General features: G+C 45.5%; 1 protein-coding gene and 3 non-coding genes across 4 annotated transcripts; 1 reads left to right on the plus strand and 3 right to left on the minus strand.

Moving 5' to 3' along the window:
- Nucleotides 1–21,969: 21,969 nt before the first annotated feature.
- TRNAC-ACA (transfer RNA cysteine (anticodon ACA)) lies at nt 21,970–22,042 on the minus strand. The gene has a single exon. It is a non-coding gene; the product is annotated as a tRNA-Cys (tRNA).
- A 4,568-nt stretch (nt 22,043–26,610) lies between these two features.
- On the minus strand, nt 26,611–37,201 carry LOC141277566 (uncharacterized). Its single transcript, XM_073798873.1, has 4 exons — nt 37,096–37,201; nt 36,564–36,939; nt 30,474–30,519; nt 26,611–27,309 (listed from the first exon to the last, which is right to left on the minus strand). Exons 1-4 carry the CDS (start codon nt 37,199–37,201, stop codon nt 26,767–26,769), a joined length of 1,071 nt encoding a protein of 356 aa, XP_073654974.1. The 3' UTR covers nt 26,611–26,766.
- Nucleotides 37,202–45,201: 8,000 nt separating this feature from the next.
- LOC117310484 (small Cajal body-specific RNA 20) lies at nt 45,202–45,346 on the minus strand. The gene has a single exon (XR_004524628.1).
- Nucleotides 45,347–59,116: 13,770 nt separating this feature from the next.
- On the plus strand, nt 59,117–59,261 carry LOC117310485 (small Cajal body-specific RNA 20). The gene has a single exon (XR_004524629.1).
- Nucleotides 59,262–72,089: the final 12,828 nt, after the last annotated feature.

The raw sequence follows: 72,089 nt of genomic DNA on the forward strand, positions 1-72,089 counted from the left end.
TATTTATGTGTATTTTATTGCAGTAGAATAAGATTAGTCTTAATTTTTGTTGCAGTAATGACTTCGTACTATAGACATTGGCACTAGGTGTCTAGTTACTTAGAGCTATCTAGAATAAGTAGTTGAAGTCAGGAGCTTAAATGTACGTTCTTCTGGACCCTAAATTCTTTTTCTCCTGGTAGATTAATGAGTAATAATATAGCTAAATAATAGAACTTAGGTTACTAATTACCTAAACAGTATTAGTATATGGAGTTGAAGCCCTGAATTGGAAAACATATCCTTCTCAATCTAACTTTATGTTTCGTGTTGAAAGAACTCCTAAGTCTGAGATAAATAGTGGTACATAGATAACTAGTTTACAGGAGATATCTAGAGATAACTACTAATACTCATTGATGTCAGAAAGCTGAAAAATACATTCTGCTAAATGTAAATTCTTATTTTCTTTGGAATAATGAGTTAGTTACTGGTCGACTGAAAAAAATGCACAACCTAAAAGGTTGAGAATTATGTTTTATTTGGTAGACAAAACTGAGGACTTCAGCCCAGAAGACAGCTTCTCAGACTGCTCTGAGGACTGACTCCAAAGAGGTAAGGGAGGAGCCAGGATATACAGGGGTTTTTGCAACAAAAACCAGGTAGTCAGAACATCAAAAGATTACTGTTAATTAAAGAAACCATACAATCGCAAGTTATGGAGACGCGCTTCTCTCTGTATGGGAAGATGTAAAAGTCTGGGCTCCTTGAAGTCATTCCTTTGATAGGCGCCTAGCGATCTAGGGCCAGTTTCCTGCTTTTCTCCATCCTGAATCCCCTCAGGGTGCACCGCTGTGGGGGGCTGTAGTGGCTGCTGGCTTGGTGGCTGCAACATCCCTTGTTGACTGATATGGCAGGCGACAGTTTTCACCCACAGTACCATAGATATGTAAGGGGACCTAGATGATTTGTTAGCTATAGATAACTAGTGATAACTAGAATAACCAGTCCAAACCAGTAAGGTGAAGAGCACAATCTTCTGTCTAAATTCTTATTCCTTGTTCTAATAACGAGTTGAGTGTACAGATATCCCAGTGGAATCTAGGTAATCTGTTAACTAGAGCTACCTAGACTAAACCGAAAGATGACTTGTAGATGTTGTTTTGCAGCACCGTAGAGAGTATCTGGGTCAGAGAGCACCAAAGGGCAGCAGTGGCCTGTGGTCTTATTGGCCCGGGGCTCATCTTACTGATAGCTAGCAGATGTTAGGCACAATTTCATGGGGAAGGTAAAACAGCCAGGCTCTAAATGGATAAAAATGTGGTTAATTTGGATATGTTTTAAACAATTGGATGTGTAAAAGTTTGTTTGGCTCCAGCAGGCTTTTGAGGTAATGGGTCTCAGCCTCCATGTGAAGAAATAAACACCTAGCGGCCAATAGACCGAGGCCATTTTTGGCTCATTTGTATAACGTAAGTTAAAGTCCCCAAGCTGAAAGACACCATCCTCTCAACCCTAAATTTCATGTTTCTTGTTGGAATGAAATATTAGTACTAGAGATAACTAGTAATACCTAGACAACTACTTTACTTAGAGTTAAGTAGAGGTGACTAAGAAAACTGATGAATCCAGGAAGTTGTAAAATCATTCAACACTAGCTTCTTTGCATCTAAATGCAAAACAAATGCAATGCATGAAACAGATACCTATTCTAAAAATAGCTATAAAATACATTTGGGACAATTGCGGAAGTTGGAATATGGACTAGACATATGCTAATATTATTACATTATTGTTATTTTATTAAGATGTAATAGCATTGTGGTTATGTAGGAACATCTCCTTTTTTAAGGAGATGTATAGTGGAATTTTTTAGAGTTATAAATGTCATGACAACTGTAACTATTTTTGCAAGGTTCAGGAGACAGACAGAGAAAGCAAATATGACAACATATAACAATTTTTGAAATACAGTGTGAAAGTTGTGCCCGGGGCGTTGTTGTTCCTGTGTGTTTGAAATGACTTGACATCCAAACCCTGTTATTTGTTCAGCTTCCTCCTAGTTTAAAGAACTAGTGTAGGAAGAGTCATCTGCAACTTATGACCATTTTCTCCTTCCGTCCTCCTTGGACCTGATGAGGGGTGTGGTGACTTGCTCCCGGCTGTGGTAGGAGACCAGCCCCACCGTGGAATGTGTGCCAGCTGTGATTACATGAGATTCTCTCCTTATAAGATGTTGGGATGTGTGAACTTGACAGACCAGGATAAAAGCCTCTTCATTTTAATGGTAATTTTTATTTCAACAGAGATTCATATGCCAGGCACTCTTCTAGGCTCTGGGGATACAACAGTGTACAAAAGACACAAAAACCTCTGTCTGCATGGAGTTTCATTCTGCTGGTGGGGATACAGGCAGGGAATACGCAAAATAAATAAGGACATTATGAAGTGAGGAGAGCTAAAGAGAAGAAATGGAGCAGGGACATGGTGTAAAAGGTTTCCAGGAAGGGGGTAGGGGATGAAATTTTAGTTGGGGTGGGCAGAAAAGGCCCCCTGGTGAATTGTTTTTGAGGAAAGTCCTGAAGAGGGCGAGAGAGCAAGCCGTTGCAGATATCTGGGGGGAAGGCGTTGCAGGCAGAAGGAATAGCTAGGTGACTTCTACCCCTGAGCAGAGCATGGAGATCATGGGTCACAGATGGAGACCGTATAGGTCACCTCTCTCTTGTTTCCCTGGCGCATATCTTTGATCAGTCATTGAGCACTTCCCCACAGTACCCAGATACAGCCTCAGAATCTTCCTGAACACTGTGTATTAATTTGCTATTGCTGCCATAGCAAATTACCACAAACGTAGTCACTTAAAGTAACACAAATTTATTCTCTCCCAGTTCTGTGTGGGTTGGCAGCCCAGGTAAAATGTAGCTCAGCTAGATCCTCTGTTGGGTGTCACAAGGCTGAAATCAAGGTGTCAGCTGCGTTCCTTCCGGAGGCTTTGGGGATAAATTTACTCCCAAGGTCATTCAGATTGTTAGCCAGATTCAGTTCCTTGTGGTGTGGGACTGAGGACCTTGTTTCCTTGTTGTCTGTCAATTGGGAGTCAGTTTTTGCTACTAGACACTGCCCTCATTCCTTCTCATGCTTTTCTTTCCTTTTTTTTTTTTTTAATATTTATTTACTTATTTGGTTGCACTGGGTCTTAGTTGTGGCATGCGAACTCTTTAGTTGCATCATGCATGTGGGATCTAGTTCCCTGACCAGGGATCGAACCTGGGCCCCCTGCATTGGGAGCACAGCGTCTTAACCACTGTGCCACCAGGGAAGTCCCCCTTCTCATGCTTTTCATGTGGCCTTCCTTCAACAAGAGCTGGCCAAGTTCCTCTTACATTTTGACTCTCCAACTGCTCTATCTGCTACACCTCTCTTGCCTCCAGCCAGAGAAAGTTCTTGACTTTGAAGAACTCGTGTGGTTAGCATTAGCCCCATCCAGCTAATCCAGGATAATTTCCCTATGTTAAGGTTCATAACCTTAATTATATGTGCAAAGTCCCTCTTTGCAGATGGCATATAAGATAACGTATTCGCAGGATACAGGGATTCGGGCATGAACATCTCTCTGGTCAGCTAGTCCATCTACCACATTGCAATCCGGAAAGTCATCACTTGTTGGCATAGGAAGAGGAGATGAAACTTGTTTGATCTAGGTAATGATAGGGCAACTTAGGCCTTTTACATCCATATATCTGGACTTTGACTCAGCCCACTGCAACCTATGTGTTAGTTTTCTATTGCTGTACCACAACTTAGCTGCTTAGACCAACACAAATGTATTATACCGTAGTTTCCTTGTGTCAGGAGTTTGGGCATGGCTCAACTGGATCCTCTGCTCAGGGTCTCACAGCCCGTAATCAGAGTGTCAGTCAGGCCAGGAACTCTTACAATTTTCACATTTTGGTGTGTTTTGGTAAAAGGCAAAAGAGAAGGAAAATTCTTTATAGAATAAATCCAAAGCTGTGTTCGTATTGTCTTTCATCGTTAAGTGTTTCTTTGGTATATTTTTGTCTCGTGGTGTTGGCTGTAATATAGTCCCTCGCCTCTGGAGGCTCATGTTCTTGGAAGAGCCAAATGATTTCTTTTGGGATTTCCACAAATCTTGGTTCAGGATTAAATACCAAATTGTTCTTTTTTTAGCGTCGCACTGAGAAGATGACCAGGCAGATCTTATTGGTGAATTCAGTTGTGGTAACTCACGTACCTGTTGTTTTATCAGTCTGAGCTTATTTTGTACCATCTGTTGTTTTGTATCTTGGCAGGAACCTTCATTACTTTCAGAAAACACAGAGAGACCAATTATTAAACTTGGTTTACGGAGTGATCAGATAAGACATTTAAAGTAATAATGTGATTTCTATTGCTGGGGCTCAGAGCAGGCCACCCCAAAACATGCCACAGTGGCATATTGATGATTTTGAATTAAAGTCACTTGAGAAACAGCTGATGTGAGAACACTTTGACCCTCCTCTTCTCTGTCCTCCTTGAAAGCAGGAAATAATTCTCCCATGCAAAATTTACTCTCTGTGTACCAGGAGAGAGACATCTTTATCACCAGAGACAGGGAATTCAGGGCTGAGAAGCCTGTACAAACAAACGCTGTTACTTCTTTGCTAGTTTACTACCCCCAAACCCAAACTCTGCTTATGGTCTTCCCCAATTAAGCATTCAAGCCTAAGTTTCTTTGTCCTGTCAATTCCTCACAGATTTATTCTTTCTTTGTCTGAAAAGGTAAAAGCTGCCTGCCTTGGTTGCTTCTTGGGTCCTATTTGCATGACACCTCTGTACATACGAATTAAATTTGTTTTTTTTTTTCTCCTGTTAATCTGTCTTCTGTCAATTTTTAATTATTAGACTAGCCAGAAGAACCCAGAAGGTCACTATTATGACTCTAATGAACTGCATTCCGAAGGCAGTAGGTGAAAGGTAGTGAATACAATGAGAACATGGAGTATTACTTCCACAAGAAAAATAATGTGATTTTTCATGTGTTTAAGTTTCTTCAATATATTGTGTGTATCCTGCTGTGTGGTACCTACCACACGGCTGTCTGGGGGAGAGTTTTATTCAGCATATACCTTTTCCTTCCAGGCCTGATATGTTTGTTTCTGGAGGCCAGAAAACAGCCCCACACCCCAGAAGCCCACTATTTTCTCTTACTTATAAGGACTTGTATTTGGGGGTGGGGTTGGTTAGGACTCTCAGGCAACTCTGGTGTTTTCAGCCTGAGCCTGTAAGAGCAGCCCACCGTACACATGACGGTGGACCTGACTGGAAGAAGAGAACAACACCAAGGTATCGGCACCGGGTATTTGGTCAACAGAGGGACAGCTTTCCCACAGTACACGGCACTGTTCAGTGAGGCGCCCAGCTGTGTGGCAGAGTCCCCCCTCCGCCCCATGCTCAAGGGTGACTGGAGTGTTCTGAACAGTCATTTTGACATCATGACTCTCAAGGATCCACCCACCTGGGAGTGACCAGCATGATACTCAGGATGTATGGCCCTTAATGTTGGAGGATGGACCTCAGCTTGGGAAATGCCCTGGGACCACTTCTTCCCATTTTGGGGGTCAATCTGGCTGCCTTTTAGTCTTGCATAGAACCTACCTAACCCTAACTTTGCCTGGAGTTTTTTTTTTTCCACATCTTTATTGGAGTATAATTGCTTTACAGTGTCGTGTTGGTTTCTGCTGTATAACACAGTGAATCAGCTCTATGTATGCATATATCCCCATATCCCCTCCCTCTTGCGTCTCCCTCCCACCCTCCCTAACCCACCCCTCTAGGTGGTCACAAAGCACCGAGCTGATCTCCCTGTGCTATGCGGCTGCTTCCCACTAGCTAGCTATTTTACGTTTGATAGTGTATATGCGTGCAGCAGGCTGTTGTTCATGAGCTGTGCTGCCAGGTGGCAGGCTTGGCTTTGCAAGGAGATTGGAGGAAATGAGGGCTGTTGTCCTGGAATCGCACTCAGCTTTTGTGAGCCGGGTGCACGTTGCGTCACTCTCTCAACGCTCTCGTGTTTGCTGTTCAAGGGGAACCCCAGGATACTGCATGCCTTAAGGGTGGAGAGTGGGGGCCTTAGTGCTGAGGCCGAGTGAGAAACCTTAAGCCAGCAGCCCTTTGAAGGAACGAGTTCTGTGCAGGATGGAGGTGGTAAGCGCTGAAGAGCTGAACCTGCGTGTGCACTGCCCATAGCTGGATGAATCTGGGCCCAGGGAAGGGCATGGTCATCCAGAGACTGACATTCTCTGAGACGAACTCCACATGCTCTCTCTCTTGCAGGCCACCCCACTGAACTGGACTTGCATTCACTCCTCTGTAGTATGAAGGGAATGGGCTGGATGCCCACAGAGGTCCATTCCCTGCGATGCAGAGAGACTACCGTGGTTTCTTCCTTTAACCTGGGTGTCCCCCGGAAGACAAAAAGGTACTTTGCTTGGAAGAGCATCATGAAATGATGAGACTGGTTTCTCTGTTATTGCCGACCTTTTACTACGGGGCTGGTGAACATTCGTCTCGTTTGTCAAAGATGATCTGTGTGAGTTCCACAAAGGAAAAAAGAGTGTGTGGTCTGCTAAAATGATCTGGCTGAGGCAAGGATTCGCTTTCCATGAGACACCCTACTGTATTGGTTTAATGGGAGGGAGTGGAAGGAAAGTCTCAAATGAATCCCAACACAGAAGTAATGTCTTGCAGCATTCTTAGGATGAGGGGTATGTGATGAGGGTTATGTTGTCATAGCAACTGACTCCTGAGGTGTCCACTCAAGGTTTTTTGTTTTGTTTTTGTTCTGTTTTGTTTTTTTGCCGCGCCGTGCAGCATGCGGGATCTTAGTTCCCTGACCAGGGATCGAAGCCATGCCCCTCTGCAGTGGAAGCGTGGGAGTCCTAACTGCCACTGGAGTGTCAGGGAAGTCCTTGCTCAAGGTTTTGAGAACCCCAGTCTGTGTTGTAGACCAAGCTGAACTTACCAATCAGGAAATCCAGTGAAGTGTTCTATTTAGCTTCATTATTTCCTCATTATTTCAGTTCCAGGGTCTGACATTTCCTAGGGGAGCCACATCAGCACCAAATGACTGCACGGTAGATCAGTATGTGTGCTCAGAGCACGCCCCGTGGTAAGCACAGCACCCCATAATCAGAATTCAGGCACATGTAGTTTTGTTCCTTTGACGACAACTCAAAACAAACTTCATTGCCCTGTTTTGTATACATTTATTAATTTTAAAAGTCACTTTTCACATCTATTTGGAGGGACCACACTCTTGTATTGCCTGATAAAGAATTGTTTCTGGTTCCTTCCTTTCCTGCTGCCCTTTGTTTCTAAGTACTTGTAGTTAAAATAGGAGCTTGGAATTTTGACTGTCAGGCACTTCCGAGTTAGATCTCCAGGGTTCTCGGTATATTATATTCGTTTGAATCAAGATCCAGTCTACATAAATCTAGTTTTTTTAAAAAAGTTTTTCCCTCAAACAGTTCATACCGTGGATGAAAACTGTCGCCTGCCATATCAGTAAACAAGGGATGTTGCAGCCACCAAGCCAGCAGCCACTACAGCCCCCCACAACGGTGCACCCTGAGGGGATTCAGGATGGAGAAAAGCAGGAAACTGGCCCTAGATCGCTAAGGTGCCTATCAAAGGAATGATTTCAATGAGCGCAGACTCTTGCATCTTCTCAGACATAGAAAAGCACGCTAAATTCAGTAACTTGAGATGTCTGGTTTTCTTTAATTAACAGTAATCTTTTGATGTTCCGACTACCTGGGTTTTGTTGCAAAACTCCTATATATCGTGGCTTCTCCCTTACCTCTTTGGAGCAGTCCCTCGGAGCTCTCTGAGAGGCTGTCTTCCGGGCTGAAGTCCTCAGTTTTGTTCGCCAGATGAAGCATAATTCTCAACTTTTAGGTTGCGCATTTTTTTTAGTCGGCAATACCTTCTTCCTACTTAATTTGATCACCAACCTTACTATTTTGAAAGTTCACTAGCATGTGTTCTTCATTGTGAAAAACTTTAGAAAGCAAGACTACATCCAGAACTATTAGATTATTGTAATAGGCTGAATCTACTGTACTCCTTCCAAGATTGTGCTTATAACTTTTTAGCCAAAACTAACTTCTTCAAAGACAACCTCCCTCAGGTCTCTGTATTTGTTGGTAGCTAGTTTCTAAAGATTTTTTTTTTATAAATCAAAGTTATTTCATTATGTCAGAATAATTAATTTCTGATCTATGTCTGGGATATTTGAAATGTACATTGAGAGAAATTCTCTTTGGGGCACTAATTAATTTGGGGGATTAATTTTAGAAGACCTATCTATCTCTTTGCAAACCTAGACTAAGGGTAAATTATCATCTACAGCAATGTTTTGCTTATTTCTCATGCCTCATGCCACCACTCTGCCTTAATATACCTGGCATCTGAAAGAAGTAGAGACATGTTTAAAAAAAGAGTGTATATGATGAAGACACCAGCCACTTACAGGAAAGATACTCACTTGTTTGTTTGTTTGTTTCTCCCAGGCAGCCTGAGCATGAAAAAAGAATGTTGTTAGAGTGTGCCAGACTGGATGTGAGGGTTAACTGGGGGATTTGTGCTGAGCATTCTCTGACTTTCAGTCTCAGGTTGGAAAGGTTGAATGTGGTCCTTTCCGCTGTGGCCAAAACAGAGAAGGGGTCAGGACTGGGTCTGATGGTGTCCTGGAGCTTATTGTACAGGCCCTGTAGTTCTGAGGGTCCTTAAAGCACCGAGAAACCTAATGTTTAAAAAAGGATAGTGGGGCTTCCCTGGTGGTGCAGTGGTTGAGAGTCCGCCTGCCGATGCCTGCAGGGGACACAGGTTCGTGCCCCGGTCCGGGAAGATCCCACATGCCGCGGAGTGGCTGGGGCCCGTGAGCCATGGCCACTGCGCGCCTGGAGCCTGTGCACCGCAAAAAAAATAAATAAAATAAAATATAAGCGGATAGTGGTCAACATTAGGAAATAAGAATTTTTGGTTTCAGAATCATCTGGTAAGAATGACAGTGGGCATACACGGGAACATCCTCGAATTTCTCCCACTCCCCATAAGGTCCGGCGTCTCTGTGTAGCAGTAACATCCTTCTCTCTGTGGAAGCCTGACATTACAACCGCTTGGCTGACATTTGACACCCACAAGTGAGAAAGGTGGGGAGAAGGAATAAAAATTAGTGGACACCATGGCAAAGAGTGTAAGCTTTCCTGAGAAAACAGAGCCTCCTTCACACTGGGAACATAGAAGTGCTGTGAGACTGGTCTTTGATTAACTCCTCTGAGAGGAAAATCCGATGTAACCAAGGCACCTTATCTGTAGTCATTGAAATATTTAATCGCTTTTAACATCAAACCCCACTTGAGGAGCCTCACATTGCTAAAGATTACTCAACACCAAAGGTTCAACTGAGAAGAACATAGTGCTTTTTAAAAAGTGGGCCTGGCTTTTCACTCTCCTAAACTTCTTTTTTCCCTACCCTGGTCGTTTCACACAAAGAAGACAACATGAATAAAGCAAAAGTATGACTGCTTCTTTGCAACGAGGGATTATTCGGGAGCACTGCTTGGGAGAACATCTCCTTATTCTTGCTTTGAGCACCATTAAACCAAAAGTTTCCCTTTCAGTGTTTAACAGCAGAAATTGGGGTTCTCTCAAGGATGTTGAAGGTGACAAAATACATCTGAAGGTGTGATAGTCAGCTTCTCAGCTGGGGAAGGAGCGATGAACATGCTTTCCTGGGCTGGTGGGGGGAGGGCAGAAAAGTGAGAAGGGAACAGAATTTGGAGCATACTGGATGCTTGCTCTGCTGCCACCTTCCCATGAATCTTTGTGAGCAGCCTCTTAAGGAAGATTCCCTTAGGGTCCAGTGTTCAGCCTGAACTTGTCAGCATGAACGGAGCTCATCCCTGTCTGGAAACACACTGTTCTCACACTAGGGACTCACCCCGCCCAATCGTGCATATGCACGTGGTCCCAAAGGGGCAGGGTGGGGTTAGGGATGGAGTGATGGGGGAGAGACGGAGGAGAATATATGGGTCAGTGCAAACTCACCAGTGGGCACTTGGGAAACTTCTGTGAGGTACAGGACCTACTGATAGTGATTCAGGGGTGTCACCTCACGAAAGGAGGCCTCCTTGCCATTCTGTTTAAATGGCATTTCCTTAACAATTTTCATACATACCCCGCTTGCCGCATTTGACACACAAAGACAAACATATGGAGGATTTGCCTCTTCATTGATAATACAAGTACAGAGGAGGTACGGCTGGCATGGGCAGCACGGGCAGCCCAGGTGTCAGTGGTATCAGAAGAACCCATCTCCAATCTGGCTCCTGAACGAGGATGGTATTTTAGGGCCCATCCAACATTATGACGGCAAGGTGGTCCAGGGAAACAGGTGGTGCATCTCGAAGCACTGATGCTCTCTCATTTCTCCTGCACTTGGCCCTCCTATTCTTAAACCAGACCTACAATCAGAGCGGGAAAAGGATTGGTTTAGTATATTGAACAGTTAATGTCATAATACAAACAGCATAGCACGCAACTTTATATGCCATTGAGATCTTAAGCTGCATCAGGAGAAATATTTCCTTCTTGCTAAAATACCTCAGGAAAGTTACCACCACACTCCCTCCCTTCCACTTACCCTTCGTGAGCTCCCCCGTCTGTGTGCCAAGTTCTGGCTTAGGCTTATTATTTTGTCTCCTCGCAATTTTAATTTTTAATTGTTTTTCTTATTTTTTGGCCGTGCCACGCGGCATGTGGGATCTCAGCTCCCCAACCAGGGATCGAACCTGTTCCCCTTGCAGTGGAAGCTCAGAGTCAACCACTGGACCGCCGGGGAAGTCCCTCTCCTCTCAAGTTTAATATTCTAATTTTTTTCCAGGTATTGGATGCAGGTTTAGCTTATGAATTGTTGTACCAGGTCCTTGCTGTTGATACAATGTCTGGTAACAGGATAAAAATAGTCTGTACCCTGGCAGCTGATCATCAGCCATCTGGCCGCCTCCTGCCCCTCCTCACCTTGTTGTGGGGGTGGATTTGGGCATGGTAAATAGTGGGCCCCACGTACAGTCATATTGAGGGGAACGGCTCCCTATTTGAAACGCCTACATTCAGTGTGAAGTAAATAATTAATAGGAAGGAACATGTTGGGTGTTTTTTTTTTTTTTTTTTTTTTTGGCTGTGCTGGGTCTCAGTTGGGGCGCACAGAATCTTCATTGCGGTATGCGGGCTCCTAGTTGCAGCAGGTGGGATCTAGTTACCCCACCAGGGATCGAACCGGGGCCCCCTGCATTGGGAGCACAGAGTCCCACCCACTGGGCCACCAGGGAAGTCCTGGAACATGTTGGATTTTTAGACAGAAGGTCTCCTTCAAGGATGTCCAAGGGGTCATTAATCCTTTGAAATGTCTTGAGAGTTAGAATGGTGGTCTGGCAAGGGGGCCCAGGGGGGTTGTGACTTGTCTTACTGGGACGTGAGAGTTGCTGAAGCTCTGGACACTGCGTTGATATTTTAGCCTGTAGTGTTAAGGAAAGTTGAGATCATCTCGACCCAAGTTAACAAAGACTGTCAAAAATCTTAGGCCACCCAAGAGTTTAGGGGAAAGAGGCATACCATTGTCACCACTGTCAATTCTGCACGCTCCAACCTGCCCCACCCTCCAAACCTTCCTGGGCTCAGGACCAGGTCAGCTCACTCTGCTCTGGCTACGGTTCCAGGATCCTGGACCGGAGCCGCTGTTGTCCGCCATGGCAGGTTATCCTAGGTGCTGCTATTCAACCAGGAGGTCCCAATCCCATCCCTTATTCTTAAGACAAGAAGGTGCAACAGGCATTTTAGTAAGACAGTCAACAACAATGAGGGTAAGGTCATAAAATAGCTCCTCCCTAAATATCTGCCTACTATTTTTGCAAACAAAACTGTGGATTAGACTTCACTGTCTTCTCAATATCCTAGTTAATGGGGTTTAACACTGTATTTAAATCCTGTTGAAAGTTTCCAAACTGTAAATTTTAAGTGACACAAAAGGCCTTCTCTCCCTGCCTGAGACCTCATTTTCATTCTCCCATCTTAGGACTTGCAGTCTTTCTGCTGCATGCATAGATAGTTTAAGCCAGGCCGGTGTAACAGGGCTCATTTTGGAGGGTAAATGAGTTATTTGCGCACACATGCTCACTGCAGCATTATTCACAATAGCCAAAAGGTAGAAGCAACCCAAGTGCTCATTAATAAAGGAACAGATAAACAAATGGCAGTATTTACATATAATGGAATATTATTCAGCCCTAAAAAGGAAGGAAATTCTGACACATGCTACAACATGGATGGATACTGAGGACATTATACTAAGCGAAATAAGCCAGTTACAAAGAGACAAACACTGTACAACTCCACTAATATGATGCGCCCACAGTAGTCAAATTCATAAAAAGAGAAAATAGAAAGGTGGTTCCCAGGGGCTTGGGGTGGGGTGCATAGTGACTTGTCTTCCCCGTACAGAGTTTTAGTTTTTGCAAGACAAAAAAATTCTGGAGATTGCTTGCCTGACAACATTAATATCCTTAACAGTACTGAACGGAACACTTTAAAGTGTTAAAATAGTAAATCTTACGTTTACGTACATTTTACCACAATTTACAAAAAACACCACCAAACGACCACAAACCAGTTTCCAGACTTGATCCACGTAACTACTACTGTATGAAAATATTCCCTTTAATGTGCAGAAGGCATTCTCCTCCCCCCATCCTGGGGCACAGGTGGCTTTTATGGCTTCGGAGGGGAAGGAGGAGGCCCAGCAGAGGGACGAAGGTGCCTGGAAATGAGCCCGAACCACCCGGAGCCCGCCACATACCTGGTGAGTACGTCCGGGCACCGAGTGTTCTGGAAGAGGCCCTCCAGTTCCTGCAGCTGCAACGGTGTGAACTTATTGCACAGGACGCAACGTCAAGGCCGGTTTCTGGGCTGCTGGGCCTGAGCAGCCGTCGCCACATGGCCTGGCTCCTCAGGTGGCTGCTTCCCGGGCTCCTGGCCGCCATCGCCGCCCTCGTGGTTCCCGTCGCCTTCTTGGCTCATGTCGCCCACATGGTTCATGCCGTCCGCAAGGCCCGGACCTCCTTCCTCCACATAGAGTTCTCTGGCTTCTGGCGCTGGACCCTGCACAGATTCAGATCTTATTTCCACTTCGTACCCTCCCAGGATGTACTACCCGGGGTCATAGTGGTGGCCCCGGGGCGGAGGCTCCATGGCTGGCGCGCCATGGAAGCCCTGTGCCTCCATGAGCTCTGCTAGGTGCGAACAGAGGCTGAGGCTGGTGCTCTTTCTGATGCCTGGTACGGGTTACAACGGTCTCGGCTGGGTTCACCGCTTACTCACTCTGCTTTGGACGATTGCTATTGGCTTTTTTTTTACCGCCAGTCGCCGGGGGTGGCACTTGCTTAAGTGCGGCAGCGGCTGGGGCGTGGGCCCAAAATGGGGGCACCCTGGATAAGCAGGGTGCTGGTGGGGGCATGGGCATCTGCGGAATCGGGGCTCTGGTTTACAGTTCAGCTCACTACTGCCCACGCGAGCAGAGTGTCTGCCCTGAGGAAGGGGCTGTACTGGGTTATGCAAGCTCTTTTTTGGGGGGAGGGGAGGGGGCATGAGCTCACAGTAACCACAGGAACCCTCGCGGAAATGTTTGGAGACCGTTGCAGAGTCCAGCCTTTCATATTTGGCAGCCTGCCCATGCCACGGGCTAGTAATTAAGCTGAAATGACTAACTAGGTTGCTCCTTGCTCTGAGCTTCTGCAGAGCCCGCTGTGCACCCTGGAGTGCTGGGAGCGTGATCTTGGAGCTGCATTTGCAAAGGATTCTGGGTCAGATAAGTTCTGCAGGAAACTTACTGCACCCCTTGAGAAAGTTCAAGCACTCCAGATTCTTGGTAATGAATCCACATCATAGTGGAAGTGTGGACTACAGCCCAAGGCCTAGTGCATCCAAGTGCACGCTTGCATTGCATGGGCTCGGGACCGCAGAATGGAGTATGCATCCTCTACTGTGCTCCACCCCAGCATCTCTAGTTGCAGGTCTTCTGCACAAGTTCAGGCTGTCCTGTGCTGAGCTCCTGCTGTGAACCCAGGTGAATTTACTCTTCCCCCTTCCACCTCCCCCCTCCCTTTCTCTATAAATAGCATCCTGATCTCTTGCTTGCTTAGGAAAAAGTTAAATTGTATTTGTTTATCTATTTTTGGCTGAGTTGGGTCTTCGTTGCTGGGCGCCGTCTTCCTCTGGTTGCCGCGAGCGGGGGGGGGGGCTACTCTTGTTGTGGTGCGCGGGCTTCTCATTGCGGTGGCTTCTCTTGTTGCAGAGCACGGGGCTCTAGGCACACGGGTTTCAGTAGTTGTGGCACGTGGGCTCCAGAGCGCAGGCTAAGTAGTTATGGCGCACAGGCTTAGTTGCTCCATGTTATGTGGGCTCTTCCCGGACCAGGGATCGAGCCTGTGTCCACTGCATTGGCAGGTGGATTCTTAACCACTGCGCCACCAGGGAAGTCCGTGGGATAGGTATTTAAAAGCAAGCATGGGGACTTCCCTGGCGGTCCAGTGGTTAAGACTCCAGGCTTCCACTGCAGGGGGTGCGGGTTCAATCCCTGGTCCGGGAACTAAGATTTAAAAAAAAAAAAAAAACAAAGCAAGCACGAACAGAACATGGTGTATTTCATTTCACCTTCAACTCCAAACACTGAATATTTGTGGTTTTCTCCCTTCAGAAAGGAGCTTACAAGATGCATGTGTGTGACTGAAGCCAGAATATAGGTCAGTAAACCTGAAAAAATTGTGGAGGCAACCATTCTAAAACCTGCTTCAGGACTTACACACCTTTGTCCTAGATATTCTTAAGTTGTGTGTTTTGTTGCCTTTTCCATGTTTGGAGAATAAGTTTTGAACTTTGGGTCTTTGTGAGTGGAAACTGGGATATGTAAACCCCAGCTTCTGGAATTCCCTATTACCACCAGAAACATGATTTCCTAAAGGAAAAAACCAATAGAACTGAACCACTTCTTTTAGTCTCTGAATACAATTAAATATATATATGGATAATTTATAAGTAACATAAAATCTGGCAACCACCTGTTCTCTGTATCTATAACTCTGTTCTGTTTGTTCATTTCTTTTTAGATTCCACATATAAATGAAATCATACAGTATTCGTCTTACTGTCTGACTTATTTCACTTAGCATAACACCTTCTAAGTTCATCCATGTTGTTGCACATGGCAAGATTTCATTCTTTTTTATGGCTGAGTAATGTCCCATTGTGTATATATACCACATCTTCTTTATCTATTCATCTATTGATGGGCATTTAGGTTGCTTCCATATCTTGACTATTGTGAATAATGCTGCAATGAACTTAGGGGTGCATATATCTCTTCAATGAACTTAGGGGTGCATATATCTCTTCTAATTAGTGTTTTTGCTTTCTTTGGATAAATACCCAGGAGTAAAATTGCTGGGTCATATGGTAGTTCTATTTTTAAGTTTTTGAGGAATATCCATACTGTTTTCCATAGCGGCTGCACCGATTTACATTCCCACCAGCAGTGAACGAGGATTCCCTTTTCTCTACATTCACTACATGTTTTTTATTTATTTATTTGCGGTATGTGGGCCTCTCACTGTTGTGGCCTCTCCCGTTGCGGAGCACAGGCTCCCGACGCGCAGGCTCAGCGGCCATGGCTCACGGGCCCAGCCGCTCCGTGGCATGTGGGATCTTCCCGGACCGGGGCATGAACCCGTGTCCCCTGCATCGGCAGGCGGACTCTCAACCACTGCGCCACCAGGGAAGCCCCACTACATGTTTTTTAAAAATTAGAATCAGATCTGAGTAACATAAGCGTAATCCTCTGAAATGTAGCCTGTCCAGCTATGCTTTCTGTCCAATCGATCTGCTAGATTCTAGCAATCTATGAAATGCTACCAGAAATTTGTTTCTTTCACTCAAACCGTAGTACCAGATTGACAGACCATTGATGACATAATTGCCTGAGAGTTGCAGTAGTGAAATGTTGGAAATATTTCTACTAAAAGGCATATATATCTAAGTTGACTCTCGGATATCACCAAATTTTGAGCACTTTCTCTAGCTAGCCCAAAAATTGAGCCTAAGCATCCTTAAATTTGGTGGACAATGAACTTAAGACATAATTTACTTAGGGACTTCCCTGGTGGTGCAGTGGTTAAGACTCCACGCTCCCAATGCAGGGGGCCTGGGTTCTATCCCTGGTCCGGGAACTAGATCCCACGTGCATGCCTCAACTAAGAGTTCGCATGCCACAACTAAGGAGCCCTCGAGCCGCAGCTAAGGAGCCTGCCTGCCGCAACTAAGACCCGATGCAACCAAATAAATAAATAAATATTAAAAAAAACCTTCCTATTAAAAAAAACCCCAGAAAACATAAGTTACTTATATTTTACAATGAAAAAAAAAACTAAAATGGAAATCAAAGACATCTGGGAGATCTATAACAAGTCATTAAATCTTCTTTCATGACATAACATACACAAGTACGTAGCACAATGTCTAGCCACAGAAGAAGCCCTCAGAAATGTTCACTACTGTTACTCCATAATATATCCTTATCATCACGGTGTATTACCTGTGGCATATTTGGCATAATGGAAAGAGGCCTGATTAGGAACCACACATTCTGGTTCTTTAAGAGACACACACTGAAATATTTACAGATGAGATGATGTCTAGATTTGCATCTAAATAATCAAGGGGCAGATGCAAGTGTGTTGGAGAACTGGTTAGGGTGTTGATAAAACAACGTTGGTGATGGATAATTGTTGATACCGTGTGAGGAGTACATGGAGTTTATCCTAAGATTCTCTCTGCTATTATTTTGAATAATAAAAAAACATGTTTTTAAATGATCAGGGTTACAAACAAATGCTGACAAAGGCAGGCCGATAATTTAATAGCAAGGAGCGTGGGGACTGGCAAATTGGGGAAGAATATGTCTCTTCCAAAGAAGATGGCCAGTACTCAGCTCCAGCTCAGTGTTGCTGGGCAGGAATGTTGGGCCAGGACTGCCAGATTTTCCCAGTTTTTCAAGACTGGCCCCAAATCAAAATGTTTATATGAAACCTTCCATTCTTTAAATGTTGGCAACTAACTGAAATATGTTTTATTGAAAAGCATGCTGCCTATCTAAAACAGGTCTGTGGAATAGACTCAGTCTGCAGCTGCCAATTTGCAGCCTCTGCCTGAGAAGCTAATAACATTAAACAATTTTCATTTTCTGGAGCAGAAGAATGTAACTGAAAGCACACCTAAAGCTAACAATCATAGGATGCCACTGTTCTGCCCTGTTGTTTCTCATTATAAGTCCCGCTCCCATACATGCTTTGGTCTCTCCCCTCCATCCCTGCCTGTGAGTTTCTCTAACTCGATCCTTCACTCTGGTTACCTAGTTCTGATCTCAAATTTCTGACCACTGAGGACTAAGACATCATGAGTGTCCAGGACAGGAAGTCCCATGGTAATGAACCAGGTCCCACTTGTCCTAGTCATCCTTGCTGACAAATTTTGTAGCTGTTATTAGTGATAAGCATGCATCTTGGGAGAGTCTTTTTTTCAAATAAATTTATTTATTCATTTATTTATTTTGGCCACGTTGGATCTTCGTTGCTGTGCAATGGCTTTCTTCAGTTGCGGCGAGTGGGGGCTTCTCTTCGTTGCAGTGTGCGGGCTTCTCATTGTGGTGGTTTCTCTTGTTGTGGAGCACGGGCTCTAGGCGCATGGGCTTCAGTAGTTGTGGCGCACAGGCTCAGTAGTTGTGGTGCACGGGCGTAGTTGCTCCGCGGCATGTGGGATCTTCTCGGACCAGGGATCGAACCCGTGTCCCCTGCATTGGCAGGCAGATTCTTAACCACTGCACCACCAGGGAGGCCCCTTGGGAGAGCATTAAGAAACATTATGCCTCAGGGACAAGGTAACAGGCTGGGAAGGTCAGAGTACCCTGGAGAAGAAAAAGGGGATTTTATGAATCCCCTTTTTTCCCTCATGTGGTCAAGAACATTTTCCTGAAGTTCAGCAGTTTTTTCCAATCTCCTTTGTTTCTTTTCCTTCTGTTAAATGAAGTAAAATTTAAACATAATACTCTATATTTTAAGTGTATGTGGTATGATTCCAGTCTTATTAGATTCTCCTGCTGCACACACGCCCCCATTCACCCTCTCTTCTTCATCCTTGTGTGTATAGGGATGTCGGTGGGAAGGTACATCAATATCATCAACCCTGATTATTTCATCTTCATCAGATGTGAGTAGATTTGTTCTTTTTACTTTGGACTTTTATGAAGCCCTTGTATTTTCATAATGCCAATTATCAGTTTATGACTAAAATGAAGTATTACATAAAAGAACAAATGTATAGAAATTTGAAAATTTAAAACTGCATCAACATTTTAATCTTGTTGATTTTGAAGAATAGGAAATAAACTTGCATTGGCAGATAAAATGCAGGACCCTGACTTATATTTGAATTTCAAATAAACAACAATGTTTTAATATAAGTATGTCTCGAATATTGCATGGGACATTCTTATCCAGAAATATATTTGTTGTTTATCAGAATTAAAACGTAACTCAGCCTCCTGTATTCTTTGTGCTAAATATTGCAACTGTAATACAAACATATTGTCATTTCCGTAGGAAATATTTTCATTACTTTGTACTTTTCTCCCCATTCCATTTATATTTTTTAATTCAGGGGAGATTTAAAAAATATGTACTTTGATTTGAGCCATTCCTGTATTATACACACATATATACATAGAGATATATGACACAGTACACACCCATATTATATAATATATATGTAGTGTGTATATGTGTGTATACGTATATACATATACACACATACCCCAGACACAGGATGAATTCACTGTATTGTTGAAATGGCCTCCGTGAAATATGTCCTGTGTCCCATCGCCCTTCCCTTCAGTTATTTCAAATACGGGGCTGAGAAAGGACACGGTCTCCTGTTCAGCTTAGACTCGGAGAGTCTCCTGAGGAACAGGAAGACCGGGAGGAGGTGAGTGATGCGGCCGCACCTTCGCTCTGAGGAGCCCACCTGCCTTCAGAGTTCGCTTCATCTCTCATCCCGCTTCTGAACGGTCCCAGTTAAGCATTTTCTACCTTCCTTGTGCGCATCTTCATCCTTTAATTCAATCCATCCGCAACCACCTCTTATAAATCCTACTCCCTCAACATTCTCATTCTTCCTCAGGTTCTTTCACAAGGTGCCCTGGTCTCCCACTCTCCCTTCCATCTCCCGTCTTGGAACAGACGTGGCCAAGCACCTAATACCTGTAACGGAGCAGGAGGCCTTCCCCCATGTCCGCTGCTTTAGCTCCTCTCTGAAGTACATAGATAACAGTATCTGATGCACAGCTCCTGAGTTGTTTTACTGATTTGAAAGCCCCCCCACAGAATGGAAGATGTTAACTACTTGATGACCCTGACCGCATAGCCCCCAGGCCTACTGGAGCTGAGGATTGATAATGTTAACCCCTAAGACAGCGCCCTGTTACCTCACCGTCAACCAATCAGAGAATTGTGCGCCAGCTGATCACATACCCTGTGACACCCCCCTCCTTCACCTGGCTTTTAAAAAAAGTGCTTTGCTGAAACGCTTCAGGGAGTTTGGGGGGGTTTTGGGGCATGAACCAATCATATCTCCTTGCATGGCCCTGCAATAAACCTTTCTCTGCTCCAAATTCTGACTTTCAGTAGTGTTTGGCCTCACTGTGCATGGGGCACACGAATTTGTATTCGGTAGCGTACCTACTGGAATTTACTTGTCTTTATGTTTTTATTCCCTACTAGTCTGAACTCATGGAAGAAAGAAGCCCTGTTTGATTCATCAGAGAATTCGCAGTGCCTGACACTAAGCTGGCGCTCAACTATTGCTTCTTGAATGGTGAACAGACATTTTTGGTTTAAGATGATAACAGGATATGTAAGTGAAAATTCTTTGTTGGGAGTTGGGAAGGGTGGAGAATGAAAGCTAAAGTAGGAGAGGAGAAAAAAGCCTTCCTAAGCTCTCTCTATAATGGTTAGGTATTGTTCCTATTATTATAATAAATGTTGTTCTTTTAAATGTCCCTACGTGGTGCTGTGTATCATTTTCTTCTTCCCTCTCCTCTATTTCTGTGTCTATTTTATTTTCCTTTATTTTTTCCAGTTTTATTGTATAATTGACAAAAATTATATTCAATGTGTACAACTTGCTATTTTGATATATATTTACATTGTGAAATGATAGCCACAATCAAGCTAATTAACATATCTAGCACCTCACATAGTTGCCCCTCTCCCCCTTTTTGTGGTAAGAACACTTAAGATCTACCCTCTTAGCACATTTCAAGTATCAGTCCAGAAGTGTTAACTGTAGTCATCGTGCTGTATATTAGATCTCCAGAACTTATTCATCTTGCCTAATTGAATCTTTGTGCCCTTTGACCAACATTGCCCCATTTTCCCCAAACCCCAACCCCTGGCAACCACCATGCTACTCTATTCTTCTATGACTTTGAACTCTTTTAGATTACACATGTAAGTGAGATCACACAGTATTTGTCTTTCTGTGTCTGGCTTATTTCACTTAGCATAATGTCCTCTGGGTTCAATTTCATTTCCTTTGGTTATATAGCCAGAAGGGAGACTGCTGGATCATAGGGTAGTTCTATTTTTAATTTTCTTGAGAAACCTTCATACTGTTTTCCATAATGATTGTATCAATTTACACTCCCACCAACAGTGTACATGGATTCCCTTTTCTCCATATCCTCACCAATACTTGTTACCTCTTGTGTTCTTGATAGTAGCCATTCTAACAGGTGTGAGGTGATATCTCATTGTGGTTTTGATTTGCATTTCCCTGATGATTAGTGATGGTGAGCACCTTTTCATATACCTGTTGGCCATTTGTATGTCTTCTTTTGAGAAATATCTATTCAGATCCTTTGCCCATTTTAAAATTAATTAATTAACTTTTATTGAAGTATAGTTGATGTACCTTTGCCCATTTAAAAAATTTGTTTTAAATTGCTATTTTATACTGAAGTATAGTTAGTTAACAGTGTTGTGTTAGTTTCAGGTGTACAGCAAAGTGATTCAGTTATACATATACATGTATCTATTCTTTTTCAAATTCTTTTCCCATTTAAGTTATTACAGAATACTGAGCAGAGTTCCCTGCCACTATACAGTAGGACCTTGTTGGGCTATACAGTAGGTCCTTGTTGGTTATCTATTTTATTTTATTAAAAAAATTTTTTTGATGTGGACCATTTTTAAAGTCTTTATTGAATTTGTTAAATATTGCTTCTTTTGAAAAAAATATTTATTTTTGGCTGCATTGGGTCTTCATTGCTGCATGTGGGCCTTCTCTAGTTGTGGTGAACGGAGGCCACTCTTTGTTGCACTGCACAGGCCTCTCACTGCAGTGGCCTCTCTTTGTTGCAGAGCAAGGGCTCTAGGTGTGCGAGCTTCAGTAGTTGTGGCACATGGGCTCAGTAGTTGTGGCACACAGGCCTAGCTGCTCCACGGCATGTGGGATCCTTCCGGACCAGAGCTTGAACCCATGTCCCCTGCATTGGCAGGCGGACTCTCAACCACTGCGCCACCAGGGAAGTCCCGGCTTCTGTTTTGTGTTTTGGTTTTTGGCCGCAAAGCATGTGGGATCTTAGCTCCCTGACCAGGGATCAAACCTGCACCCCTTGCATCGGAAGGCAAAGTCTTAACCATTGGACCGCCAGGGAAGTCCCGGTTATCTTTTTTAAAAAATATATTTAGTTATTTATTTATTTTGGCTGCGCCGGGTCTTAGTTGCGGCTGGTGGGCTTCTTAGTTGCGGCATGCATGTGGGATCTAGTTCCCTGACCAGGGATCGAACCTGGGCCCCCTGCATTGTGAGCGTGGAGTCTTACCCACTGGACCACCAGGGAAGTCCCCTGGTTATCTGTTTTAAATATAGCAATATATACATGTCAATCCCAAACTCCCAATCTATCCCTCCACCCCCACCTTTGCCCATTTTTCAATTGCGTTATTTTGTGCTTTGTTGTCGTGTTTTGTTTTGTGTTTTGCTATTGAGTTGTTCAAGTTCCTTGTGTATTTTGGTTATTAACCTCTTATCAGATATATGGTTTGCAAATATTTTCTCCCATTCCATAGCTTGCCATTTCACTCTGGCAATTGTTTCCTTTGCTGTGCAGAAAGCTTTTTAGTTTGATGCAGTCTTATTTGTCTACTTTTACTTTCGTTGTCTGTGCTTTTGGCATCATGACCAAAAAATCATTGCCATGACCAATGTCAAGAAACTTTTCCCATATGTTTTCTTCTAGTTTTACTGTTTCAGGTTTTATGTTAATTTAAAAAATTGGCACTTTATCCTTACCCTGACTTCTTTTTCTTTTCTTTTACTTTTTAACCTCTTTTATTGTATAATATTACATAAGTTACAGGCTTACAACATAGTGATTCACAATTTTTAAAGCTTATAGTACATTTATAGTTATTGTAAAACATTGGCTATATTCCCTGTGTTGTACAATATATCCTTGTAGCTTATTTATTTTATACATAATTGTTTGTACCTCTTAATCCCCTACCCCTATCTTGCCTCTCCCACCCTCTCTCTTCCCACTGGTAACCACTAGTTTGTTCTCTATATCTGTGAACAAATTTATCGGGGGCTGTTGATCCATACTTGGATGATACTGATGATGAGATGGACCCAGAATTAGAAGAGCCTTATGAAAAGTTTTGTTTGTAATCAGAGAGTAAGCAAAAACAGTAAAATTAAATTTCAGCATATACCTTTTATAAAGCAGTTTAGCTTGTGGTGATTTAGCACAACACAGGAAAGCAAGAAAATGTCACACTTCTACCAAATTAAGGATATGCAGTTATGTTACTAACGTATGCAGCATTAATTTTGTTTAACACTCTCTGCCAAAGTAAACTTTATTCCCTAAAATTTAAAATGTATATGTATATGTATATATATAATAGTTTATTGTGTACAGTTAATTCCATTGTTTTGGCTGCAATAAAATCAATTTTGAAATAAATGAAATGTTAAAAGTAAATTTTTCCAGCTGGTTAGAAGTTTATCCTTTAAATTCTATTCATTGGGCTTCCCTGGTGGCGCAGTGGTTGGGGGTCCGCCTGCCGATGCAGGGGACACGGGTTCATGCCCCGGTCCGGGAGGATCCCGCATGCCGCGGAGCGGCTGGGCCCGTGAGCCATGGCCGCTGGGCCTGCACGTCTGGAGCCTGTGCTCCGCAACGGGAGAGGCCACAACGGTGAGAGGCCCGCGTACCGCAAAAAAAAAAAAAAAAAAAAAAAAATTCTATTCATACTTTTCTTGAGGGAAACAGTCTTAGCCTAGAAATACATATTACTGCAAAATGCAGCATCCTTAAGATATGAATATTATAGCTTTCATTTGGTTTTACATTTAGTGTCTCAGTGACTTGAGTTTCAAATATGAATCACGATCATGAATATCTTTAGCAGTGAAGTCTTAGAATATATCCTTAATGACTGATTATCCAGATGATATTTGATACCAAGGGCTTTCAAAATGGGGTTAAAAAAAAGACTTAGACTCTGTAATGGCCTATATGGAAAAGAATCTAAAGAAAGAGTGAATATATATATATATATATATATATATATATGATTCACTTTGCTGTACACCCGAAACTAACACAACATTGTAAATCAACTATACTCCAATAAAAATTTAAAAAAGACAACAACTTAGAACTCCCAACTAAACAACCAAGATTCTTCACTGAGGATTTATTGCAATTTTAGAATTGTTCATTTTTTTCACCTAACCTCATTACCCTAAAGCCTATAACAAGGACTTCCCTGGTGGTGCAGTGGTTGAGAATCCGCCTGCCAATGCGGTGGACACAGTTTCGATCTCTGGTCTGGGAAGATCCCACATGCCACGGAGCAACTAAGCCCATGCACCACAACTACTGAGCCTGCTCTCTAGAGCCCACGAGCCACAACTACTGAGCCCGTGTGCCACAACTTCTGAAGCCTGCATGCCACAACTACTGAAGCCTGCACACCTAGAGCCCGTGCTCCGCAACAATAGAAGCCACCACAATGAGAAGCCAGCGCACCGCAACGAAGGGTAGCCCCCGCTCGCGCAACTAGAGAAAGACCGCACCCAGCAACAAAGACCCAATGCAGCCAAAAATAAATAAATAAATAAAATAAATTTATTTTATTTTTTTAAACATCTTTAATGGAGTATAACTGCTTTACAATGGTGTGTTAGTTTCTGCTTTATGACGAAGCGAATCAGTTATACGTATACATATATCCCCATATCTCTTCCCTCTTGCATCTCCCTCCCTCCCACCCTCCCTATCCCACCCCTCTAGGTGGTCACAAAGAACCGAGCTGATCTCCCTGTACTAGGCAGCTGCTTCTACTAGCTATCTATTTTACGTTTGATAGTGTATATGTGTCCATGTCACTCTCTCACTTCGTCCCAGCTTACCCTTCCCGCTCCCCGTGTCCTCAAATCCATTCTCTAGTAGGTCGGTGTCTATAGTCCCATCTTGCCCCTAGGTTCTTCATGACCATTTTTTTTTTTAGATTCCATATATATGTGTGAGCATATGGTATTTGTTTTTCTCTTTCTGACTTACTTCACTCTGTATGACAGACTCTAGGTCCATCCACCTCACTACAAATAACTCAATTTTGTTTCTTTTTATGGCTAATATTCCATTGTATATATGCGCCACATCTTCTTTACCCATTCATCTGTTGATGGACACTTAGGTTGCTTCCATGTCCTGGCTATTGTAAATAGAGCTGCAGTGAACATTTTGGTACATGACTCTTTTTGAATTATGGTTTAAATTTATTAAAAAATAAAGCCTATAACAGTATTCTGCTTTATTTATATGACTTTACCACTTTCATTTTATAGCATGAGTTGCATTGACTTTTCTACTAGAAAAGTTTACTAGATCTTTGTCACTCAAGTTTTCATCTGCTTTATTATTGATACACCTTGAGAATCACTTTTCTAATACTTTACTATAATGTGGTACCACCTCAACCCTATTTTAGTAATATTTTTACCTAATGTCAAAAATCTTTTTCCAACTAACTAAAAGTAAAACTTATGTACAAAAGGACTGCTTGTAAATATGCATGTAAATAATTCTGTTAATAACATAACAAACTGTTTAACATTTGGAACATCTTTGCTAATACAGTTAGCTTTCAGTTTCTTCAGTCTGGATTAAAATTAGAATCTGAGGTGGGGCTTCTGTTGCTTTCATTTTATTTATTTATTTCCTTTTTTAACATCTTTATTGGAGTATAATTGCTTTACAATGGTGTGTTAGTTTCTGCTTCATAACAAAGTGGATCCGTTTTACATATACATATGTTCCCATACCTGCTGCTTTTATTTATTTTTATTTTTAAAATGAATTTATTTTATCATTGGCTGTGTTGGGTCTTTGTGGCTTGCACGGGCTTTCTGTAGTTGTGGCGCTTCACATTGCAGTGGCTGCTCTTGTGGTGGAGCACGGGCTCTAGGTGTGCGGCCTTCAGTAGTTGTGGCACACAGGCTCAGTAGTTGTGGCTCACGGGCTTAGTTGCTCCGCGGCATGTGGGATCTTCCCGCAGGCAGACTCTTAACCACTGCGTCACCAGGGAAGCCCTACCTGCTTCTTTTAAATAAAGTGATTATCCTGGATCAGTGCTCAGGGACCACCACCTCCTGGCTTCAGGCAACACTCACCCAAGAGGCTCCCTTACAGTGTTGAATTAGCTGGAACCAGGGTTCTCCCAAGGATGTTGAAGGTGACAAAATACACTTGAAGGCCACATCATCCGTCAGCTCTGAGCTGTGGAAGGAGCTATGATATGCTTTCCGCATCTTGGGGTGGGGGAGAGGGTGTGAGAAGAGCCGCATGCGGGCCTGGACAGTCTCCTCTTGTGTTACCTTCGCAGAGGTAGGCCCCTCCCCCTCCGCTAGCGTGGTTTCTGTCCCCAGGTGCCCTCCACAACAGGGAAGGCGGTGAACAGAACTGGGAGAGAAGCCGACGGTGCCCCGCTCCCTCTCCTCCATAAAGCCCTATGAGTAGTCACTGCAGAAGTGTCCCTTGGAGTCCTCCTTGTACCTGAGCTGGTCACCATGAATGGGCCTCAGGCCTGCTTTGAAACACACTGTTCTCCCATTCGAGACTCACACCACCCGTCTTGCACATCTAGGTGGTCCCAATGGGGCAGCGTGCGGGGAGCATGGGTGCTGGGGGAGAGGGTGGAAGAGAACAGGTGGGTCTGTGTAAACCCCTCATGGGCACCTGGCAAACTTCTGAGATGTGCATGGCCTATGATGGTGACTCAGGGCTGTTACTGCATGAAAGGAGGCCTCCTGGGCATTCGGTCTGAATGGAGTTGGCTTAGCCATTTCCATCAAATTTACTAACCCCATGTGACACAGAGAACAAATATGCAGAGGACTCACAACTTTATTGAAAATACAAAACATGCCCTAAAACAGTGGGTCAAGGCCTCTACTTCTATTTAATATACTTTGCAGGCATTTGGGGAACTGCTCTTGGTGGTGAGGTATGCAGAATTTGAAACTGGCTCAAAGGCCCTTTGGAAAAAACCGTCACAGACACAATTCAATAGAAAGTTCGGGCAGCTGAAGGATCTCCAATGGAAAGGAACGACGCGATGCCACATGAGGGCACCAACAGTGAAGCACGTGTGGAAGATGACAGGGCGGAGGTGGCAACAGCATAGGAGGAAAGGGTGGCATGGGCGGCCTGGGCGGCATGGGTGGCACGGGTGGCTCAGGCGGCACGGGCAGGTTGGGTGGCATGGGGGGCATGGGTGGGACGGGCGGCATGGGTGGCCTGGGTGGCACGGGCAGGTTGGGTGGCATGGGGGGCATGGGTGGGACGGGCGGCATGGGCGGCATGTGTGGCACGGGCAGGTTGGGTGGCATGGGCGGCACGGGCAGCAGAGGCAGCTCCAGTGGCACTTGCTCCAGAAAAACGTGGACCCAATCCAGCTCCTGAAGCAGAATGGCACGGCAGGGTTCACACACGCTAACGACAGCACGGAAGACCGGGGGCACGTGGGGCACGTTTCTGAGCATTACTGCCCTCTGATGTCTCCGACACTTGGCCCTTCTACTCTTAAACCAAACCTTCAAGCAGAGAGAAGAAGGGATTGATTAGTATATTGAGCATTTCATGTCAGACATGAAAAATTGCAGCAGGGAGCTCTCGGTGCCTTGAAGATTTGAAAGTGCATCAGGAGAAGCTATTTCCTTCTTGCTAAAGTATCTTAGGATATGTAGCTGAAGGCGCTCCCTTCAGCCACCCTCCCCCCCAAGAGCGAGCACCGACTATGTGCCAGGCTCTGGATTGGCATATGGCTTTGTCTCTCCCCTCCCACCTTTTCTATTATTTCCCCCACTCTTACACGCAGGTGGAGCTGACCAACTGCACTCTGTCCCTGCTGTTATTACTGTGCCTGGGAGGTCTGCGTCCTGACAACTGACCGTCAGCTCCAGCTGCCACTAATCCTTACTCATTGGGCAGGTGTCACCTTAGTTATGGGGGAAGTTGAGCATAGGAAAAAGTGGGTGCCTTTTAAAATCATACTGAGGGGAACGGTCCCCATTTTGAAAAACCCATCTTTGGTTACAGTAAATAATCAATAGGAGTGGGTTGGATTTTTAAACAAAAGCTTTCCCCAAGGATGACTAAAAAGGGTCATTCATCCTCTGGAGGCTTGGGATGGTTATAAAGAAGGAGATGGTATTGTGAGGGAGGTTTGGTCATGGGGGGCCCAGGGACTTTGTGGCTTGTCTTGCTGGACACCGGCGGAACTGAAGCCCTGGACACTGCCTTAATATTAGACTATAGGGGTAACGAATGCTTAGACGAACTCAGCCCAAATTTACTAAAACTCTTAAAATCTTTGCCCAGACAAGAGTTTGGGGGGAAAGAGGCATACCATTGTCACCTCTGTCAATTCTGCACTCTCCAACCTGCCCCACCCTCCAAACCTTCCTGGGCTCAGGACCAGGTCAGCTCACTCCGCTCTGGCTACAGTTGCAGGGCCTTGGAGCAGAGCCTCTGGTGCCCAGCAAGGTTGCGCCCTCTAGGAGCTGCTAATCAACCAGGAGATCCCCATCCTGTCCCTTATGCTTAAGTCAAGAGGGTGCAACCTGCATTTTAGGAAGACAGCCGACAACCACGTGAGTGAGGGGTCACAAAACGGCTCCCCCCTAAATATCTGCCAACTATTAACAACTGAAAGTAAAACCTGTCCTGTGGACTCCACTGCTCCCTCAGCATCTCAGTTAATGGAATTGTGCCATATTTAGTATTTTTGGATGTTTCCACTCGGCAAATTTACATGAGACCAAGGGCCTCCTCTCTCTGTCGCCCCATCTTCCCTCTCCCATCTTAGTATTTGGGTCCTTCTGCTGCATGAATATGTAGTCGAGAAAAGCCAGTGTAATAGAGCTCATTTTGGGGGGTTCGAGTGTACCAATGGTCAAATCTGCATAAATATAAGCAATGTGCAAAGCTGGCTATGTGAGGTTCAGGCTGACACTACTTCCATATTTCCAATACTGGTTTCATAAAACAGCTCCTACTGTCCTTGCAAACCAAGGGAGGGTGTCCATTAAATGTTTCTTTGGGACGCTCATGCTGTAGAGTTTGGAAATAGATGAAAACATTCTCCCGTCTTCTTCATTTGTTTCTTGTTGCTCCTTTTCCCTTCAGAACTCCATTAAGAGACCACTACGTAAACCCAGGAGAAGCAAGCCACCAAAACTTCAGTTTCTCTTTTCCTCTGAGCTTGCTTTGCCTGCTTGAGAAAGCAGAGGCCTGCGCCTCCCAAGCCCTGGCCAGACCTGAATGTGAGCCCAGCCCGTGGCCTTAGGCCGCCAGCACTGCTTTCCAGACCCCACCACCAGCTCTGCAGCCCGTGTCCATCACTGCCCTCACACACGCTCTCTGCAGCAAAGCTAGTGAACCCATCCTGATTCTTCTTTCCTTCCTTCCTTCTTTCTTCCTTTCTATCAATCTTGTGTTTTAAAAAATATTCCTCTTCCACAACAAGCGAAGCCACTGCCCTGAGAAGACCGCGCACCACAACGAAGAGTAACCCCGGCTCTCCTCAACTAGAGAAGAGCCCACGCACAGCAACGAAGACCCAACGCAGCCAAATATAAATAAATAAATATATTAAATATATATATATATATTATATATATATATATATACTCCTTTGATACAACTTACTGTGTTCTATGGACAAATAATCAGCTTCTGTGCCATGAGCTACCAACTAGTAACCACTACCTGAATGAATGAGCAAGTATTTCAAATTAACACAGGTAAGCGACTAGCTGAGAGCCAACCACTGACCATCACAAACAAATTCTTCGAAACCAATCCCTCATAATAGTATGAAAATGGAAGAAAAAAATTCTTAGACATTAGAAATTGCTGAAAATAATATTCACTGATACATTCGGTAGTTTCATAATGTTGAATTTACGCAGTATCTCCAAGACACATATCGATAGTATCCAATTATTCTCAAACCCGTCCACCTTTTGAGGTCAGTGGAAATTTATTCAAATTTGTTCTTTTTGTTTGTTTTATTGTTTTATATGTTTAGACAAATTCCTAAAGGTTGCAAACCTTTCCCCCCTCTCCATCATACTGCACAACCTACTATGTTAGCAATGTTTTCAGGCTGCACATCAAAAAATTTCAGAAAATTAAAATTTACGGCTGAAACTCTCTACACTGCTCTACCAAACACATAAAAACAACAGCAAGAGGACCAGGCACTTGGAATTTTAAGCTATTCGCCTCCCCATCAGTCTCACCTAAACTAAACATATATTAGTTGCTCACATGTTGTGTTCCGAGGTGAGTTATTTATTCCCTTACCCAATTGCATGAATACTTGTAAATTCACTCCTTATACAAAGAGCTTAGGCCTGGCTTTAAAACTTTTAAATAATTTAGTATACTTGAACCCTCTTCTAACCCAGCTATTTGGTGCATTAATTTGAATAACTGCCAAGTCAGAATCAGCCCCAACATGATTCCACAGAGACTTGTCCCCTAAGGGATACCAGTTTTGGAAGGAGTTTAACTTTACTGAAGATACATATATTCTGGCCCCAAAGCCCCAGAAGTCCAAACCTTATTTCCAAAACATCGACAAGTGTACAAAAACACACCAACTTGAGAATGTCTAGGACAAGGTATCCAATTCCTAAAGCAGGTTTTAGATTGGCTGCCCTGCCAAGTTGCTTTTTTCAGGTTTACTGACCCACACTCTGGCTTCAGTCACTCCCAGGCGTCTTGCAAGCTCTTTTCTGAGGGGAAAAATGTTGAAAATATTCAGCATTTGATATTATGGATGAAATGAAATATACAATGCACATTTCATGCTATGTTAAAATGTTTATTCAGAGAGTAACCAAGATGGTGACATAGGAGAAACCCCGAGCTTACCTCCTTCCATGGGTACACCAAAATTACAGCTATTTACAGAGCAACTTTTTTTTTTTTTTTTTTTGCGGTACGCGGGCCTCTCACTGTTGTGGCCTCTCCCGTTGCGGAGCACAGGCTCCGGACGCGCAGGCTCAGCGGTCATGGTTCACGGGCCCAGCCGCTCCGCGGCATGTGGGATCTTCCCGGACCGCGGCACGAACCCGTGTCCCCTGCATCGGCAGGCGGACCCTCAACCACTGCGCCACCAGGGAAGCCTACAGAGCAGCTATTGATGAGAATGACCTGAAGACTAGCAGACAAGAGCTTCCACAACTTCCACAACTCTCACCACTCTTATTATTCAACATAGTTTTGGAAGTCCTAGCCACGGCAATCGGAGAAGAAAGAGAAATAAAAGGAATACAAATTGGAATAGAAGAAGTAAAGCTGTCACTGTTTGCAGATGGCATGATACTATACATAGAGAATCCTACAGATGCCACCAGAATACTACTGGAGCTAACCAATGAATTTGGTAAAGTTTCAGGATACAAAATTAATGCACAGAAATCTCTTGCATTCCTATACACTAATGATGAAAAATCTGAAAGAGAAATTAAGGAAACACTCCCATTTACCATGGCAACAAAAAGAATAAAATACCTAGGAATAAACCTACCTAGAGAGACAAAAGACCTGTATGCAGAAAACTATAAGACACTGATGAAAGAAATTAAAGATGATACCAACAGATGGAGAGATATACCATGTTCTTGGATTGGAAGAATCAACATTGTGAAAATGGCAATACTACCCAAAGCAATCTACAGATTCAATGCAATCCCTATCAAATTACCAATGGCGTGTTTTACAGAACTAGAACAAAAAAATCTTAAAATTTGTATGGAGACACAAAAGACCCCGAATATCCAAAGCAGTCTTGAGGGAAAAAAATGGAGCTGGAGGAATCAGACTCGCAGACTTCAGAATATACTGCAAAGCTACAGTAATCAAGACAATAGGGTACTGGCACAAAAACAGAAATACAGATCAATGGAACAGGATAGAAAGCCCAGACACAAACCCACGCACCTATGGTCAACTAATCTATGACAAAGGAGGCAGGGACGTACAATGGAGAAAAAGACAGTCTCTTCAATAAGTGGTGCTTGGAAAACTGGACAGCTCCATGTAAAAGAATGCAATTAGAACACTCCCTAACACCATACACAAATATAAACTCAAAATGGATTAGAAACCTAAATGTAAGACCGAGCACTATAAAACTCTTAGAGGAAAACATAGGAAGAACACTCTTTGAGATAAATTTCCGCAAGATCTTTTTTGTTCCACCTCCTAGAGTAATGAAAATAAAAACAAAAATAAACCAATGGGACCTAATGAAACTTAAAAGCTTTTGCATAACAAAGGAAACCATAAACACGGCCAAAAGACAATCCTCAGAATGGGAGAAAATATTTGCAAATGAAGCAAGTGACAAAGGATTAATCTCCAAAATTTACAAGCAGCTCATGCAGCTCAATAGCAAAAAAACAAACAACCCAATCCAAAAATGGGCAGAAGACCTAAATAGACATTTCTCCAAAGAAGACATACAGATGGCCAAGAAGCACATGACAAGCTGCTCAACAGCACTAATTATTAGAGAAACGCAAATCAAAACTACAATGAGGTATCACCGCACACCAGTTAGAATGGGCATCATCCGAAAATCTACAAACAACAATGCTGGAGAGGGTGTGGAGAAAAGGGAACCCTGTTGCCCTGTTGGTGGGAATGTAAATTGATATAGCCACTATGGAGAACAGTATGGAGGTTCCTTTAAAAACTAAAAATAGAATTACCATATGACCCAGTAATCCCACTTCTGGGCATATACCCAGAGAAAACCATAATTCAAAACGACACATGCACCCCAATGTTCATTACAGCACTATTTACAATAGCCAGGTCATGGAAGCAACCTAAATGCCCATCGTCAGATGAATGGATAAAGAAGATGTGGTACATATGTACAATGGAATATTACTCAGCCATAAAAAGGAACAAAATTGGGTCATTTGTAGAGATGTGGGTGGATCTAGAGACTGTCATACAGAGTGAAGTAAGTCAGAAAGAGAAAAACAAATATCCTATATTAATGCATATATGTGGAACCTAGAAGAATGGTACAGATGAACCAGTTTGCAGGGCAGAAATAGAGACGCACATGTACAGAACAAACAAACATATGGAAACCAAGGGGGGACAGTGGGGTGGTGCTGGTGGTGGGATGAACTGGGAGACTGGGATTGACATATATACACTAATATGTATAAAATGGATAACTAATAAGAACCCACTGTATAAAAAAATAAATAAAATTCAAAAAAATAAATATATAAAAAAATAAAAACGGACATCACTAATCATCAGAGTAATGCAAACCACAACTACAATGAGATATCACCTTAGAATAGCTACCGTCCAAAAGACTACAGGGACTTCCCTGGTGGCGCAGTGGTTAAGAATCCACCTGCCAGTGCAGGGGACACGGGTTTGAGCCCTGGTCCAGTAAGATCCTACATGCCACAGAGCAACTAAGCCCGTGCACCACAACTACTGAGCCTGCGCTCTAGAGCCCTCGAGCCACAACTACTGAGCCCGTGTGCCACAGCTACTGAAGCCTGCGCACCTGCAGCCTGTGATCCACCACAAGAGAAGCCACCGCAATGAGAAGCCCATGCACCGCAACAAAGAGCAGCTCTGGCTCACCTGCAACTAGAGTAAGCTCGCGCACAGCATCGAAGACCCAATGCAGCCAAAACTTAGTAAATTAATTAATTCTTAAAAAGACTACAAATAACAAATATTGGTGAGGATGTGGAGAAAGGGGAACCCTTGTACACTGTTGGTGGGAATGTAAATTGGTGCAGCCACTGTGGCAAACAGTATGGAGGTTTCTCAAAAAACTAAAAATAGAACTACCATAGGACCCAGCAATTTCAATCCTGGGTATATATCTGAAAAAAACAAAAACACTAATTCAAAAAGATACATGCACCCCAATGTTCATAGCAGCATCATTTACAATAGCCAAGATATGGGAGCAACCTGAGTGTCCATCAATAGAGGAACGGATAAAGAAGATGTGGTATGTATATACAATGGAGGTTAAAAAGAATAAAACTTTGCCATTTGCAACAACATGGATGGACTTGGAGGGTATTATGCTTAGTGAAATAAGTAGGACAGAGAAAGACAAATGATCTCACTGATATGTGGAATCTAAAAATTAAAGCAAACTATTGAATACAACGAAAAAGAAACAGTCTCATAGATATAGAGAACAAACTAGTGGTTACCAGTGGGAAGATACAGGGGAGAAGGACGAGATAGGGGCAGTGGATTAATAGGTACAAACTACTATGTATAAAATAAATAAGCTACAAGGATATACTGTACAGCATGGGGAATATAGCCAATATTTTATAATAACTATAATGGAGTATAACCTTTAAAAATTGTGAATCACTATATTGTACACCTGAAACTTATATAATATTGTACATCAACTGTAACTCAATTAAAAACAAACCCGATAACCCTAAAGTCTCCACCAAAAAACTGCTACAACTAATAAGTGAATTCAGTAAAGTTTCAGGATTCAAATTAATATACAGAAATCTGCTGCTTTTCTCTACACTATAATACACTATACTCTCAGAGAGAAAGCAAGAAAACAATCCCATTTAAAATAGCTTCAAGGGCTTCCCTGGTGGCGCAGTAGTTAAGAATCCACCTGCCAATGCAGGGGCCACGGGTTCAAGCCCTGGTCTGGAAAGATCCCACATGCCGCGGAGCAACTAAGCCTGTGGGACACAACTACTGAGCCTGCGCTCTGGAGCCTGCGAGCCACAGCTACTGAGCCCGTGTGCCACAACTACTAAAGCCCGCGTGCCTAGAGCCTGTGCTCTGCAACAAGAGAAGCCACCGCAATGAGAAGGCCCCACTTGCCGCAACTAAAGAAAGCCCACGTGCAGCAACAAAGACCCAACGCAGCCAAAAATAAAAGTAATTAATTAATTAAATAAGTTCAAAATGGATGGAGGGCCTGAATGTAAGGCCAGAAGCTGTCGGGCTCTTAGAGGAAAGCATAGGCAGAACACTCTATGACATAAATCACAGCAAGATCCTTTTTGACCCACCTCCTAGAGAAATGGAAATAGAAACAAGGGTGAATAGAAACAAGTACCTTATACAGTACTGAATGTTAATTATATCATAATAAACTGGAAGAAAAAATATTTATCAGGCAGCTCTAGACATCCAAATCAAGGGGCATCTTGAGTTTGACACTTTTGAGAAAGGGAGAAATTGGGCTGATCCAATTATCACACCACAGCAAAAAGCAACCGAACTTGGAGTAATCGAGTTGAACAGAAAATCCTAAACCGAAGTTGATGCTAGTTGCCATCCCTTCTTGTTGAATCGTCTCCTACCGCCATCCAGGTTTCCACGATACGGTTTGCCTACAAACAGCCTCTCCAAACACTCCTCCTCTGTCTCTTGCAAGCTTCTTTTATTGTCTTTCAATATTCCCTAGCTCACTGAATATACCAGCAGCCATTCATTTGGGCAAATCAGAAATTTATACATTTTTCTTAAACATTTCCTTTTACCCCCGTGTTCAAATTACCATGAATTGCTATCAATTTTACCTGCTAAATATCTCTTTAATCTGTTCACTTCTCTCCATCGCCACTACCCTGGACCAACACACCATCACCTCTGGCCTTGCCTACTGAACAGCCTCCTAGGCTGTTCAGTCCTCCTAGGACTCCTAGGACTGAATCCCAGCTCTGCCACATTCCAGCTGTGCCATCTTGGGCAAGTCTCATCACTTCTCTGAGCTTCAGTTTTTTCACAGTTATAAGTGGGGATAATAACAGTGGCTACCACATTCACAAGGGATTGTGAAGATTCAATGACAGTATGTAGAAAAACCCTTTAAAACAAGTGCTTAACACACAGTAAGCACAATGTAAATGATAGCTTTTTAAATTTTAGCCGCATTCACAGGTACTCAGCAACCCATTCATTCTCCACACAGAAGCTTGCTTTAGGGAACAATTCTGCCTCAGGCACAAACTTCAGGGGTAACTAAAAATTCAGTAATCGGGCTTCCCTGGTGGCGCAGGGGTTAAGAATCCACCTGCCGATGCAGGGGACACGGGTCCGAGCCCTGGTCCGGGAAGATCCCACATGCCGCGGGGCAACTAAGCCCGTGTGCCACCACTACCGAGACTGCGCTCTAGAGCCCGCGAGCCACAACTACTGAGCCCACGTGCCACAACTACTACGGAAGCCCACCCGCCTAGAGCCCGCGCTCTGCAACAAGAGAAGCCACCACAATGCGCGCACCGCAATTTTAGGGTAGCCCCCGCTCGCCACAACTAGAGAAAGCCCGCGCCCAGAGCCCGAGAGCAGCAACAAAGACCCAATGCACCCATAAATAAATAAATTGATGGATTTTTTTAAAATTCAGTAATCAAGATAAAGGATGTTTTCATGTAGTGTTTAAACTAATGCAAATATAATCCATGAATAACTGATGATCAAAATTTCAGATAAAAGTAGACTCCAACTCTGCATTTGCTCCACCACGTCTCGGGCGACTCATTATTTATGTGAACCGGCGGCCCACAAAGCTCCCCAACGTGACTTACTCAAACACCGCACGGAAATATCGACCTCGATTCCCGCCAGGCAGAGTCCCCGCCCCCGTCCTAGGCCTCGAGTGTGCCGGAAGGGCGGGCCGCCGCCAGGCCCCGGGGCTTTCAGATCCGGAGCCGAGGAGAGGGACTCGCGAGAGCGCCGCCCACCACCCGCGCGGCAGCCCGCGCCACCCGAGACGCCTGCTTACCGCATGAGCACGTTGGGGTACTGAGTGCGCTGGAAAACGTGCTCCAGGTCCTGCACCTGCGCTTGCGTGAACCTGGCGCGGGGGCCCCGCCGCCGCCCTTCTGTGGCCTCGGGACCCTCGACGACGGCCCGCGGGGGCTGCTCCTCGCCGCCCTGCTCTCCGCCTTCGCCGCCGCCCGCTTCGGCCTCGGCCTCGGCCTCGCGGCTTTCGCCGTCCGCGGGGCCGGCGGCTCCGACGCTGACCTCGCAGCCTTCCTTTCCTTCTCCTTCATCTCCCGCCTCTTTCCCTTCCGCGGCTGCTCCCTGCTCCGGTTCGGACTGAACCTTCTGCTCCTCTCCCCCTTCTCCGGGAGGCGACATCTCCGCAGGCTTCACCTCTGCAAGGGAGGAAACCCAAAGAGAAAGATCAGGCCGTCGAGTGAGCCCGGCTCTGGGGAGGGCCTGCGTCCGAGGGGGGGTCCTGCCGTTCGCCCCGCCCTGGGAAAGTACCTTTCCTGGAATCCGTTAAAGCGAGTGCCCCACCCGCCACTGACCTTTCGCTTCTTCCCGCTCCTTTTCGACCCCCAGCTTGAAGAAGCGGGCAATGGCTGCATCTGTGACGTCATAGGCATCGTGGCTGCTCTGCGGCTGACGCTCCATGTCCCGACTGCTGTCGAGGAGGCTGTGAGCTTCAGCAGAGGCTGCTCCGGATCTCCTGAGACCCCCGGCTCACGACTCAAGGCTAGAGCGGTGGCCCACGATCTGGCACGTTAAGGCTCCTCTGGAGGCTGGTCCGGTTTCAGAGATTCTGGTATGACGCCCGCTGTGGGTTTACCACAGCCTGCTGGGGGTTGGGTTAGCTGATGTGCGCATGCGGCAGGGCGTCGGCCGTCTAGGGGCCGTCTAAGGGGGCGCGGGCAGGGCGCGGAGGATGTTGCGCGCCGCCCAGGCGCTGGCAGGGAGCATGCGTGAGAGCAGAATTCCGGGTGGCAGGTTGCAACCTAGCTGACTAAGTACTCCGCACTTGGTCGGGCACCTTCCCAGACCAAGGGGCTGTGCCCGTTTTGTGGAGGGTAAGAGAGAGACCTCACTCAAGCTCCATAGACCTTGGAGAAGCGTTTGGGGACTATCTCTTGACCGAGCCCTCCATATCCGGCAGCCAGTACCAAGAAGGGAACAGTAATCAAAGTAATACGGTCGCCCCTCGGTATCCGCGGGGGATTGGTTCCAGGACCCGCCGCGGATACCAAAATCGGCGGATGCTCAAGTCCCAGAGTCGGCCCTCCGCATCTGCTGATGCGAAACCCATGGCTATGGAGGGCCGCCTGTATATTTATTGAAATTTTTTTTAAAAACACCAAAAACCTGTGTTTAAGTGGACTTGCAAGTTCAAAAGCTGTGTATTTGAAGGGTCAACCGTATTATTAGCTAGGAGTTTGCTTGCTCTGAATTTTTGCAATGAGGTTGAAGTCAGAGTCCGCCATACTCCCCGGGTCTCCAGGAGTAGGAGTTCAGGGCTGGGTTTTCTGAGCATGCCTGGTGCTCAGATGCACTATGCAAACAAAACAAAAGAAAGCGAAAGCCAGCGCCCCCCCCCCCCCATTAGCCTATAGATTTTTAGTAATGAGTCAACATCAGATTGCAGGTGTAGAAACCTGCACAGTGTTTCAAGCACTCAAGAATGCTTGCCGGGTACAGATTTCCTGCCTTTTTTCTTTTTCTTTTTTTTGGTCCTTGTTGCAGCTCTGGACTATGCTACATCTTTGTGCACAGCTCCTAAGCTCCTATTGCTTCTGGCTGTGGATCCTCTACAAAAGCATACATGTCCCTTGTGGTGGGCCCCTGTGGACATGGGTAAATTTACCCACTTTCTTGCCGCTGCCTATCCCCCCATCTCATCTCCTCACGTTTTCTCGAAATATTCTCCTGAGCCCTTGCTGAGGAGTAAATAAATTTTATTTATTGTCAAATAAAAGAGGGCCAGGCCAGATTTACAGCTCTATGGTTTTTCCTTGGAGAAGTGTTTTATAGATGCCCCAAGACTTAATATCCTAAATATTGAAAATAGCTTATAATAATGGGCCCTATACTTGACAATGTACTTGATTTAGCCTGTGTTTCCTTGGACAACCATTTTCATCAACCCCATCGGGGATCAGAAGCCAAATCATTTTTGTGGACTCCTAAATATATCATGGGACCTAGTCCCCTCACCTACAGTGCCTAAGGGATAAGTGCCCCTGCCTCACGTCTGTGGAGGGTGGTCCAGAAACTAAAAAAGGTTTGTTGACCAATTCTCTTTCAAAAACTGGTAAGACATGGCAATATGAGTACCTCCTCCTGATTTTAACCAAGACATTTCCTCCTCAGGTTGGCCCTTGGTGAGTTCGGCAGGCCTGTCCCTCTCTTGGCTGGATACCCTGTACACAATTTTGGTTCCATATCAGTTATCACATGCGAGACCTATGAGGGTTTTTATCATGATTTGCATTAGACAAGCTAGGAGGTCTGTGACAGCTCAGGAGGTGTGTCCTTCCACATCTCAGATTTCCACAGTGAATTTGTGTTTTCTCAACTTTAGTCACCCATGTGACCCTTGACAAATGTTGCCCTACCTTGGCATCAGTCATGGTCGTATTTATTTAAAAGTTTTACTTGACTTCACACTTTGAAAACCTTAAATACTGAACGGAGCTTCATCCTAAGCAGTAACAGCCATGAATCGTAGTCGATGTAGCAGATTTATGGGAGCAGGGGCCCTGGAGCCAGATTGCTGGCATCTAAATCCTGGCTTTGCTCAACGCTTGCTAGCTGGCTAAACTGTTAGGTTGCTTATTCTCACTTAGTCGTGGTTTCCACATCTGTAAAATGAGGCTAGCAATAGTAACTACCTCACCAGGTTATCGTGAGGATTAACTGAGATGGTGAAAACACAGTGTTACCAACGGCCATACCATGCTGTCTCACATTTCCAATTTTCATCAATTTTGTGGTTTATTTATTCACAAAGGTCCATGAGAGAAGAAAGATGATGGCTATTCTCTGGCAGTTGGCAATGAGGACAGAAAGTTTTCTTGTGAATATGTCGCTGCCATGTTTTTGTGTCCCTATACATGCTTCAGTCAGGAATCCTCTGTTGGCTGCTCTGTTTACAAGGCCCTGCCTCAGGCAGTGTGGAGAGTGTCATGATTCCAGACGCAGCTATTGTGCCATGGGTTCTCACAGTCTGGGGAGAGAGATCAGCCCATGTGAGAGAAAGAAGCTGAAAATTCTGGAGACAGAGTGCCCAGCCCCACCGCCACTAACTTGCTGTGTGGCCAGAGCTAAATTAGCTGACCTCTCTGTGCCTCAGGTGCCACATCTGTAGGATGGGGATCATGATGGTACCTGCTGTACCGTGTTGTGAAATTTACATGAAGGAATACAAATAAGGCCCATGCTGAGGGCTCAGATAACTTTAGCTGATGCTAGAGTTAAGGGGTCGGGACTGACTGCGGTCATTCTGCACAGGGGCCTGCACTGTGACTGAGGATGCTGGACACGGAGTGTCGCCCCTGCCCCTGAGTGGATATGAGAGTCTGTGGAGTGGCACAGAGCTGTGCTTGCTCAGGCTGGTGACACCATGTGGGTACTCACTGTGCACCAGGGCCTGGCTAACCGATCTTATAGCCGTCCCCTGAGGAGGGGGCCATCACTCTCTTTAGTTCCTAAGGGAAGAAGTGGAGGCTCGGAGAGGTCCAGTGACTTCCCTAAGGTTACATAGGTCAGTGGAAGAGGGCCAGGATTCAAACCGTTGAAGAGACTTTGTTCTTAGCAGCCCGTGGTAGAAGCAGATTTGGCTTTTTTTGCAGGGTGGTGGGGTTTCCCTTACACCTCACAGAGTGAGTCAAATTTTGGTAAATGCTAAGCAGGCCGTGCATGGAACTTCAGTTCAGGGAGGTAGTATGAGCAGCCCCAGGAGTGATCAAGTGTAAAGCTTGGCTTAGGGAACACCAACCCAAACAGGATGGCCAGGAGAATGAATGCATATGAGGTGCTGACCTTGAGAGGGAGCTGGAGGGGGAGCCTGGAGACAACTCTGTACTGGGTGGGAACTGAAGTTTAAAAGTTAGGTTGGGGTCCAATTTATGGAAGGAGTTAGAATGTCTGCATTTGGGATCATGGAAAACTGTAAGAGTTTTGTGCCGGGGGAGTGCCTTAATGAAAGCAGTGTTTTAGGATGTGTTTATAGGAAGGGAATCTCTAGGCTGGCTCTTGGTTCAGTTCATTGCAGTTACTGGGCCTGCGGAACAAGGTACAGATCCGGAGGGCTTACTTGGAGGCCACAGCTGGCTGTCAGTGGGATTGGGAGTCCCCTTGAATTTGAATGTAAAGTTCCGTGTGTATGGTGGCATTAGAATAGTGTGTGCACTTTTCATCAGAAAAAGTGGGACACAATGCCCCTAACCACCCCCTCCCACCCAAAATAATAAGAAGAATAAATAATAACTAATGATAATAATCGGAAAGACCAAGGAATTGAGTAACGGAAGCAGTCTCTGGAGTTGCAGCATATGCATCTGGTTTTAGGGCACTTCTACTTTCCTGCTCGTAGCAAGAGCTTTGGCCCTGAATTCTCACTACACGACACTGACAAGCCTTAGTGTCCCTGAGCCTTAGTTTCCCGAACTATAAACAACTATTACTCTTACTACTACTATTTGCTAAAATAAAGATAATCATCTCACGGAATTCTTATGAAGTCAGAATGAAGTATGGAAAGATACTCTATTAACTTTAATTGTTATAAACATAAGGGGTGATTTATGTAATGGTTTATTTTTATTGAAGTATAGTTGAATTATAATGCTTTGTTGATTACTGCTGTACAGCAGAGTGACTCAGTTATACATACATATATATATATATATATATATACACATTCTTTTTCATATTCTTTTCCATTATGGTTTATCATAGGATATTGAATATAGTTCCCTGTGCTATACAGTAGGACCTTGTTGTTTATCCATTTTATATATACTAGCTTGCATCTGCTAATCCCAAACTCCCAATCCATCCCTGTCCCACCCCACCTTCCCCCTTGGCAACCACCGGTCTTTTTTTTTTTTTAATGTTTAATTTTATTTATTTTTGGCTGAGTTGGGTTTTCGTTGCTGCGCACGGGCTTTCTCCAGTTGCCGTGAGCGGGGGCTACTCTTCGTTGTGGTGCACGGGCTTCTCACTGCGGTGGATTTTCTTGTTGTGGAGCATGGGCTCTAGGCATGCGGGCTTCAGTAGTTGTGGCACGCGGGCTCTAGAGCGCAGGCTCGGTCGTTGTGGCGCAGGGGCTTATTTTCTCCGCGGCATGTGGGATCTTCCTGGACCAGGGCTTGAACCCGTGACCCCTGCACTGGCAGGCAGATTCTTAACCACCGTGCCACCAGGGAAGCCCAAGCTATTTGCTTTTACTCTACTCGATGGTAAAAGAAATGCGATGTGCTAATTCCTGTCAACACTCATGTTTTTCAAGTTCTAGCTCAATCCCCATCTCTTGGAGGAAGCCACAGTACTGTCATCTTCTGAGCTCTTACTGCTCTTGAAATGGGACCAATTCATTGGATCCCTATCACACATTGCTTGCATTGCGAGTCAGTCTTAAATGTATGGAAGCATGAATGGTGTATGTATGTGTGTGTGTGTGTCCATGGGCGAATGTAATATGTATGTATACGTATGTGTATTTTGTGACTTCTCAGTTACGGTGTAATCTGGCACTTGACACACTTCTTAGCATTCCCCACGCAGTACCCCAGAGCAGTGCTGTGTACGTAGCAGGCATTCAGTAAGGACTTGTTGATTGGTTGAAAGTGAATATAGAAGAAGGGTGGATGGCCTTGACTAAGGCCACTGAGCCTGGGGACTTTTACTAGCTGAGCTTGTCCAGTGTTGGCTCCATTCTCTTATTTTCCTCCCAGCCCATCTGGCAGTCCTGAGCGACAGACTCTGAGGTAGCAAAGATCTTCCCAGAAAGCCTCTAGCACTTAGCTGGTGGCCTTCCATGGGGGTGGAGAAACAGATCAGCAACGTGCTCTCCTCTGTGTCTGAAGCACTGTGTGTGGAGCTGCCCTGGAAGTCTGAATTGCAAAGGCTCTTCTCTCCTGTTTCTCTCTCCTTCTTCATAGTTATCATCCTTTTCCTCCCTATCATTAGTGTGTGTATGTGTCTGTGTGTGTGTATAATTTTTTAATTCATTGTCCATGTACTATAAATGAGGGCCAAAGAAAGACATAAGCAAGTCATGGAGAGAAAGAAAATACATGAGTTAAAGTCACATATATTCTGGAACAAGACAAATGCCACAGGTGAGTAACAAAGCAATAATATGGGAGTTCAAAGAAGGTAGATGTTACTTTCAATACAAATCTGGAAGCATACTTGAAGAAGTGGACTTAAAGATGACTCAGGTGTGCGTGGGAGTTCTTCTTTGCCTTCCCCAAAGAAACACTCAAGAACAAAAGTAACAGATTATCATTGTAATTTACATGGAGATGATGAAGAAAGCAAAACTAAAACAAATTAAACTGAACTATAACCTTGTCTAACATGCAAGGGTGATAATGAAAACTACCTTTTCAGTTTCTTATCCTATAATTTCTTTTACAAGTACTATATTCCACATACTGTAGATAGTGTGCAGAGTCCTGCTCTTTGTGTAATTTGAATTCATGCTAGATTATCTTGGCACTCAAAGGTTTAATTTCTAGGACACCAAAACTTCACAGACAGTAACTATACCCACCACTTAGCTCAATAGCTGATGGCGTGCAGGGGCAAAGCCTTTGTAGCCTGGTTTCCCAGGCCCTGGGCAGCAATTACAGAAATGTTGATGCAAATGAATATGAAGAAGGCATACAGACAATGAACTTAAAATGTTTGTACACCTTTTAAGGACCTATTCTTTTTTTTTTTTTTTTTGCCTTGTACACTTTTTTTAACGTTTTTATTGGAGTATAATTGCTTTACAATGGTGTGTTAGTTTCTGCTTTATGACGAAGCGAATCAGTTATATGTATACATATATCCCCATATCTCCTCCCTCTCGCATCTCCCTCCCTCCCACCCTCCCTACCCCACCCCTCCAGGTGGTCACAAAGCACCCAGCTGATCTCCGTGTGCTATGCGGCTGCTTCGCACTAGCTATCTATTTTACATTTGGTAGTGTGTATATGTCCATGCCACTCTCTCGCTTGGTCCCAGCTTACCCTTCCCCCTCCCCGTATCCTCAAGTCCATTCTCTAGTAGGTCTGCATCTTTAGTCCCGTAAGAACCTATTCTTGAGGAATTGACTTCATATGTGCTTGAGTAGATGGATAGAGATCCATAATCAAATATATGTATATAGGTATAGTTTACACAAAGGTGTATACATATATATACAAACAGATATACATATGTGTGTGTATATATATACATATATGTGTGTGTGTATATATATATACATATATCTATATATCTCTTTGTTTAGACTCTACCTATATGAACTTATATATTATATGTCTCTGAATTCTACACACACACGTCCAATTCCTTCTAACACTGGCATCCTTTAGGTACCACTTCTGTGTGGAGTCACACTGAGGTTAAGTCTGAAGTGGCAATTATTCAAATTAATGCACCGAGGAGCCCAACTATATTAAATTATTTAAAACCAGGCATAAATGCTTTGCATAAGGAGTGAATATATGAATACTTAGGCATCGGAGTGAGGGGATAATTCACACTCAGCACACAACAGACGAGCAACTGATGTATGTTTCGTTACGCTGACGCTGATGCGGAGGGGAGAGCGTAGAGTCCAAGTCTGCTCCTCCCGCAGCTGTTCTTTTGTTATCTTTTCCACAGAGAGTGGTTTCTTGCTTTCAGAACAAACTAAGATGCTCTCAGAACTTTGGTTAGCGAAGAAAATACTTTTAGGACTTTAGAATCTTTTAGAACTTTTGTAAAACACCATTTTGTCAGCGGATGAAGGAGGCACTTGGATGTCGAACACTTTCCAGAGGCGAGGGCCCGGGCTGGGTGGCACAGCTCATAGGCTTTGGGTCCCCGAGCTGTCCCACTGGAGGCAGCTCGCTGCCTAGGGCAGGGCTTGAGCTGCTGCCAGTGTGCTGAGGGGCAGGTCTGGCTTCCTTGCCCTGACGCCCGGGGTGCCCTTCTTCTCCAGCACCCACTCAGGGCTCTTCCTCGCCACCCCCGCCTCACAATCCTGCACGGGACCCTGTGCAGGAGACACAGCTGGGGGCTGAGGGCTGGAGCGGCCTGGCTGGCGCCCAGGTCAGTCCAGGCGGGGAAAACGGTGAGCTTCCCCCCAACTGAGGTGGCCTCAGAAGCCCTTGTACAACAGCCTCCGTGCCTGGACCCCGTTCCAGGTGACATCCGCTGGGAACAAGCAGTTGCGTCTAGGAGGGCAGGAGGTGAGAGGCCCCCTCACTGGCGGGTGTCTGTACAGTAGGTGGTCACTTGTTGGGGGTGCATACGTCCTTGCCTGGGGACAGCCTAGGCCAGGATCAGCCCATGAGAGCCTGGCAGTGTCCTGGGAAAGAAAGCCAGAGGCCCCGTGCCCAGTGCTGCCACGTAAGGCCCAGCCTGGTGTAGACCAAGTAGGGGCTCCCAGCAACTACAAACGTCTGAGGTAGGAAAACAAGGGTGCCCAGCTCATGGCAGCCCCGACAGGGATCCCCCAGGGCTGATCTGCGCTTCCAGCCCAAGGGCTGAGGAGAAGAGGTCCCCTCCCCGCGACACACACAGCCCCATGGGAGAGAGGCCCTCTCCTGCTGGAGTTTCTAAGTGTTTGGTAAAGTAGTGGAGAGAGTGGCAGCCCTAAATCCTCATTTTCTGGAATTCTTTGCTATGCCAGCCTGAAAGCGTTGCTAACATAGTAGGTTTTGCATTATAGTGCAGGTGGGAGGGCGAGTTGCAACCTTTGACATATGTCTAAAGAACAAAACAAACTAAAACAACAATTTCAAACAAAGTTCCACCGACCTGAGAAAGGTGGAAGTTAGGCAAGAGTTATACAGAGTGGAACGTACGCCGTGAGGATTCCTCACACGTTCAAAGTTTTGAGACTACCGAATGCATTCGTGAATAGTCTCTTGAGGAATTTCTGACACCTGAGGCTTTTCTTCCTTTTCGTGGTACTGTTACGAAGAGATGGGGTGTGTGGAATTTGTTGGCAGTGGAGGATGACTCTTAGTTCAGGCAGGATTCTTACCTGTGGTAAGGTGAAATACATATGCTCTTCCAGTGATGACTAGTTTGTGAGTCAAAGGATCAGGAGTGATTATTTGAGACTATAGAAAAGCCTAAGTTAAATCCAAGGAGTATTTGTGGGGGGAAAGAAGAAGAAAAGAAAGAAAGAGAGAAACAGAAGAATCAGGACGGGTTCACTAGCTTTGCTGCAGAGAGCGTGTGTGAGGGCAGTGATGGACACGGGCTGCAGAGCTGGTGGTGGGGTCTGGAAAGCAGTGCTGGCGGCCTAAGGCCACGGGCTGGGCTCACAGTCAGGTCTGGCCAGGGCTTGGGAGGCGCAGGCCTCTGCTTTCTCAAACAGGCAAAGCAAGCTCAGAGGAAAAGAGAAACTGAAGTTTTGGTGGCTTGCTTCTCCTGGGCTTACGTAGTGGTCTCTTAATGGAGTTCTGAAGGGAAAAGGAGCAACAAGAAACAAATGAAGAAGACGGGAGAATGTTTTCATCTGTTTCCAAACTCTACAGCATGAGCGTCCCAAAGAAACATTTAATGGACACCCTCCCTTGGTTTGCAAGGACAGTAGGAGCTGTTTTATGAAACCAGTATTGGAAATATGGAAGTAGTGTCAGCCTGAACCTCACATAGCCAGCTTTGCACATTGCTTATATTTATGCAGATTTGACCATTGGTACACTCGAACCCCCCAAAATGAGCTCTATTACACTGGCTTTTCTCGACTACATATTCATGCAGCAGAAGGACCCAAATACTAAGATGGGAGAGGGAAGATGGGGCGACAGAGAGAGGAGGCCCTTGGTCTCATGTAAAATTTGCCGAGTGGAAACATCCAAAAATACTAAATATGGCACAATTCCATTAACTGAGATGCTGAGGGAGCAGTGGAGTCCACAGGACAGGTTTTACTTTCAGTTGTTAATAGTTGGCAGATATTTAGGGGGGAGCCGTTTTGTGACCCCTCACTCACGTGGTTGTCGGCTGTCTTCCTAAAATGCAGGTTGCACCCTCTTGACTTAAGCATAAGGGACAGGATGGGGATCTCCTGGTTGATTAGCAGCTCCTAGAGGGCGCAACCTTGCTGGGCACCAGAGGCTCTGCTCCAAGGCCCTGCAACTGTAGCCAGAGCGGAGTGAGCTGACCTGGTCCTGAGCCCAGGAAGGTTTGGAGGGTGGGGCAGGTTGGAGAGTGCAGAATTGACAGAGGTGACAATGGTATGCCTCTTTCCCCCCAAACTCTTGTCTGGGCAAAGATTTTAAGAGTTTTAGTAAATTTGGGCTGAGTTCGTCTAAGCATTCGTTACCCCTATAGTCTAATATTAAGGCAGTGTCCAGGGCTTCAGTTCCGCCGGTGTCCAGCAAGACAAGCCACAAAGTCCCTGGGCCCCCCATGACCAAACCTCCCTCACAATACCATCTCCTTCTTTATAACCATCCCAAGGCTCCAGAGGATGAATGACCCTTTTTAGTCATCCTTGGGGAAAGCTTTTGTTTAAAAATCCAACCCACTCCTATTGATTATTTACTGTAACCAAAGATGGGTTTTTCAAAATGGGGACCGTTCCCCTCAGTATGATTTTAAAAGGCACCCACTTTTTCCTATGCTCAACTTCCCCCATAACTAAGGTGACACCTGCCCAATGAGTAGGGATTAGTGGCAGCTGGAGCTGACGGTCAGTTGTCAGGACGCAGACCTCCCAGGCACAGTAATAACAGCAGGGACAGAGTGCAGTTGGTCAGCTCCACCTGCGTGTAAGAGTGGGGGAAATAATAGAAAAGGTGGGAGGGGAGAGACAAAGCCATATGCCAATCCAGAGCCTGGCACATAGTCGGTGCTCGCTCTTGGGGGGGAGGGCGGCTGAAGGGAGCGCCTTCAGCTACATATCCTAAGATACTTTAGCAAGAAGGAAATAGCTTCTCCTGATGCACTTCCAAATCTTCAAGGCACCGAGAGCTCCCTGCTGCAATTTTTCATGTCTGACATGAAATGCTCAATATACTAATCAATCCCTTCTCTCTGCTTGAAGGTTTGGTTTAAGAGTAGAAGGGCCAAGTGTTGGAGACATCAGAGGGCAGTAATGCTCAGAAACGTGCCCCACGTGCCCCCGGTCCTCCCTGCTGTCGTCAGCGTGTGTCGACCCTGCAGTGCCATTCTGCTTCAGGAGCTGGATTGGGTCCACGTTTTTCTGGAGCAAGTGCCACTGGAGCTGCCTCTGCTGCCCGGGGCGCCCATGCCACCCATACCGTGTGGGCCACCCATGCCGCCCGTGCCACCTAACCTGCCTGTGCCACCCGTGCCACCTGAGCCACCTGTGCCACCCTTGCCACCCTTTCCTCCTATGCTGTTGCCACCTCCGCGCTGTCATCTTCCACACGTGCTTCACTGTAGGTGCCCTCATGTGGCATGGCGTCGTTCCTTTCCATTGGAGATCCTTCAGCTGCCCGAACTTTCTATTGAATTGTGTCTGTGACGGTTTTTTCCAAAGTGCCTGAGCCAGTTTCAAATTCTGCATACCTCACCACCAAGAGCAGTTCCCCAAATGCCTGCAAAGTATATTAAATAGAAGTAGAGGCCTTGACCCACTGTTTTAGGGCATGTTTTGTATTTTCAATAAAGTTGTGAGTCCTCTGCAAATTTGTTCTCTGTGTCACATGGGGTTAGTAAATTTGATGGAAATGGCTAAGCCAACTCCATTCAGACCGAATGCCCAGGAGGCCTCCTTTCATGCAGTAACAGCCCTGAGTCACCATCATAGGCCATGCACATCTCAGAAGTTTTGCCAGGTGCCCGTGAGGTGTTTACACAGACCCACCTGTTCTCTTCCACCATCTCCCCCAGCACCCATGCTCCCCGCACGCTGCCCCATTGGGACCACCTAGATGTGCAAGACGGGTGGTGTGAGTCTCAAATGGGAGAACAGTGTGTTTCAAAGCAGGCCTGAGGCCCATTCATGGTGACCAGCTCAGGTACAAGGAGGACTCCAAGGGACACTTCTGCAGTGACTACTCATAGGGCTTTATGGAGGAGAGGGAGCGGGGCACCGTCGGCTTCTCTCCCAGTTCTGTTCACCGCCTTCCCTGTTGTGGAGGGCACCTGGGGACAGAAAACACGCTAGCGGAGGGGGAGGTGCCTACCTCTGCGAAGATAACACAAGAGGAGACTGTCCAGGCCCGCATGCGGCTCTTCTCACCCCCTCTCCCCCACCCCCAGATGCGGAAAGCATATCATAGCTCCTTCCACAGCTCAGAGCTGACGGATGATGTGGCCTTCAAGTGTATTTTGTCACCTTCAACATCCTTGGGAGAACCCTGGTTCCAGCTAATTCAACACTGAAAGGGAGCCTCTTGGGTGAGTGTTGCCTGAAGCCAGGAGGTGGTGGTCCCTGAGCACTGATCCAGGATAATCACTTTATTTAAAAGAAGCAGGTAGGGCTTCCCTGGTGACGCAGTGGTTAAGAGTCTGCCTGCGGGAAGATCCCACATGCCGCGGAGCAACTAAGCCCGTGCGCCACAAGTACTGACCCTGTGTGCCACAACTACTGAAGGCCGCACTCCTAGAGCCTGTGCTCCACCACAAGAGCAGCCACTGCAAAGAGAAGCGCCGCAACTACAGAAAGCCCGTGCAAGCCGCAAAGACCCAACACAGCCAATAATAAAATAAATTCATTTTAAAAATAAAAATAAATAAAAGCAGCAGGTATGGGAACATATGTATATGAAAAACGGATTCACTTTGTTATGAAGCGGAAACTAACACACCATTGTAAAGCAATTATACTCCAATAAAGATGTTAAAAAAAGGAAATAAATAAAATGAAAGCAACAGGCACACCTTACCTTTGTTCATGGGGCTTCTTCCAATGGAACTGCCAGGTAGAAAACACACACGCACACACACACATACTACACAGGTGTGCACCCTATAGCACATGTCTGTGATAGAAGCACAGACATACCCAGAAAATACCCGGAACACAAGCAGAATTGGCTTGTGTTATTAAAATAACCCTTCTGAAACGTATCTAGTGGCCTGTTGTCCTTGCCTTCGGTTATTTCACGTTCGATGCTGGGAAAGAACGTGTGTCCTTGTCCACCCTGGTCTTGGGGACGGGGAGGGGCTCATGCGGAACTGAAGCCGTGTCCATGCTGCATCGCCAGTTTATTTACACAGGCACACACAACCCTTCTTGTTGGTAGGATGACCCCAGCCTGAGGAAGAGTTTTGCTGACGGACCAAAAACCGTTTCCACGGCTAGTCAGGTTTGGGCGGTAGCACTGCAGAGGGTTCTTGGACCTGGACACCTGAGATCTTCTCTGCGATCGGAATCGCCTCCTTCTTACGCAGTAGCGATGGTTTCAGCATCCTGCCTCCGGATGAAGAAAAACACAGCCTTTCTTTGCGGTTCCCCAAGCCCAGCAAAGCCGCAGGCTCCACGCTTAGCCACCACTCTCGCTCCCATTCTAACCTCAGTCCCGAGACCTGAATGGCCTCAGCATCAGCTGTCGAGGCTTCAGCCCAGGCTCCCGAAACCAATCCTACAGCTCCTGCTCAAGGTGTCACTCTCAAGAGCTGTCCTGGGCACCATCTTCCCTCGTGACTCCAGGACACTTCTGTGCAAATGGCAAGTTTTGAAACTGCCTCTTGGTATGTTCCTTGATGGAGGTCTTGCTATTCTTTTTCTTTGTGCATTTTAATAGTCAGGTGCTAGAGGGAAACTGGCTATTTTCATTTATTTATTTTATTTGGGTGGGATAATGACACCTTTATTTTGGACTACCTCGTAAAGAAATGTAGCATTTCTTTCCTCCCCCCAGTTTTATTGAGATAGAATTGACATACAACACTGTAAAATTTTGACTTACATACATCACGAGATTATTTGCACAAGTTTAGTGAACATCCATCATCTCATTAAATACATAAATAAATAGAAAAAAATAAGATGTACTGATGAATTAATTATGTAATAAAAAAAAGCTAATTCAGCTTCTCGAATACACTTTGTAGATAGTGGGCCACAAAACAAATCTAAGCTATCACTTTGTAAGGAGCTAAAACAGATTTGGGCAGGTGGCTGCTTGTACTCATGATTTAATCATCACACAAGTACCTATAACGCATGGTTACTGTTAGGAATTAAAATGATACTATCATTTCTCCTAACTAGCTATAATCTATTTCTAGATAGAGCATAATGTTACATGATTCTTTATGGTGTAATACAAGTGAGCCAAAGATAAACTCTGTATATTGCTTCTATATTGTTTACTTCTTCACAGCAGACTGGGACCCGTTAGCTCAAAGGTACCTATCCAACTGGTGTAAATATAGCCTAAATAAGCAGACACTTATAATATTGTTAAAATGGCCACACAACACAAGGGAACTGGCAAACAAGCCGTAGAGTCTGCTCCGCAGTTGGAGAACGCATTAAACAACCTCCTGCAACACCTGAAGGCCTCGGCTTCTAAAAATACAGAAACCAAACTCTCACGCTTCATGAAAACGTTCCTGGATCAACAGACCAGGAACATAAGCTATCTGGAATACCAGCTTAACTATCCCAAGGACTTAGAAAAGGCAGCCCAGAGTGAGGGACAGCTTGAAAAGGCTGCTAAAGCATCTGAAGCATCAGGTAAAGAGACAACATCTGAAGGCAACACAGCAAGTCTTCCCACCCAGCAGGTCCCAAAGTCAGCTACTTAAGAATCTTGATCTTCTTCTCTGTTGGACAGAAGTATTCTTTCCTTTTCATCTTGGATCCTAATCCTCATAGTCATGCCTGCCGATAAATCTGTTTTGCATTATAAAAGAAAGGCAGTCTACAGATTCAATGCAATCCCTATCAAAATACCAATGGGATTATCACAAAACTAGAACAAATAATTCTAAAATTTGCATGGAAACACAAAAGGCCCCAAATAGCCAAAATGACCTTGAGAAAGAACAAAGCTGGAGGTATCATGCTCCCTGATTTCAAACTATACTACAAAGCTACAGTCATCAAAACAGTACAGCACTGGCATAAAAACAGACACGTAGATCAATGGAACAGAACATAGGGCTCAGAAATGAACCCACACTTAAATGAGCAATTAATCTATGACAAAGAACTCAAGAGCATACAATGGGCAAAAAACAGTCTCTTCAATAAATGGTGTTGGGAAAAGTGGACAGCTACACACAAAAGCATCAAATTGTACTACTCTCACACCATGCACAAAAATCAATTCAAAATGGATTAAAGACTTAAATGTAAGACCTGAAACCATAAAACTTCTAGAAGAAAATATATGCAGTAGTCTCTTTCACATTGGCCTTAGTAATATTCTTTGGACATTTCTCCTCAGGCAAGGGAAACAAAAGCAAAACTAAACAAATGGGGCTACATCAAACTAAAAAGCTTTGCACAGTGAAGGAAACTGTCAACGAAACGAAAAGGCCACCTACTGAATGGGAGAAGATATTTGCAAACAAATACCTGATAAAGGGTTAATATTCAAAATATACAAAGAACTGCCACAACTCAACATCAAAAAAAACAAGAAACCTGATTTAAAAATGCACAGGGGGTCTGAATAGACATTTTTCCAAAGAAGACATACAAATGGCCAAAAGGAACATTAAAAGATGCTCAGCATCACTAATCATCAACGATATGCAAATCAAAACCACAATGAGATATCACCTCACTCCTGTCAGAATGGCTTTTATCAAAAAGACAACAGATAACAAGTGTTGGTGAGGATGTGGAGAAAAAGGAACCCTCGTGCACTGTTGGTGGGAATGTAAATTGATACAGCCACTATGCAAAACAGTATGGAGATTTCTCAAAAAATTAAAAATAGAACTACCATATGATCCACTCCTTGGTATTTATCTAAAGAAAACAAAAACACTAATTAGCAAATATATATACACCTGTATGTTCATTACATGATTATTTACATTAGCCAATATATGGAAGCAACCTAAGTGCCCATCAATAGATGAATGAAGGGGCTTCCCTGGTGGCGCAGTGGTTGAGAGTCCGCCTGCCGATGCAGGGGACACGGGTTCGTGCCCCGGTCTGGGAGAATCCCACATGCTGCCGAACGGCTTGGACTGTGAGCCATGGCTGCTGGGCCTGTGCATCCAGAGCCTGTGCTCTGTGGCGAGAGAGGCCACAGCAGTGAGAGGCCCACGTAACGCAAAAAAAAAAAAAAAAAGAAAAAAAAATAGATGAATGAAGAACTTGTATATTATATATATACAATGGAATATTACTCTGCCATTAAGAATGAAATATCACCACTTCTGACAACGTGGATGGACCTAGAGGGTACTATGGTACATGAAATAAGTCAGACAGAGGACAACAAACACTGTATGATTTCACTTATGTGTGGAATCTGAAAAAGAAAACAGGTGAATAAACATTACGAAACAGAAACAAAGTCACAGATACAGAGAACAAACATGTGGTTGCCAGACGAGGAAGCGGGTGGAAGAAGGAAAGAAATAGGTGAGGGAAATTAAGAGGTACAAATTTCCACTTGCAAAATAAATGAGTCACAGGTATGAAATGTACAGTGTGGGGAATATAATCAATACCTATGTGATATCTCTGGTGACATATCATAACTAGACTTATCGTGGAAATCATTTTGAAATAGATAGAAATACCCACTCACTATGTAATAGGAACTAACTGAGTGTTGTAGGTCAATTATACTTCAAAAAGAAACACACAAACTCATAGAAAAAGAGATCTGATTTGTGGTGGGGTGGGGAACGGATGAAGGCAGTCAAATGACACAAACTTCCAGTTATAAGCCAAATAAGTACTGGGGATGTAATGCGCAACACGATAAATATAATTAACACAACTGTATGTTACACATGAAAGTTAACAGAGTAAATCCTGAGAGTTCTCATCACACACAAAAGTTTTTTTCTATTTATTTATGTATCTATATGAGATGATGGATGTTCACTAAACTTGTGCAAATAATCTCATGATGTATGTAAGTCAAATCATTATACTGTACACCTTAAACTTTTAGTGTTGTATGTCAATTCTATCTCAATAAAACTGGGGGGAGGAAGGAAATGCTACATTTCTTTACGAGGTAGTCCAAAATAAAGGTGTCATTATCCCACCCAAATAAAATAAATAAATGAAAATAGCCAGTTTCCCTCTAGCACCTGACTATTAAAATGCACAAAGGAAAAGAATAGCAAGACCTCCATCAAGGAACGTACCAAGAGGCAGTTTCAAAACTTGCCATTTGCACAGAAGTGTCCTGGAGTCACGAGGGAAGATGGTGCCCAGGACAGCTCTTGAGAGTGACACCTTGAGCAGGAGCTGTAGGATTGGTTTCGGGAGCCTGGGCTGAAGCCTCGACAGCTGATGGCTGAGGCCATTCAGGTCTCGGGACTGAGGTTAGAATGGGAGCGAGAGTGGTGGCTAAGCGTGGAGCCTGCGGCTTTGCTGGGCTTGGGGAACCGCAAAGAAAGGCTGTGTTTTTCTCCATTCGGAGGCAGGATGCTGAAACCATCGCTACTGCGTAAGAAGGAGGCGATTCTGATCTCAGAGAAGATCTAAGGTGTCCAGGTTCCAAGAACCCTCTGCAGTGCTACCGCCCAAACCTGACTAGCCGTGGAAACGGTTTTTGGTCCGTCAGCAAAACTCTTCCTCAGGCTGGGGTCGTCCTACCAACAAGAAGGGTTGTGTGTGCCTGTGTAAATAAAGTGGCGATGCAGCATGGACACGGCTTCAGTTCCGCATGAGCCCCTCCCCGTCCCCAAGACCAGGGTGGACAAGGACACACGTTCTTTCCCAGCATCGAACCTGAAAAAACCGAAGGCAAGGACAACAGGCCACTAGATACGTTTCAGAAGGGTTATTTTAACAACACAAGCCAATTACGCTTGTGTTCCGGGTATTTTCCGGGTATGTCTGTGCTTCTATCACAGACATGTGCTATAGGGTGCACACCTGTGTAGTATGTGTGTGTGTGCATGTGTGTTTTCTACCTGGCAGTTCCATTGGAAGAAGCCCCATGAACAAAGGTAAGGCCTACCTGCTGCTTTTATTTTATTTTTCATTTTTATTCTTTTTACATCTTTACTGGAGTATAATTGCTTTACAATGGTGTGTTAGTTTCTGCTTTATAACAAAGTGAATCCGTTTTACATATACATATGTTCCCATACCTGCTGCTTTTATTTATTTTTATTTTTAAAATGAATTTATTTTATTATTGGCTGTGTTGGGTCTTTGCGGCTTGCACGGGCTTTCTGTAGTTGCGGCGCTTCTCTTTGCAGTGGCTGCTCTTGTGGTGGAGCACAGGCTCTAGGAGTGCGGCCTTCAGTAGTTGTGGCACACAGGGTCAGTACTTGTGGCGCACGGGCTTAGTTGCTCCGCGGCATGTGGGATCTTCCCGCAGGCAGACTCTTAACCACTGCGTCACCAGGGAAGCCCTACCTGCTTCTTTTAAATAAAGTGATTATCCTGGATCAGTGCTCAGGGACCACCACCTCCTGGCTTCAGGCAACACTCACCCAAGAGGCTCCCTTTCAGTGTTGAATTAGCTGGAACCAGGGTTCTCCCAAGGATGTTGAAGGTGACAAAATACACTTGAAGGCCACATCATCCGTCAGCTCTGAGCTGTGGAAGGAGCTATGATATGCTTTCCGCATCTGGGGGTGGGGGAGAGGGGGTGAGAAGAGCCGCATGCGGGCCTGGACAGTCTCCTCTTGTGTTATCTTCGCAGAGGTAGGCACCTCCCCCTCCGCTAGCGTGTTTTCTGTCCCCAGGTGCCCTCCACAACAGGGAAGGCGGTGAACAGAACTGGGAGAGAAGCCGACGGTGCCCCGCTCCCTCTCCTCCATAAAGCCCTATGAGTAGTCACTGCAGAAGTGTCCCTTGGAGTCCTCCTTGTACCTGAGCTGGTCACCATGAATGGGCCTCAGGCCTGCTTTGAAACACACTGTTCTCCCATTTGAGACTCACACCACCCGTCTTGCACATCTAGGTGGTCCCAATGGGGCAGCGTGCGGGGAGCATGGGTGCTGGGGGAGATGGTGGAAGAGAACAGGTGGGTCTGTGTAAACACCTCACGGGCACCTGGCAAAACTTCTGAGATGTGCATGGCCTATGATGGTGACTCAGGGCTGTTACTGCATGAAAGGAGGCCTCCTGGGCATTCGGTCTGAATGGAGTTGGCTTAGCCATTTCCATCAAATTTACTAACCCCATGTGACACAGAGAACAAATTTGCAGAGGACTCACAACTTTATTGAAAATACAAAACATGCCCTAAAACAGTGGGTCAAGGCCTCTACTTCTATTTAATATACTTTGCAGGCATTTGGGGAACTGCTCTTGGTGGTGAGGTATGCAGAATTTGAAACTGGCTCAGGCACTTTGGAAAAAACCGTCACAGACACAATTCAATAGAAAGTTCGGGCAGCTGAAGGATCTCCAATGGAAAGGAACGACGCCATGCCACATGAGGGCACCTACAGTGAAGCACGTGTGGAAGATGACAGCGCGGAGGCGGCAACAGCATAGGAGGAAAGGGTGGCAAGGGTGGCACAGGTGGCTCAGGTGGCACGGGTGGCACAGGCAGGTTAGGTGGCACGGGCGGCATGGGTGGCCCACACGGTATGGGTGGCATGGGCGCCCCGGGCAGCAGAGGCAGCTCCAGTGGCACTTGCTCCAGAAAAACGTGGACCCAATCCAGCTCCTGAAGCAGAATGGCACTGCAGGGTCGACACACGCTGACGACAGCAGGGAGGACCGGGGGCACGTGGGGCACGTTTCTGAGCATTACTGCCCTCTGATGTCTCCAACACTTGGCCCTTCTACTCTTAAACCAAACCTTCAAGCAGAGAGAAGGGATTGATTAGTATATTGAGCATTTCATGTCAGACATGAAAAATTGCAGCAGGGAGCTCTCGGTGCCTTGAAGATTTGGAAGTGCATCAGGAGAAGCTATTTCCTTCTTGCTAAAGTATCTTAGGATATGTAGCTGAAGGCGCTCCCTTCAGCCGCCCTCCCCCCCAAGAGCGAGCACCGACTATGTGCCAGGCTCTGGATTGGCATATGGCTTTGTCTCTCCCCTCCCACCTTTTCTATTATTTCCCCCACTCTTACACGCAGGTGGAGCTGACCAACTGCACTCTGTCCCTGCTGTTATTACTGTGCCTGGGAGGTCTGCGTCCTGACAACTGACCGTCAGCTCCAGCTGCCACTAATCCCTACTCATTGGGCAGGTGTCACCTTAGTTATGGGGGAAGTTGAGCATAGGAAAAAGTGGGTGCCTTTTAAAATCATACTGAGGGGAACGGTCCCCATTTTGAAAAACCCATCTTTGGTTACAGTAAATAATCAATAGGAGTGGGTTGGATTTTTAAACAAAAGCTTTCCCCAAGGATGACTAAAAAGGGTCATTCATCCTCTGGAGCCTTGGGATGGTTATAAAGAAGGAGATGGTATTGTGAGGGAGGTTTGGTCATGGGGGGCCCAGGGACTTTGTGGCTTGTCTTGCTGGACACCGGCGGAACTGAAGCCCTGGACACTGCCTTAATATTAGACTATAGGGGTAACGAATGCTTAGACGAACTCAGCCCAAATTTACTAAAACTCTTAAAATCTTTGCCCAGACAAGAGTTTGGGGGGAAAGAGGCATACCATTGTCACCTCTGTCAATTCTGCACTCTCCAACCTGCCCCACCCTCCAAACCTTCCTGGGCTCAGGACCAGGTCAGCTCACTCCGCTCTGGCTACAGTTGCAGGGCCTTGGAGCAGAGCCTCTGGTGCCCAGCAAGGTTGCGCCCTCTAGGAGCTGCTAATCAACCAGGAGATCCCCATCCTGTCCCTCATGCTTAAGTCAAGAGGGTGCAACCTGCATTTTAGGAAGACAGCCGACAACCACGTGAGTGAGGGGTCACAAAACGGCTCCCCCCTAAATATCTGCCAACTATTAACAACTGAAAGTAAAACCTGTCCTGTGGACTCCACTGCTCCCTCAGCATCTCAGTTAATGGAATTGTGCCATATTTAGTATTTTTGGATGTTTCCACTCGGCAAATTTTACATGAGACCAAGGGCCTCCTCTCTCTGTCGCCCCATCTTCCCTCTCCCATCTTAGTATTTGGGTCCTTCTGCTGCATGAATATGTAGTCGAGAAAAGCCAGTGTAATAGAGCTCATTTTGGGGGGTTCGAGCGTACCAATGGTCAAATCTGCATAAATATAAGCAATGTGCAAAGCTGGCTATGTGAGGTTCAGGCTGACACTACTTCCATATTTCCAATACTGGTTTCATAAAACAGCTCCTACTGTCCTTGCAAACCAAGGGAGGGTGTCCATTAAATGTTTCTTTGGGACGCTCATGCTGTAGAGTTTGGAAACAGATGAAAACATTCTCCCGTCTTCTTCATTTGTTTCTTGTTGCTCCTTTTCCCTTCAGAACTCCATTAAGAGACCACTACGTAAGCCCAGGAGAAGCAAGCCACCAAAACTTCAGTTTCTCTTTTCCTCTGAGCTTGCTTTGCCTGTTTGAGAAAGCAGAGGCCTGCGCCTCCCAAGCCCTGGCCAGACCTGACTGTGAGCCCAGCCCGTGGCCTTAGGCCGCCAGCACTGCTTTCCAGACCCCACCACCAGCTCTGCAGCCCGTGTCCATCACTGCCCTCACACACGCTCTCTGCAGCAAAGCTAGTGAACCCGTCCTGATTCTTCTGTTTCTCTCTTTCTTTCTTTTCTTCTTCTTTCCCCCCACAAATACTCCTTGGATTTAACTTAGGCTTTTCTATAGTCTCAAATAATCACTCCTGATCCTTTGACTCACAAACTAGTCATCACTGGAAGAGCATATGTATTTCACCTTACCACAGGTAAGAATCCTGCCTGAACTAAGAGTCATCCTCCACTGCCAACAAATTCCACACACCCCATCTCTTCGTAACAGTACCACGAAAAGGAAGAAAAGCCTCAGGTGTCAGAAATTCCTCAAGAGACTATTCACGAATGCATTCGGTAGTCTCAAAACTTTGAACGTGTGAGGAATCCTCACGGCGTACGTTCCACTCTGTATAACTCTTGCCTAACTTCCACCTTTCTCAGGTCGGTGGAACTTTGTTTGAAATTGTTGTTTTAGTTTGTTTTGTTCTTTAGACATATGTCAAAGGTTGCAACTCGCCCTCCCACCTGCACTATAATGCAAAACCTACTATGTTAGCAACGCTTTCAGGCTGGCATAGCAAAGAATTCCAGAAAATGAGGATTTAGGGCTGCCACTCTCTCCACTACTTTACCAAACACTTAGAAACTCCAGCAGGAGAGGGCCTCTCTCCCATGGGGCTGTGTGTGTCGCGGGGAGGGGACCTCTTCTCCTCAGCCCTTGGGCTGGAAGCGCAGATCAGCCCTGGGGGATCCCTGTCGGGGCTGCCATGAGCTGGGCACCCTTGTTTTCCTACCTCAGACGTTTGTAGTTGCTGGGAGCCCCTACTTGGTCTACACCAGGCTGGGCCTTACGTGGCAGCACTGGGCACGGGGCCTCTGGCTTTCTTTCCCAGGACACTGCCAGGCTCTCATGGGCTGATCCTGGCCTAGGCTGTCCCCAGGCAAGGACGTATGCACCCCCAACAAGTGACCACCTACTGTACAGACACCCGCCAGTGAGGGGGCCTCTCACCTCCTGCCCTCCTAGACGCAACTGCTTGTTCCCAGCGGATGTCACCTGGAACGGGGTCCAGGCACGGAGGCTGTTGTACAAGGGCTTCTGAGGCCACCTCAGTTGGGGGGAAGCTCACCGTTTTCCCCGCCTGGACTGACCTGGGCGCCAGCCAGGCCGCTCCAGCCCTCAGCCCCCAGCTGTGTCTCCTGCACAGGGTCCCGTGCAGGATTGTGAGGCGGGGGTGGCGAGGAAGAGCCCTGAGTGGGTGCTGGAGAAGAAGGGCACCCCGGGCGTCAGGGCAAGGAAGCCAGACCTGCCCCTCAGCACACTGGCAGCAGCTCAAGCCCTGCCCTAGGCAGCGAGCTGCCTCCAGTGGGACAGCTCGGGGACCCAAAGCCTATGAGCTGTGCCACCCAGCCCGGGCCCTCGCCTCTGGAAAGTGTTCGACATCCAAGTGCCTCCTTCATCCGCTGACAAAATGGTGTTTTACAAAAGTTCTAAAAGATTCTAAAGTCCTAAAAGTATTTTCTTCGCTAACCAAAGTTCTGAGAGCATCTTAGTTTGTTCTGAAAGCAAGAAACCACTCTCTGTGGAAAAGATAACAAAAGAACAGCTGCGGGAGGAGCAGACTTGGACTCTACGCTCTCCCCTCCGCATCAGCGCCAGCGTAACGAAACATACATCAGTTGCTCGTCTGTTGTGTGCTGAGTGTGAATTATCCCCTCACTCCGATGCCTAAGTATTCATATATTCACTCCTTATGCAAAGCATTTATGCCTGGTTTTAAATAATTTAATATAGTTGGGCTCCTCGGTGCATTAATTTGAATAATTGCCACTTCAGACTTAACCTCAGTGTGACTCCACACAGAAGTGGTACCTAAAGGATGCCAGTGTTAGAAGGAATTGGACGTGTGTGTGTAGAATTCAGAGACATATAATATATAAGTTCATATAGGTAGAGTCTAAACAAAGAGATATATAGATATATGTATATATATATACACACACACATATATGTATATATATACACACACATATGTATATCTGTTTGTATATATATGTATACACCTTTGTGTAAACTATACCTATATACATATATTTGATTATGGATCTCTATCCATCTACTCAAGCACATATGAAGTCAATTCCTCAAGAATAGGTTCTTACGGGACTAAAGATGCAGACCTACTAGAGAATGGACTTGAGGATACGGGGAGGGGGAAGGGTAAGCTGGGACCAAGCGAGAGAGTGGCATGGACATATACACACTACCAAATGTAAAATAGATAGCTAGTGCGAAGCAGCCGCATAGCACACGGAGATCAGCTGGGTGCTTTGTGACCACCTGGAGGGGTGGGGTAGGGAGGGTGGGAGGGAGGGAGATGCGAGAGGGAGGAGATATGGGGATATATGTATACATATAACTGATTCGCTTCGTCATAAAGCAGAAACTAACACACCATTGTAAAGCAATTATACTCCAATAAAAACGTTAAAAAAAGTGTACAAGGCAAAAAAAAAAAAAAAAAAGAATAGGTCCTTAAAAGGTGTACAAACATTTTAAGTTCATTGTCTGTATGCCTTCTTCATATTCATTTGCATCAACATTTCTGTAATTGCTGCCCAGGGCCTGGGAAACCAGGCTACAAAGGCTTTGCCCCTGCACGCCATCAGCTATTGAGCTAAGTGGTGGGTATAGTTACTGTCTGTGAAGTTTTGGTGTCCTAGAAATTAAACCTTTGAGTGCCAAGATAATCTAGCATGAATTCAAATTACACAAAGAGCAGGACTCTGCACACTATCTACAGTATGTGGAATATAGTACTTGTAAAAGAAATTATAGGATAAGAAACTGAAAAGGTAGTTTTCATTATCACCCTTGCATGTTAGACAAGGTTATAGTTCAGTTTAATTTGTTTTAGTTTTGCTTTCTTCATCATCTCCATGTAAATTACAATGATAATCTGTTACTTTTGTTCTTGAGTGTTTCTTTGGGGAAGGCAAAGAAGAACTCCCACGCACACCTGAGTCATCTTTAAGTCCACTTCTTCAAGTATGCTTCCAGATTTGTATTGAAAGTAACATCTACCTTCTTTGAACTCCCATATTATTGCTTTGTTACTCACCTGTGGCATTTGTCTTGTTCCAGAATATATGTGACTTTAACTCATGTATTTTCTTTCTCTCCATGACTTGCTTATGTCTTTCTTTGGCCCTCATTTATAGTACATGGACAATGAATTAAAAAATTATACACACACACAGACACATACACACACTAATGATAGGGAGGAAAAGGATGATAACTATGAAGAAGGAGAGAGAAACAGGAGAGAAGAGCCTTTGCAATTCAGACTTCCAGGGCAGCTCCACACACAGTGCTTCAGACACAGAGGAGAGCACGTTGCTGATCTGTTTCTCCACCCCCATGGAAGGCCACCAGCTAAGTGCTAGAGGCTTTCTGGGAAGATCTTTGCTACCTCAGAGTCTGTCGCTCAGGACTGCCAGATGGGCTGGGAGGAAAATAAGAGAATGGAGCCAACACTGGACAAGCTCAGCTAGTAAAAGTCCCCAGGCTCAGTGGCCTTAGTCAAGGCCATCCACCCTTCTTCTATATTCACTTTCAACCAATCAACAAGTCCTTACTGAATGCCTGCTACGTACACAGCACTGCTCTGGGGTACTGCGTGGGGAATGCTAAGAAGTGTGTCAAGTGCCAGATTACACCGTAACTGAGAAGTCACAAAATACACATACGTATACATACATATTACATTCGCCCATGGACACACACACACACATACATACACCATTCATGCTTCCATACATTTAAGACTGACTCGCAATGCAAGCAATGTGTGATAGGGATCCAATGAATTGGTCCCATTTCAAGAGCAGTAAGAGCTCAGAAGATGACAGTACTGTGGCTTCCTCCAAGAGATGGGGATTGAGCTAGAACTTGAAAAACATGAGTGTTGACAGGAATTAGCACATCGCATTTCTTTTACCATCGAGTAGAGTAAAAGCAAATAGCTTGGGCTTCCCTGGTGGCACGGTGGTTAAGAATCTGCCTGCCAGTGCAGGGGTCACGGGTTCAAGCCCTGGTCCAGGAAGATCCCACATGCCGCGGAGAAAATAAGCCCCTGCGCCACAACGACCGAGCCTGCGCTCTAGAGCCCGCGTGCCACAACTACTGAAGCCCGCATGCCTAGAGCCCATGCTCCACAACAAGAAAATCCACCGCAGTGAGAAGCCCGTGCACCACAACGAAGAGTAGCCCCCGCTCACGGCAACTGGAGAAAGCCCGTGCGCAGCAACGAAAACCCAAGTCAGCCAAAAATAAATAAAATTAAACATTAAAAAAAAAAAAGACCGGTGGTTGCCAAGGGGGAAGGTGGGGTGGGACAGGGATGGATTGGGAGTTTGGGATTAGCAGATGCAAGCTAGTATATATAAAATGGATAAACAACAAGGTCCTACTGTATAGCACAGGGAACTATATTCAATATCCTATGATAAACCATAATGGAAAAGAATATGAAAAAGAATGTGTATATATATATATATATATATGTATGTATAACTGAGTCACTCTGCTGTACAGCAGTAATCAACAAAGCATTATAATTCAACTATACTTCAATAAAAATAAACCACTACATAAATCACCCCTTATGTTTATAACAATTAAAGTTAATAGAGTATCTTTCCATACTTCATTCTGACTTCATAAGAATTCCGTGAGATGATTATCTTTATTTTAGCAAATAGTAGTAGTAAGAGTAATAGTTGTTTATAGTTCGGGAAACTAAGGCTCAGGGACACTAAGGCTTGTCAGTGTCGTGTAGTGAGAATTCAGGGCCAAAGCTCTTGCTATGAGCAGGAAAGTAGAAGTGCCCTAAAACCAGATGCATATGCTGCAACTCCAGAGACTGCTTCCGTTACTCAATTCCTTGGTCTTTCCGATTATTATCATTAGTTATTATTTATTCTTCTTATTATTTTGGGTGGGAGGGGGTGGTTAGGGGCATTGTATCCCACTTTTTCTGATGAAAAGTGCACACACTATTCTAATGCCACCATACACACGGAACTTTACATTCAAATTCAAGGGGACTCCCAATCCCGCTGACAGCCAGCTGTGGCCTCCAAGTAAGCCCTCCGGATCTGTACCTTGTTCCGCAGGCCCAGTAACTGCAATGAACTGAACCAAGAGCCAGCCTAGAGATTCCCTTCCTATAAACACATCCTAAAACACTGCTTTCATTAAGGCACTCCCCCGGCACAAAACTCTTACAGTTTTCCATGATCCCAAATGCAGACATTCTAACTCCTTCCATAAATTGGACCCCAACCTAACTTTTAAACTTTAGTTCCCACCCAGTACAGAGTTGTCTCCAGGCTCCCCCTCCAGCTCCCTCTCAAGGTCAGCACCTCATATGCATTCATTCTCCTGGCCATCCTGTTTGGGTTGGTGTTCCCTAAGCCAAGCTTTACACTTGATCACTCCTGGGGCTGCTCATACTACCTCCCTGAACTGAAGTTCCATGCACGGCCTGCTTAGCATTTACCAAAATTTGACTCACTCTGTGAGGTGTAAGGGAAACCCCACCACCCTGCAAAAAAAGCCAAATCTGCTTCTACCACGGGCTGCTAAGAACAAAGTCTCTTCAACGGTTTGAATCCTGGCCCTCTTCCACTGACCTATGTAACCTTAGGGAAGTCACTGGACCTCTCCGAGCCTCCACTTCTTCCCTTAGGAACTAAAGAGAGTGATGGCCCCCTCCTCAGGGGACGGCTATAAGATCGGTTAGCCAGGCCCTGGTGCACAGTGAGTACCCACATGGTGTCACCAGCCTGAGCAAGCACAGCTCTGTGCCACTCCACAGACTCTCATATCCACTCAGGGGCAGGGGCGACACTCCGTGTCCAGCATCCTCAGTCACAGTGCAGGCCCCTGTGCAGAATGACCGCAGTCAGTCCCGACCCCTTAACTCTAGCATCAGCTAAAGTTATCTGAGCCCTCAGCATGGGCCTTATTTGTATTCCTTCATGTAAATTTCACAACACGGTACAGCAGGTACCATCATGATCCCCATCCTACAGATGTGGCACCTGAGGCACAGAGAGGTCAGCTAATTTAGCTCTGGCCACACAGCAAGTTAGTGGCGGTGGGGCTGGGCACTCTGTCTCCAGAATTTTCAGCTTCTTTCTCTCACATGGGCTGATCTCTCTCCCCAGACTGTGAGAACCCATGGCACAATAGCTGCGTCTGGAATCATGACACTCTCCACACTGCCTGAGGCAGGGCCTTGTAAACAGAGCAGCCAACAGAGGATTCCTGACTGAAGCATGTATAGGGACACAAAAACATGGCAGCGACATATTCACAAGAAAACTTTCTGTCCTCATTGCCAACTGCCAGAGAATAGCCATCATCTTTCTTCTCTCATGGACCTTTGTGAATAAATAAACCACAAAATTGATGAAAATTGGAAATGTGAGACAGCATGGTATGGCCGTTGGTAACACTGTGTTTTCACCATCTCAGTTAATCCTCACGATAACCTGGTGAGGTAGTTACTATTGCTAGCCTCATTTTACAGATGTGGAAACCACGACTAAGTGAGAATAAGCAACCTAACAGTTTAGCCAGCTAGCAAGCGTTGAGCAAAGCCAGGATTTAGATGCCAGCAATCTGGCTCCAGGGCCCCTGCTCCCATAAATCTGCTACATCGACTACGATTCATGGCTGTTACTGCTTAGGATGAAGCTCCGTTCAGTATTTAAGGTTTTCAAAGTGTGAAGTCAAGTAAAACTTTTAAATAAATACGACCATGACTGATGCCAAGGTAGGGCAACATTTGTCAAGGGTCACATGGGTGACTAAAGTTGAGAAAACACAAATTCACTGTGGAAATCTGAGATGTGGAAGGACACACCTCCTGAGCTGTCACAGACCTCCTAGCTTGTCTAATGCAAATCATGATAAAAACCCTCATAGGTCTCGCATGTGATAACTGATATGGAACCAAAATTGTGTACAGGGTATCCAGCCAAGAGAGGGACAGGCCTGCCGAACTCACCAAGGGCCAACCTGAGGAGGAAATGTCTTGGTTAAAATCAGGAGGAGGTACTCATATTGCCATGTCTTACCAGTTTTTGAAAGAGAATTGGTCAACAAACCTTTTTTAGTTTCTGGACCACCCTCCACAGACGTGAGGCAGGGGCACTTATCCCTTAGGCACTGTAGGTGAGGGGACTAGGTCCCATGATATATTTAGGAGTCCACAAAAATGATTTGGCTTCTGATCCCCGATGGGGTTGATGAAAATGGTTGTCCAAGGAAACACAGGCTAAATCAAGTACATTGTCAAGTATAGGGCCCATTATTATAAGCTATTTTCAATATTTAGGATATTAAGTCTTGGGGCATCTATAAAACACTTCTCCAAGGAAAAACCATAGAGCTGTAAATCTGGCCTGGCCCTCTTTTATTTGACAATAAATAAAATTTATTTACTCCTCAGCAAGGGCTCAGGAGAATATTTCGAGAAAACGTGAGGAGATGAGATGGGGGGATAGGCAGCGGCAAGAAAGTGGGTAAATTTACCCATGTCCACAGGGGCCCACCACAAGGGACATGTATGCTTTTGTAGAGGATCCACAGCCAGAAGCAATAGGAGCTTAGGAGCTGTGCACAAAGATGTAGCATAGTCCAGAGCTGCAACAAGGACCAAAAAAAAGAAAAAGAAAAAAGGCAGGAAATCTGTACCCGGCAAGCATTCTTGAGTGCTTGAAACACTGTGCAGGTTTCTACACCTGCAATCTGATGTTGACTCATTACTAAAAATCTATAGGCTAATGGGGGGGGGGGGGGCGCTGGCTTTCGCTTTCTTTTGTTTTGTTTGCATAGTGCATCTGAGCACCAGGCATGCTCAGAAAACCCAGCCCTGAACTCCTACTCCTGGAGACCCGGGGAGTATGGCGGACTCTGACTTCAACCTCATTGCAAAAATTCAGAGCAAGCAAACTCCTAGCTAATAATACGGTTGACCCTTCAAATACACAGCTTTTGAACTTGCAAGTCCACTTAAACACAGGTTTTTGGTGTTTTTAAAAAAAATTTCAATAAATATACAGGCGGCCCTCCATAGCCATGGGTTTCGCATCAGCAGATGCGGAGGGCCGACTCTGGGACTTGAGCATCCGCCGATTTTGGTATCCGCGGCGGGTCCTGGAACCAATCCCCCGCGGATACCGAGGGGCGACCGTATTACTTTGATTACTGTTCCCTTCTTGGTACTGGCTGCCGGATATGGAGGGCTCGGTCAAGAGATAGTCCCCAAACGCTTCTCCAAGGTCTATGGAGCTTGAGTGAGGTCTCTCTCTTACCCTCCACAAAACGGGCACAGCCCCTTGGTCTGGGAAGGTGCCCGACCAAGTGCGGAGTACTTAGTCAGCTAGGTTGCAACCTGCCACCCGGAATTCTGCTCTCACGCATGCTCCCTGCCAGCGCCTGGGCGGCGCGCAACATCCTCCGCGCCCTGCCCGCGCCCCCTTAGACGGCCCCTAGACGGCCGACGCCCTGCCGCATGCGCACATCAGCTAACCCAACCCCCAGCAGGCTGTGGTAAACCCACAGCGGGCGTCATACCAGAATCTCTGAAACCGGACCAGCCTCCAGAGGAGCCTTAACGTGCCAGATCGTGGGCCACCGCTCTAGCCTTGAGTCGTGAGCCGGGGGTCTCAGGAGATCCGGAGCAGCCTCTGCTGAAGCTCACAGCCTCCTCGACAGCAGTCGGGACATGGAGCGTCAGCCGCAGAGCAGCCACGATGCCTATGACGTCACAGATGCAGCCATTGCCCGCTTCTTCAAGCTGGGGGTCGAAAAGGAGCGGGAAGAAGCGAAAGGTCAGTGGCGGGTGGGGCACTCGCTTTAACGGATTCCAGGAAAGGTACTTTCCCAGGGCGGGGCGAACGGCAGGACCCCCCCTCGGACGCAGGCCCTCCCCAGAGCCGGGCTCACTCGACGGCCTGATCTTTCTCTTTGGGTTTCCTCCCTTGCAGAGGTGAAGCCTGCGGAGATGTCGCCTCCCGGAGAAGGGGGAGAGGAGCAGAAGGTTCAGTCCGAACCGGAGCAGGGAGCAGCCGCGGAAGGGAAAGAGGCGGGAGATGAAGGAGAAGGAAAGGAAGGCTGCGAGGTCAGCGTCGGAGCCGCCGGCCCCGCGGACGGCGAAAGCCGCGAGGCCGAGGCCGAGGCCGAAGCGGGCGGCGGCGAAGGCGGAGAGCAGGGCGGCGAGGAGCAGCCCCCGCGGGCCGTCGTCGAGGGTCCCGAGGCCACAGAAGGGCGGCGGCGGGGCCCCCGCGCCAGGTTCACGCAAGCGCAGGTGCAGGACCTGGAGCACGTTTTCCAGCGCACTCAGTACCCCAACGTGCTCATGCGGTAAGCAGGCGTCTCGGGTGGCGCGGGCTGCCGCGCGGGTGGTGGGCGGCGCTCTCGCGAGTCCCTCTCCTCGGCTCCGGATCTGAAAGCCCCGGGGCCTGGCGGCGGCCCGCCCTTCCGGCACACTCGAGGCCTAGGACGGGGGCGGGGACTCTGCCTGGCGGGAATCGAGGTCGATATTTCCGTGCGGTGTTTGAGTAAGTCACGTTGGGGAGCTTTGTGGGCCGCCGGTTCACATAAATAATGAGTCGCCCGAGACGTGGTGGAGCAAATGCAGAGTTGGAGTCTACTTTTATCTGAAATTTTGATCATCAGTTATTCATGGATTATATTTGCATTAGTTTAAACACTACATGAAAACATCCTTTATCTTGATTACTGAATTTTAAAAAAATCCATCAATTTATTTATTTATGGGTGCATTGGGTCTTTGTTGCTGCTCTCGGGCTCTGGGCGCGGGCTTTCTCTAGTTGTGGCGAGCGGGGGCTACCCTAAAATTGCGGTGCGCGCATTGTGGTGGCTTCTCTTGTTGCAGAGCGCGGGCTCTAGGCGGGTGGGCTTCCGTAGTAGTTGTGGCACGTGGGCTCAGTAGTTGTGGCTCGCGGGCTCTAGAGCGCAGTCTCGGTAGTGGTGGCACACGGGCTTAGTTGCCCCGCGGCATGTGGGATCTTCCCGGACCAGGGCTCGGACCCGTGTCCCCTGCATCGGCAGGTGGATTCTTAACCCCTGCGCCACCAGGGAAGCCCGATTACTGAATTTTTAGTTACCCCTGAAGTTTGTGCCTGAGGCAGAATTGTTCCCTAAAGCAAGCTTCTGTGTGGAGAATGAATGGGTTGCTGAGTACCTGTGAATGCGGCTAAAATTTAAAAAGCTATCATTTACATTGTGCTTACTGTGTGTTAAGCACTTGTTTTAAAGGGTTTTTCTACATACTGTCATTGAATCTTCACAATCCCTTGTGAATGTGGTAGCCACTGTTATTATCCCCACTTATAACTGTGAAAAAACTGAAGCTCAGAGAAGTGATGAGACTTGCCCAAGATGGCACAGCTGGAATGTGGCAGAGCTGGGATTCAGTCCTAGGAGTCCTAGGAGGACTGAACAGCCTAGGAGGCTGTTCAGTAGGCAAGGCCAGAGGTGATGGTGTGTTGGTCCAGGGTAGTGGCGATGGAGAGAAGTGAACAGATTAAAGAGATATTTAGCAGGTAAAATTGATAGCAATTCATGGTAATTTGAACACGGGGGTAAAAGGAAATGTTTAAGAAAAATGTATAAATTTCTGATTTGCCCAAATGAATGGCTGCTGGTATATTCAGTGAGCTAGGGAATATTGAAAGACAATAAAAGAAGCTTGCAAGAGACAGAGGAGGAGTGTTTGGAGAGGCTGTTTGTAGGCAAACCGTATCGTGGAAACCTGGATGGCGGTAGGAGACGATTCAACAAGAAGGGATGGCAACTAGCATCAACTTCGGTTTAGGATTTTCTGTTCAACTCGATTACTCCAAGTTCGGTTGCTTTTTGCTGTGGTGTGATAATTGGATCAGCCCAATTTCTCCCTTTCTCAAAAGTGTCAAACTCAAGATGCCCCTTGATTTGGATGTCTAGAGCTGCCTGATAAATATTTTTTCTTCCAGTTTATTATGATATAATTAACATTCAGTACTGTATAAGGTACTTGTTTCTATTCACCCTTGTTTCTATTTCCATTTCTCTAGGAGGTGGGTCAAAAAGGATCTTGCTGTGATTTATGTCATAGAGTGTTCTGCCTATGCTTTCCTCTAAGAGCCCGACAGCTTCTGGCCTTACATTCAGGCCCTCCATCCATTTTGAACTTATTTAATTAATTAATTACTTTTATTTTTGGCTGCGTTGGGTCTTTGTTGCTGCACGTGGGCTTTCTTTAGTTGCGGCAAGTGGGGCCTTCTCATTGCGGTGGCTTCTCTTGTTGCAGAGCACAGGCTCTAGGCACGCGGGCTTTAGTAGTTGTGGCACACGGGCTCAGTAGCTGTGGCTCGCAGGCTCCAGAGCGCAGGCTCAGTAGTTGTGTCCCACAGGCTTAGTTGCTCCGCGGCATGTGGGATCTTCCCAGACCAGGGCTTGAACCCGTGGCCCCTGCATTGGCAGGTGGATTCTTAACTACTGCGCCACCAGGGAAGCCCTTGAAGCTATTTTAAATGGGATTGTTTTCTTGCTTTCTCTCTGAGAGTATAGTGTATTATAGTGTAGAGAAAAGCAGCAGATTTCTGTATATTAATTTGAATCCTGAAACTTTACTGAATTCACTTATTAGTTGTAGCAGTTTTTTGGTGGAGACTTTAGGGTTATCGGGTTTGTTTTTAATTGAGTTACAGTTGATGTACAATATTATATAAGTTTCAGGTGTACAATATAGTGATTCACAATTTTTAAAGGTTATACTCCATTATAGTTATTATAAAATATTGGCTATATTCCCCATGCTGTACAGTATATCCTTGTAGCTTATTTATTTTATACATAGTAGTTTGTACCTATTAATCCACTGCCCCTATCTCGTCCTTCTCCCCTGTATCTTCCCACTGGTAACCACTAGTTTGTTCTCTATATCTATGAGACTGTTTCTTTTTCGTTGTATTCAATAGTTTGCTTTAATTTTTAGATTCCACATATCAGTGAGATCATTTGTCTTTCTCTGTCCTACTTATTTCACTAAGCATAATACCCTCCAAGTCCATCCATGTTGTTGCAAATGGCAAAGTTTTATTCTTTTTAACCTCCATTGTATATACATACCACATCTTCTTTATCCGTTCCTCTATTGATGGACACTCAGGTTGCTCCCATATCTTGGCTATTGTAAATGATGCTGCTATGAACATTGGGGTGCATGTATCTTTTTGAATTAGTGTTTTTGTTTTTTTCAGATATATACCCAGGATTGAAATTGCTGGGTCCTATGGTAGTTCTATTTTTAGTTTTTTGAGAAACCTCCATACTGTTTGCCACAGTGGCTGCACCAATTTACATTCCCACCAACAGTGTACAAGGGTTCCCCTTTCTCCACATCCTCACCAATATTTGTTATTTGTAGTCTTTTTAAGAATTAATTAATTTACTAAGTTTTGGCTGCATTGGGTCTTCGATGCTGTGCGCGAGCTTACTCTAGTTGCAGGTGAGCCAGAGCTGCTCTTTGTTGCGGTGCATGGGCTTCTCATTGCGGTGGCTTCTCTTGTGGTGGATCACAGGCTGCAGGTGCGCAGGCTTCAGTAGCTGTGGCACACGGGCTCAGTAGTTGTGGCTCGAGGGCTCTAGAGCGCAGGCTCAGTAGTTGTGGTGCACGGGCTTAGTTGCTCTGTGGCATGTAGGATCTTACTGGACCAGGGCTCAAACCCGTGTCCCCTGCACTGGCAGGTGGATTCTTAACCACTGCGCCACCAGGGAAGTCCCTGTAGTCTTTTGGACGGTAGCTATTCTAAGGTGATATCTCATTGTAGTTGTGGTTTGCATTACTCTGATGATTAGTGATGTCCGTTTTTATTTTTTTATATATTTATTTTTTTGAATTTTATTTATTTTTTTATACAGTGGGTTCTTATTAGTTATCCATTTTATACATATTAGTGTATATATGTCAATCCCAGTCTCCCAGTTCATCCCACCACCAGCACCACCCCACTGTCCCCCCTTGGTTTCCATATGTTTGTTTGTTCTGTACATGTGCGTCTCTATTTCTGCCCTGCAAACTGGTTCATCTGTACCATTCTTCTAGGTTCCACATATATGCATTAATATAGGATATTTGTTTTTCTCTTTCTGACTTACTTCACTCTGTATGACAGTCTCTAGATCCACCCACATCTCTACAAATGACCCAATTTTGTTCCTTTTTATGGCTGAGTAATATTCCATTGTACATATGTACCACATCTTCTTTATCCATTCATCTGACGATGGGCATTTAGGTTGCTTCCATGACCTGGCTATTGTAAATAGTGCTGTAATGAACATTGGGGTGCATGTGTCGTTTTGAATTATGGTTTTCTCTGGGTATATGCCCAGAAGTGGGATTACTGGGTCATATGGTAATTCTATTTTTAGTTTTTAAAGGAACCTCCATACTGTTCTCCATAGTGGCTATATCAATTTACATTCCCACCAACAGGGCAACAGGGTTCCCTTTTCTCCACACCCTCTCCAGCATTGTTGTTTGTA

This window comes from Tursiops truncatus, chromosome X (genome assembly GCF_011762595.2).
Source record: "Tursiops truncatus isolate mTurTru1 chromosome X, mTurTru1.mat.Y, whole genome shotgun sequence".
Classification (NCBI taxonomy): domain Eukaryota; kingdom Metazoa; phylum Chordata; class Mammalia; order Artiodactyla; family Delphinidae; genus Tursiops; species Tursiops truncatus.

What these genes read in the sequence shown, in the direction of transcription:
- LOC141277566 (XM_073798873.1), bottom strand. Translation starts at nt 37,201, where the DNA reads ATGGAGCGTCAGCCGCAGAGCAGCCACGATGCCTATGACGTCACAGAT. An exon ending in TACCCCAACGTGCTCATGCG is followed by an intron (nt 30,520 to 36,563) that starts GTAAGCAGGCGT and finishes TTTTCCCCTCAG; the next exon opens with AAAAGAGCTTGCAAGACGCC. An exon ending in TGACTGAAGCCAGAGTGTGG is followed by an intron (nt 27,310 to 30,473) that starts GTCAGTAAACCT and finishes CTCTGCTTGAAG; the next exon opens with GTTTGGTTTAAGAGTAGAAG.